General features: G+C 42.5%; 1 protein-coding gene across 5 annotated transcripts; it reads right to left on the bottom strand.

Annotated features, from left to right (window-relative positions):
* Positions 1-18648: 18648 nt before the first annotated feature.
* C11H12orf75 (chromosome 11 C12orf75 homolog) lies at positions 18649-71235 on the bottom strand. Of its 5 annotated transcripts, none has more exons than XM_049694924.1 (6): positions 70935-71235; positions 56530-56554; positions 39617-39652; positions 38716-38795; positions 37336-37366; positions 33550-34420 (listed from the first exon to the last, which is right to left on the bottom strand). In XM_049694924.1, exons 1-6 carry the CDS (start codon positions 70978-70980, stop codon positions 34372-34374), a joined length of 267 nt encoding a protein of 88 aa, XP_049550881.1. In that variant the 5' UTR covers positions 70981-71235; the 3' UTR covers positions 33550-34371. The 5 variants fall into 5 exon arrangements, with proteins under 5 accessions (XP_049550883.1, XP_049550881.1, XP_004269475.1 ...); XM_004269427.2 differs by having other exon boundaries at positions 37336-37371; positions 70935-71233; XM_049694926.1 differs by lacking the exons at positions 33550-34420; positions 37336-37366 and adding an exon at positions 18649-19327.
* Positions 71236-72089: the final 854 nt, after the last annotated feature.

Raw genomic sequence — 72089 nt, 5'->3', positions numbered from 1 at the left:
AGTCATGTCTGCCTTGGCCACGTGAGGACTGTCTGTGTGATTTAGGACAAATGTCTTAACTCTGAGTCCCATTTGCCACAATCTGTAAGACAGGAGTAATATTTACCCACCTTATTATGAATACCTCCTATTTATTGGATACCTGCTAAGGGCCAGTTTCTTGGCAGACATTGCATCATTTCATCAGTTAATCTTCACAGCTGCCCTGTGAGTTAGGCATCATCCCTATCACATAACTTAGGAAACCAAAGCAGATGCTGTCGGTCCCCCAGCCAACTCCTCCTGGCTCATGGGAGGGCATAAGTGTCACTTCCTGTGTCTCTCTGGCTGCGTGAGCCTCCTCTGCCTAAAAACAGGCATCCGAGAAGGGCCGGGGAGATGAAACCCCATGAGCAAGGCTCAGGCAACAAAGGATGGGAGTTGGTGGGTAAACAGTCCAGCACCCTCACCCGGCAGTAGGACAATCCAGGATGTGCCCTGCTAAGTCTCCCAGAGGCCCCTGTGGGACTGAGACCCGCTCTTGGTTTTCCTCCCTTCCCTGCCTCACGCCCCACACTCCCCACTCTATGCTTCCTGGAATCAGCTCCCAAATAAACCACTTCCCTCAAACACTTGTCTCAGGCTCCGCTTGCGGGGGAACCCAAAGGAAGACAGCAGGGGAGGCTCAGAGAGTGAAGTTACTTGCTCGCGATCCCACAGTCAGAAAGCCTGGCTGAGCCCCAGTGGCCAGCCAACCCCTGAAGGCAAAGCCCCTCTGCCTTCCACCTTCCCTGGGCGTTGGGGACTGAGTGGGACAAAGCCGATGAAGAGGAGGCCTCCCTGCACAGTAAAGGGTCCTCATGTTTTCACCTGACCTTCGTCATAGCCCTGGGGGCTGGATCCGCAGGTTAGTTCTAGGCCCACTTTATAGGAGATGGAGGCCCCTTGCACAAAGTTACCGGCTATTAGTGACCAATGGCAAGGTGATTCTCTGCTCCTCCCAGCCCGTTCTCCATATGTCCCTGCCTTTCTCTGTGACCAGGAGGCCAATACTCCTGGACTTCATCCTCCAGGCCCCTCACCCTCTGGCTTCCAGGGGGGGGGTCAGCCAATATAAGGCATGGGCAGCAAGAGAGAAAAGGGGGGTTTGTGAGGCCCCCCTCTCTCCGAGGGGCTATAATTTTAGCAGTGACTGCATTCCTCTACCTGAGCCACAGCTCCTATCCGACCCCTTTAATTTTAAAAAAACACTTGGATTTTCCCAGGTTTTATTAGAAATCTAGGATCCTGAGAAAGAGGGGAGGAAATGACAGATGTCTGCTAAGACCCCAGGACACTTTCCAAGGGCTAGTTTGCCCTGACCCTGTGTCATGGCTACAGCTCTCACGCCCTTGACTTGCCCTTCAGCAAATGTTATGGCTTCTGGCTCTTGCTGATCCCAGGGTGTTTCTCATCCCCTACCCACACCTCCATAAATCTATAGATAATCCTTTCATTACACCCTCTCCAATTAACCCCTTTGAGGTACCATTCTCTTCCTTTCTGGGACTCGGACCAGAAAGACTTAGCAACCAATAAGAGGGGGAGAAAATATAATCCTTATGGAGCAAATACCATTTTCCAGGCCCAGAACAAAACTCTTTTCATTCATGACACTCATAGGAAGGCTGTGAGGTGGGTATAATTATAAGTCCCATTTCACAGATTAACAAACTGAGGCTTGGTCATGATACATGGACCAAAATCCAGGTCAGTTAGAATTGACAGTCCACGTTCTCTCCCCTTCCCCACAAAGACTACACTGTTCTCTAGCCTGACTTGCCTTTATTGTAAATAACTGTTGGGACCACAGCCATCCAGCCTTGACCTGGGCATGTCAGGAAACCCGAAACACCCTGCCTGTGGCTAGGGTGTAGCATCTTTGTGGCCAATGAGCGTTCCATGAATGGAAACAGCCTTTCCCTTCTGTGAGGAAAGGCAGGATTTCATATGAATGTGTGATGGCTGGCAGGGGGCCAAGAATAAGAGCAGGAAATGGGAGCCCGAGTGAGATAACTGCCATGAACATTAAGGGGAGGGGGCAGAATAAACAGAGGACTTTCAATTTTGCAAAGCATTGGAGAGCTCGTTGGATTAAGGAATGGCCCTTGGAGAGAACTGGGGGATATTAGGAAAAGGGGGAGACAGCCTTGGCAGGCAGCAGAGACTAAGTGCTGGTGGAGGAATTAAAGGGTGGGGCGAATGACTAGGAAACCACAGAATAATGCAAAACCCAAAAGCAGGCATCTGAAATGTGCAAAAGAAAAAAATAAATTATAAGGCAAAACATAGCTGACCAGAGTTTGTGCTTAGTAGCCGAAAATACTCAAAACAACATCTTGGAATGAGAAACACATGGATTAAGAAGCAACTGTCATTCGATTTAGCAGCTTGAGAAATGTGACTTGTCCCCATGGGGGTTTGGAGGAGGAACTAGTCAGAAAGAAAGAGTTCAGAATTTAAATAAAGTTGCGGGGCTGAATGGGCCCACAGGGCTTGCCCCAGGACTTGACAATTACGAATAAAATCCAAAATACCAGATTTCACAAGGTCCATTAGAATATAGAAATGTTCTTCTCCCTACTCTACATCAATCCACAGCTTACCCATTATAAAATACTGTCTAGCTATTTAGCACCTGCATTCCAGACACTTTACATATATTACCCCTGATTCTCCCAACAACCCTACAAGTAGTAGTATTGTCCTCTTATACAGATTTGGAAACTGAGGCACAGAGTGTTTGAACAACTTGGCCCAGGTCACACAAGAGGTTGGTGAGAGGTTGAGGAAGGAAGGAAACCCAGATCACTCTTCCTCCCAGCACATTCCGTTACCCCATGGAGAGTCTCAAAACCTAGGCTTTCTAGACGGCCCAAACCTCTGTTCTCAGAAGGAAAAATCAAGGAATGGAGAGGGGATAGAGGTGCCTATGGAAGTGGTGGCCCTAGAATTTGAGTGGAGATCTATGGGGTCTGGGGAGAGAACCCTTGAGATCACTGAACCCAACTCCTCTATTTTATGCCGACTTGCTCCCTCCAAGATCTCGAAGCTGTGGCAGCAGGGAAGCACATTTGTCAAGCACGGTAGCACATCCTCCTACTATTCATGTATTCATTCAACAAACATTTTTAAGTGCCAAGATCTATGTACTATGAAAATATTTTTCCAATAAGCAACTGGAAGGTGTTCGATTTGCATTTTCTTTTGATCTGATCTTTCTTTTTCACTTTAGCACATTTCCACTGAATTCACTGCATCAGGTCCTCAAATGCTCCTCCAAAAACTTTGTACAATGAATAATCAGCAGACTGCTATCTTTAGAACATTTATGATCAAGTAGCAGTCCCTGGTTTTCTCCAGTCGTGATTGTGTTTTCTGTTCAGTAACACTGACAGCTCTGAAAGCATGCATTTTTCTTCAGCAAATATGAATGGTAAAGGCCTCTTGTATTCCCTTTTCTGAGCTGAGGAGGGTAATTGAAAGGGTGCTTTGTAAAAACTCTGAAAAACACATGAGTTTACCTAGAGTTTTATTAGAAATCTAGAAACCTGGGAAGGGGAAATAAAACCATGTATGTTCGCCAAATCCCAAAACATTTTCCCCATTTGGTCAGATCAAGTGCCAAGTTCATGCTGGTCTACTCATCAGTAAATTTTTGCTGTGTAACAAATGACCCCTAAAACTCAGTGACTGAAGGTAATAAACACATCATTTTCCCTGATCCTGTGGGTCTGCTAGGTGGTTCACCTGGGCCTCTGGCCTGGCCTTGGATGAGCTAGGTTGCCACACTCACGTGTTTGGGACTTACCTGGGTTGAGTGGGGCCCCTCTCCTCTCAGGGGGCTGGCCTGGACTTCTCCACATACTGGTGAAAGAGCTCTCAACGGCAAGAGAAGGGCAAGGCTCAGTGGACAAGCACGTTTCAGGACTCTCATATCACGTGTGTTCCTTGTCCCATTGGCCAAAGCCTGTCGTGAGGCCAAGCCAAATTCAAGGGGTGGAAAAACAGACTCCACCTCTTAAGTGGGTGGATCTATAAAAATACTGTGGCCATTTTTTTTTCATATTCCCTCAGCTGCTGGGAGTTTTGCTGGCTGAGGTCCCTCAACTATCAGCCCTCTCAGAAACAGCTCATGTTTTCCTGAAGAAAGCCACCTCACTCAAGGACGAACCTCCTTCCCAGGGGCAGCAGCCTGCAGTGGAAACTGGTCACTACAGGGATATAAAGGCTCAGCCCCTTGCCCAAACTTGAGACAAGTCCAACGGGTCATCCCAGCTTCACAGCTTCCCCAGTGGTCAGCTGAGGCCTTTACTGAACCTGAATTTCAGTCGAACTCCTCTGTCTGGTCAGTCCTGCTGACTTCCCTTCCACCACAGGTGTCCATCCTGAATCACATCTCCCAGAAGACCTATCACAATCTAATCTCTGTCCCACTGGCTGCTCCCTGGGGACCCCAACCTGACGGATGATGCCAGGAGTAGTCTGAGAAAGCAGATGCTAAAATGGACTCTGAGGCTGTATCACCTGCCAGCCGACAGGCAATGAAAACCCCGTTACTGTTGATACGCAGAACTAATTTAGCCCCTGACACAGATGGCAATGAAACTGGTAAAACTTCCACCAGTGGTGAAATGGAAAGGGATACTGGTGGAAGAAATGGTCCTAGAGGGTGTGACATATCAGGCTTTTGCAAAGGATGGAGGAAATAGTCATTATAGGGAAAATGGAATTGAATGGTCATCACTGGAGAACAATGTATGCTTTGGAAAAAAGATAACAAAAGATTGCGAATGACTAATAGTAAATAAAAGTTTAAAAATAAGCACAAAAGCACAAAGCCCTCCTTAGCCTCACATAAAGAAAATTCTTATCTCCTGCAACCAAAGACTAAATTCTCAACCAAAGAATGGAAGGAGTTGGGCTCTTGATGCCTTTGTGAAGCAGAGCCACTGTTGTCAGCTCAGATGTTTACACGAGAGAGAAATCAATTTCTACCTAATTGAATATATCATTATTTGGGGTCTATTTCATATCTAGTCCAAGTTATACCCTGCTACAGGCTGAATATTTATCCCCCAAAATTCATATGTTGAAGCCCAATCCCCAATGTGATGGTATTAGAAGGTGGGACTTTGGAGAGGTGGTTAGGCCATGAGGATGGAGGCCTCAGGAATGGGATTAGTGCCCTATAATAGAGGCCCCAGAGAGCTCCCTTCTTCCTTCCACCATATGAGGACACAGTGAGAAGTTGGCAGCCTGCAACCCAGAAGAGGGCCCTCATTCTTAATGTTCCATCAGCAAGTACCAACTGGGAAGCTCTCCAGAACAAACATCCCAGTTTCTTTAAGAAATAAAGGGGAAAATAGAGATAGAGACAAAAATCTAGAGATTGTATCAACAAATCACAATATGGGACCTTATGTGGATGCTGACTCAAAAACTGTTAATAAAAAACCTTTCAAATGTGTGAGACAACTGGAAATATAAACATTGGCTGGATTATTTGGTGATATTAAGAAATCATTGCTAATATATTTAGGTGAATTAATAGGCTTGTGATTATGTTAAAAACAAAATTCTAATATTTCAGAGATGTACACCAAACTATTTACAGATGCAATGGTATGATCTGAAATTTGCTACAAAATAATACTGAGGGAGATTAGGTGGAAGTATAGATAAAACAAGTTTGGCCATGGTTTAATCATCGTTGAAGCCAGGTGACGGGTACATGAAAATTTATCATATGAGGCTGTATATTTTTGTGAATGTTTGAAATTTTCTACAATAAAAGTTAAAAGAAAAACATGCAGAGGGACCTGATTTGATGGGTGGGTGGCTGGATGTGTGGGTGATAGCAGAGGGAGTTTATAATTCTGAGCCTTATGTTTAAATTAGGACAGGACCTCACCTAGTGGTTGCATGCCCAGGAAATGGGGAGGAAGTGGTAAGATAATCTGGGTTATTGAAGTACCATCCCAAGAACAAGGCGGGAATGTCATCAGAAAGACCTAGCAAGAGGTGGGGGGAAATCAGCATGGTAAACACATAGACACTTGCTGCTTATGACTGCCAGACTAATTTCCAGATCCCACCCACTGGCAGACACAGGGCACTCAATGTACTGCCAACACTGTGTAGATGGATTCCAGAACTGGGCAGGACTGAGCTTGCCAGTGAAGGTCCCCCATGCCTCCAGCCAAGCTCGGCAGGAGGAAGGTAGACAGTAATACCTGCAGTGGCTTAAGCCTCTGGAGGGAACACTGAGACAATGTTAGGATTGGAATGGAGTGCATAATAGAAAGGTTCCTTTCTGGGAAAATTTCTCAGCCTCTACGTGGTTTAGGCTACCATGTTGGGACCACATGACCCGACCCCTCTGGTCACAGCTGACCGATCCAAGAATGCACACTTAACCCAAGGGGGAAAATATCCATAGACTGAGCTTAGTCCATCACATTTCTCCTCAAGAATGCAAACTAGTAAACCAAGAAACCCAGATTGAGAACTGCAGACCACACCATCCGATAGTAGAGGCATTGGATTTAGAAGGTCATTGCTGTGAACTGAATTTTTGCGTTTCCCCCCACCCTCCAAAAAATTCATATGTTGAAACCTAATCCCCAATGTGATGGTGTTTGGAGGTGGGGTCTTTGGGGGGTGATTAGGTCATGAGGGTGGAGCCCTCATGAATGGGATTAGTGCCTGATAAAAGTAACCCCAGAGAGCTCCCTCACCTCTTTCTGCCATATGAGGAATCAATGATGAGTTGGCAGTCTGCAATCTGGAAGAGGACTCTCACCGGAACCCAACCATGCTGGCACCCTGATCTCAGACTTTCATCCTCCAAAACTGTGAGAAATAAACTCCTGTTGTTTATAAGCCCCCCGGTCAGTGGTAATTTGATATAGCAGCCCCAACAGACTAAGTCATGTGTTCCCAAAATATGCATGTGGGTTTGGCTCCTACTTACCTGTGCGACTTGGGGTGAGTTGCCTGTTCTCCTCGAACCTCAGTTCCCTCACGGATAATAGGGGCATAATAAAGGTAACTGTTTCAATGTGATTTTCAGGATAAAATGAAAATACTTATGAAATACTCATACAGCAAAAGTTTAATAACTAGGAGTTATTGCGATTCATACTAGCAGGGTTAATGCTACCCTAGGCTGTGGCTCTGTTTGTCCACGTGAGAGCAAAGGAAGCCAGTCACAAGAGACAACCACGCTAACCTATGCTGAGCACTGCCCGGCACCAGGTACTGTGCTAAGTACTTGACAAGCGATAACCTACTGGAACCTCTCAGCCACCAAGAGTCTGACGACGCTCACTTCACCAGCGAGGAAACAGGCACACGCCGATTTGCCAAAGGTTTAGGAAGTGGCAATGGCGGGGATGAACATCCAGCTTCCGCGTCCTGAGCCCATGCCCTCAACCACTCTGAGACGCTTATGCAGATGAGGAAATGGGGCTCAAAGGAGATTATGCAGCCCCAAGAAATTGCAGGAGAAGGGAACCCTTGCACTGAGTGAAAGCCAGAGAGTGTGACTTGGGGCCCGAAAGTCTGGACCCGGGTCCTCTGAGGCCCAAGCATCTTAGTTTTCCGATGAAATAACGGTCATAGCCCTTGAGTGAGCCCCCCTCATTTTTTTTAAACTAAAGTCTACACTTTATTCAAAGTTCCTTTGTTTTTAGGTAATGCCCTTTTACTACTCCTGGATCCCATCCAGAATACCACATACTTTTAGTTGTCATGTGCCCTTAAGGCTCCTCTTGGCTGTGACAGTTTCTCAGACATTTACTGATTTTCATGATTTTACAATTATGAGTACTAGCCAGGTATTTGTAGAATGCCTGTCCATTGGGATTTGTGTGGTGTTTTTCTCTTGGTTACACTGCGCTTATGGGTGTGGGGAGGAAGATCACAGGATAAAGTGCTATTTCATCACATCCTATCAAGGCGACATGCTATCGATGTGATTTATGACCGTTGATGTTGACCTTAACATGGTGCTTTTTATTTATTATTTAATGCTGTTCTAAGTAAAGTTGAAAATTTTAACTATTAGCATAAATTATAGTCCATCTTGATATTGTACAAAGATGTACAATATAAAGAGCAAATACAAGAGCACTTGACTCGTGCAGAATTACTCAAATTGCATAATTCATATTTTGTAGCTCATACATGCATGTGTATTTATTTCTTCCCAGAACAGTGGAAATGCTGCATAAAGCTGACTCAGCTGTTTTTATTTTACTTCTTGGTACGTGCACATGTGCACATTCTGCACGTGTAGAATGGAACTGGAACTGCGGGCTGTTCTGTCTTTCCTTCTTTGTCATCATTTTCAACATAAGTGGTTGGCAACTACGAGGAAGTAACACATATCAGAAAGGATATGATTGGGTTTCTTGGTCATTTGTGTTTCTTGGAATGTGCCTATGGGTTGGAAGTTCCAAGTGGAACAAAAAGGGTGGCCTCTCCTGAGCCCCCACTCGTTTGAGTGAAGTGTTCTGTTCTCCGTTCTGACTAAAACAACAGGAATCATGATGTGCTTCCGTCACCCACAGGAGAATCCTCTGTACTAATCTGCTGCTTAAGGGGTCCTGGTGCCAGGAAAAACATCGTGTCATGGGTTTACTCACTCAAATGTCTGGCTCTTCTAAGGGAAGTTCATTCCATCCCTACCCCGTCTAACGGTTGCTCCTATATGGCATCCCGTTCACCAGAGTGAACCCTCCGCTCCCCTCACAGAGAGGGCCTTGACTGAGAGACAGGGGGCAGTACATGGCCAGAACAAGATGTAGTGGGGGGCATTCTCTTTGGAGAACATGTCCCCTCAGGCACGAGTCACAGAATAAACTGAGACAGGGCAAAACCACTAACAAGAGAAAAACTGGAAAGCCAAAATGTTGAAGAGAGTGCAAAAAGAGCTTTTTAAATGAGACCAGACTCAAAAATAAAGACTTTCTCCTCTACCCTGCCTGTTTTTCCACCCATCACCTCCAACCCTCAAATTTTGTAAAAAGCCATTTTAAAAAACTATAAATTTTTCCATCTGAGGCAAAAGTTGTTAAATGGAAAGAGCAAATGTGGCAGAGAATACCAGCTGTCAAACATCTGACGCCGATGGGGAGACCTCGGCCATCTCCAATTTCATAAAACTTGAAAAGCCAACATGGACTTTAAAAGACAAAAGAAAAGTGGATGATCCTCTTTAAATAAGGCAATAGCTAAGAGTAGTGAAGGCACGCTGGCTGCGTGTGGAGAGAGAAGCACAGCAACTCCAAAACCAGAGTGCTCTGGGGCCGATCTGGACACCAAGCAGCTAGTGACCTTGAGCAAATCCTTAGCTTCTCAATGCCTCGGCCTCGTCATCTGCACAAGGAGGGCGATAAAGATAGGCCCTGCCTCAGGGGGCTGCTGGGAAGATTCACGCACGGTGCCATCGCGGACACATGCCATAGGTGCCTGTTACTCTTTATGATAAATGTAATCATAAAAAGAATGAAATAATGCCATTTGCAGCAACATGGGTGGACCTAGAGATTAGCATACTAAGTGAAGTAAGTCAGAGAAAGACAAATATCATATGATATCACTTAGATGTGGCATCTAAAAAAATGAACTTATTTACAAAAGAGACATAGAAAACAAACTTGTGGTTACCAAAGGAGGGAGGGATAAATTAGGAGTTTGGGATTAACAGATATACACTACTATATATAAAATAGATAAACAACAAGGACCTATTGTATAGCACAGGGAACTACAGCCAATATCTTGTAATAATCTGTAAGGGAAAAGAATCTGAAACAGAAGATATATATACATATATATATAGAGAGAGAGAGAGAAACAGAGTTTTATATACATATATCTGAATCATTTTGCTATACAACTAAAACTAACACAACACTGTAAATCAACTATAATTCAATTTTAAAAAACATGATTATACAATTTTTTGCAATTACTATGATATAATTATAAGTAAGGAAAACCAAAGTTGTCCCCAAAGCTTATGCAACATATGTGACCATGGGAAACCTGAAAACAAAATGAGGGTAATTCCCAGGTCCCCAGTTTCCAGAATCATGGGCATCGTGAAGGGGAAGGAGAGGGGCTTCTGCTACAGCTCCCTTGGGTGCTGTGAGGCACACTCCACAGCAAGGGCGCTGAATAGATGAAGAAAAGTGAAGGGGAATTAGGGCAGAGGGCAAGCGTTAGAACTGGTCGAGCACTGCCTCGGTGCCAGGCTCTGGACTGAGAGATACACACACACGCACAACCTCATTTAATCCTCAGGACTCCACGAGGAGTCAGGCACTACTGTCATTCCCACTTTACAGGAGACAAAGTCGAGATTTAGAGACACCCCATGATTTACTCAGGGTCACAGAGTACGTGAAGGAACCTGGATTTGAACCTGAGTCGGCTTCCTGACCAGCCTGCACTGTCTTCCTGTAACACACAGCCCTCTCCCTTCTCCTGGCCTCGGGTTTCCTCCTCTGTAAAATGGATTTTGAACTGCAGGCCTTTGTAGCGCTCGCATTCCATGGTTCTCAAGATTGTGAAAATCTCTTTCAGCCAGGATCACCATTTTCCAGCCAAGGGAAAGAGGAGATGGGCCCTTTCACAAGCATGATCTTGTCTCTCAGGTCATTACAAGTGAAACTGCACGGAGGATGATAATGTCGCTAGCACAGCACAGGGGCCCCACGAGGGGTCATGTCGATGTCACACACTCGTCTCCGAGGCCTGGAGCTGAACGGGGAGGGTGGGGGATCTCACCAGGGGGCCGGAGGCCGGTGTTGAGCACACTGAGTCCTCAATGCTGAGTCAGACCCTGAAACCCGTGAAGGAAGAGGAGAAAACCAAAAAGGGAAGCACCTGTGAAACAGCACGTGAAACACTTACCAGCTAAAATGAGTTTTGCCTCCTTAAATAGGATGATTGATTAGTCAAACTTTGAGTTATTTTTACCGAGGCAGGACTGGCATGTGCAAGACAGGAGGCCGTCTCCAGGATGACCCGGGAATCTTCAGTCTACGGAGCTCAAAGAATAGAAATGCTGCCACCAGAGCCTTTTATGAAGCAAGAAGTGCTTCAATAAGGAACATCTGGCCTCCAGCAGCCCGAGTAGCTAATACGGACGGGTTGGAGACTAGCCAATCAGCCTCCAAGTTTGAAATTCCCCTGACCCTGTAAATTTCTCCCTGGACACTGGATCCGGGAGGTAGATTGGTGAGCCTTGCCTCCTGTCTCTTCGTCAGTCGATCTCACAATACAACTCCTTTTCTCAAAAGCTGGCTCTGTCATGTTGGCTTCTCTGAGTGTCAGGCAGTGAGCCCTTGCTGGGTAACACCCGGGTTCACCTGAAGCCGCAGCCTGTCCACAGTCTATGAGAACCGAGAGCCCTGCGGACCCTGAGCTGCTGGAACATATTCCCACTGACTTCAAGATATGATAGCAATAAAGAAATTATGATGTTTGAATTAAGGAAAACACAAAAAGGCCTCCGTTTCCTAGATGATGCCATCTACTAGCGTTTACGTACATCATCTCAGTTACTCTTCACTGCTAGCAACGGGATGGGTACCATGATCTCTGCTTCACAGATAGGGAAGCTAAAGTTCAGAGGGGTTCACAGACGTGCCTGAGGACACACAGGGAGCAGGGAGTCAAGCCAGGAAAGCAACCATGGCAGCCTAATCCATAGACCGTTGCTGAGCACCACACCATCCTGGCTCTGGAAGAGGGGCATTCACGCTCTCAAAAGGCTGGGTCATGGCTAGAGGAGCTCAGCAGAGACATAGATGTGTGGGGTGCCCCTCAAAGCGTTAAAGGAGAATGCCCTGTGCTGCAGAGTGAGTGAAGGTGTTGGCAACATCCAGTGGGAGTGGCTGGCATACCCAGGATGCAGAGCACTACTGCAGGTGGAAATGATGGTACCCAGGATGTGCCAGGGACAGGGCTGGGACAAAGGAGAGCGAGCTGGGATATTTGAGACAAGGCCTCATATACGCACCTTCACACTCAGACACACACACACCCCAAGATGATGCAGTGCATCAAGGCTCCTCAATATGGACTTCCCCGAAGGAAGACAGAATTTGCTAAAAGACCTTTGTTGTTGTCATCGCAGTCATGGGTGTACTGATCAGTTTTTAAGTTCTTCCAGGTGGGACAACAATGTTTGGTGTCGGGTAGCCTGCTAAACCCCCTGGGTGAGGGTTTGGGCCAGCAGGTAGCCTCTGCTCTGCTCCCCTCAGCTTTTCCAGATGCCATCCAGGCAGAAGTCTTCCTGGCATAGCAGGGGTGGCCTCCTGGTGCTGTGTCAAACAAACAAGCTTTAGGATTCCACTGGCCTGGGGTCAGTTCTCTTCCCTTGCACTGACTACACGACCGCAGACAAATCACTTCACCTGTCAGTGTCAGCTGCCCCGTCTACAGCACAGATCCTCACCACACAGCTTTGTGGTGGGTTCGATAAGATAATACAAATACACCACTGAGCATAGTGCCTGATTTTTGTCTGACCCAGAGTGACCACTAAGGAAAGGGCGACTCTTATTTTTATTGGAAGACACAGAGCATTTTAGCACAGAAACTATCAAGCCCATCACAGCCCCCTAAAACAAGAACATCAAAAGTAGAGACTTTGAGATCAGTTGGAGATTAGAACCTGCACTCTGCTCACACACAAAAAAAGTCCAGATGTTGAGGCTAGGGTGGGACAAAAATGCTGACGCCAACCATCAAAAAGGAGCAACTTAGACAAGCATTTCTGGGTGTCCAGTAGAACTCAACAGGGGACAGCCTAAAATTCAAGAGGAAGGACACAAGTTCATTAGAATGTCCTCAAGTCGCCAAAAGCCTCTTCCAACAGCTTGACTCTCAACCACACATCCTTAGTCGAAAGAACATCATTTAAAAAGCTGTCCAAGGGCTTCCCTGGTGGCGCAGTGGTTGAGAGTCCGCCTGTCGATGCAGGGGACATGGGTTCGTGCCTCGGTCCGGGAGGATCCTGCGTGCCGCGGAGTGGCTGCGCCCATGAGCCATGGCCGCTGAGCCTGCGCGTCCGGAGCTTGTGCTCCGCAACAGGAGAGGCCACAACAGTGAGACGCCCGCGTACCGCAAAAAAAAAAAAAAAAAAAAAAAAGGATCTTTCTGTACTGAATCCTTCCCTGAAACAGGCAATGGCAGAAAGGGCTCAATAGAGGCCCAGAAATGTCAGCCGGGGAAAGGATTCGACTACACGCACGCACACCTGAGAGCCATATGAAGGCAAAGGGGGGAAAGAACTTAGGAATTGAAACAAGGATAGAGAACAGTGTATTTACATCTATTGCAGCATAACAAATGACTCCAAAATTTAGCAGCTTAAGATGATAACAGATGTTTATTATCTCACCGTTTCTGTGGCTCAGGAACTCTGGGGCACCTTAGCCAGGTAGTTCTAATTTATCTGAGCATGTGGTCCTCTGCCCCAGGCTACAGCAACCTCCACCTCCACCTTCCCCCCTTCCCCACCCAAACCTACAGTTCAAAGCAGCTGTCCGTCTCCCAAGAGCTTGGGGTTGGATGGTTGCTGTTGTTTTGTTCTGGGTTTTATTTTTTATTTATTTCCTGTATTCCGTGTTTTCCTCTAAAATTTTTTCTGAATTGATTGGGGGTTGGGTTACAGGTAGAGCTTTTGAAACCTGTGCTAATTCACCATCTTGGAAGGATCTGGAAATCTCTTGTAGAAGTTGATATTTACAGTAAAGACCCTACGACCTGAATGACTCCAGAGACTGTCAACCAAAAAAGATTGCGAAAGCAGGGAATCTTTTTTTTTTTAATGATACATACATACCTTGAGTATTTTAACTTTAAAACCAAAAAAACCACACAAAAAATCCTGAAATATTCTGTTATTGCTACTGAGAGGAAATCAGTTCATTTCTTTTTATCATTAGAAAAGAAGGAAGGAAGGAAGGGAGGGAGGGAGGGAGGAAGGGAAAGGAAGAAAGGAAACAAACTAGTGCAACGTTAAGATGTTTGGGCCAAGGGTTTTGCTTTGAATATGGATGGGCTGATTGGAGTTCCATTCTTTCTTTCTGGCATAAATCACCGCCGTTTTGCATTAGCTAAGATATCCTATTTCTGTTTCTTTAAAATGGAATAAGAACTTAAAGGTGCTTGTAAGTAATCTGATTGAAGAGTCCTTCTAAATTTTTGATAAATTTTTTCATCCCACAACTATTTTAATGAGTTTTTTTTAGTTTTTTTTTTTTTTTTTTTGCGGTATGCAGCCCTCTCACTGTTGTGGCCTCTCCCATTGCAGAGCACAGGCTCCCGACGCGCAGGCTCAGCAGCCATGGCTCATGGGCCCAGCCGCTCCGCGGCATGTGGGATCTCCCTGGACCAGGGCACGAACCCGTGTCCCCTGCATCGGCAGGCGGACTCTCAACCACTGCACCACCAGGGAAGCCCATTTTTTTAGTATTTTTAAAAATTTATTTTGGCTGCGTTGGGTCTTCGTTGCTGCGCACAGGCTTTCTCTAGTTGTGGTGAGCGGGGGCTACTCTTCACTGTGGTGCGTGGGCTTCTCATTGCGGTGGCTTCTCTTGTTGCAGAGCATGGGCTTTAGGGCTCATGGGCTTCAGCAGCTGTGGCACGTGGGCTCAGCAGTTGTGGCACACGGGCTCAGTAGTTGTGGCACACGGGCTTAGTTGCTCTGTGGCATGGGGGATCTTCCCGGACCAGGGATCGAATCCGTGTCCCCTGCATTGGCAGGATTCTTATCCATTGCGCCACCAGGGAAGTCCCTTAATGAGTTTTTTAAGCATCTCATTTTTACGTTTTGAAACAGTCTAATTTTCATAAAACAACCCTTTTTCTACACTCATGTTTCATCCATTTTTAACATTTAAAAAATATTTTATTGGTAAAGAGTTGCATTAAGTATAACTGGTGGGATAGTTCTGGAAACAAACACAATTCCCTCTTGGTAAGAACACAATGAGTTGGGAGAAAAAGTGCGGGGTTCTGTAGAGCAGCCCAGTAGCCACGGCTATTTAACACACCTTGAGCCTCATTCAGTAAGTTTTAGAGAGAGAAAGGAGAGTGTGGATGTACTCACATCCTCTGGCACGGTCAGAGGATGGCAAGACCATTAAATGGACATCAGTTAGGAGAGGGTCTACACTACCTCTACCAAGGTATGATTTGGTAATCAGTTAATAAGTTAGAGACCTCAATGCAAGACAGCCACTCCTGTAATTGAAATACTTATCCCCTATTACAATTCAAGCACTTCTGGGGAAGATGATACATTCGGTGACTATCATCCAGAAACAAAAGTCAAACATCAGGGACTGGCCACAGGTGAGTTCTGAAAGCCAACCTCATCTCCTTTACAATGATGCCGAGTCCACGATGTCCACTCTAGTCCTGCAGATGCCCATCAATTGGTACAGGATTCTCACCCTAGTTACTCAAATACAATGTCGCTTTAACTACACTGGACACAGTTTCTCCCCTGTCCAAGACGGCATCAACAGAGGCAGCCTGGAAAGAAGGTTTCCCTCCTGGGAGGCAAAGTAATAAGAACATGTATTCCAACACTGGCTACACTGGTTGCTAGCTATGCAATCTTAAGCAAGATACTTAGCCTCTCTGAGCTTTCATTTCTCCATATTAAATGAGGATTCATTTATTCAACAAGTGTTTCCTAAGTGCCTGCTACATGTCAGGTACTGTGTTAGGGCTGCACATCCATAATTAATAGACATAGTTAAGATTACATGTCCTGGTTAAGATTACATTCCAGTGGGGGAGACATAAATAAGTATAATTTATATTATATAAAATTGACGTAAGTGCTCTGAGGGAAAGTTACAGAACATCATACTAGAGTATGGGAGAGGCAAATTCAGCCTGGAGAGGTCATGAGAGATAACTGTATTTACCTCATGGATTCTTGTGAGGATGAAATGAGATTGAGAACCTGAGTAGTGCCGGGCATGTGGCCAGAGATCTATAAATGGTCACTACTTCTGTATTCAGCCACAGAAGATGTCAGCCTTGGGGGGGCGGCGTTGACGAGGGTACAGATGCCACATTTCCTGCTCAACATGCCAGTTCCGTCTTGTGTGTCTGTGGTTCATTCTACCTCAGAGCTGATGGGGGATGGAAAACCAACTCCTCTCCAGAGAGAGCAAGTAGAAAGAACAGCAAGTAGAAAGGCCTCCTGGTGTTTAAATGGAGCCAATAAAAGAAGGCTTCAGAAATATCCTGCTCATGAGAGGAAACCAGTTCATTTCTCTTTATCATTAAAAGAAAAAGAAAGAAAGAAGAAAGAAAGAAAGAAAGAAAGAAAGAAAGAAAGAAAGAAAGAAAGAAAGAAAGAAAGAAAGAAAGAAAGAAAAAAGAAAACTAGTGCTGAACAAATGAGCATACCTGTCCTTAACCAAACAACTCTTGCCAAGAAGAGAGCTCTGAGCAACTTGGGTAAGAAGTAATATAAAGGGGAGCATCTCAAAAATCTCCATTTGGGCTTCCCTGGTGGCGCAGTGGTTGAGAGTCCGCCTGCCGGTGCAGGGGACACGGGTTCGTGCACCGGTCTGGGAAGATCCCACATGTCGCGGAGCGGCTGGGCCCGTGAGCCATGGCGGCTGAGCCTGCGCGTCCGGAGCCTGTGCTCCGCATCGGGAGAGGCCACAACGGTGAGAGGCCCTCATACCGCAAAAAAAAAAAAAAAAAAAAAAATCTCCATTTACATCCTTCCAAAAGTTCTTCTGGCCATTTTCCCTGAGGATCCATCCCCACCTCAGGCTCCAATGAATCCACGTATTCCCCTAAGGGGGCCTCTTCCCTGGCTACACAGCCCAGCTGAGGACCAACGCAGACTGGTTAGTTCAGAAAAAAAACTAAACGAGACTAACATTCCTTCTCCATGAGATTTTTCTCTCTTCCATTCAATCTAGAGAAGGAAATTTAATCTCAAGGCTAGGAGAGCTGTGAGGAATGACCCAATATAGTCATTTTCAAATCATTTCTAGCAAGAGAACACTTTTGTCCAATGAAATTTTATCCAAAACCATAATGCAGAAAATGGGTAAAGTAGTATATTTTATATAAATGTATTATTTTATGTTTTTCTTCCAGTTTTATTGAGATATAATTGACATTCAGCATGGTATAAGTTTAAGGTGTACAGCATAATGACTTGACTTACATACAACAGGAAATGATCAACACAGTACGTTTAGCAAACATCCATCTCATGTAGATACAAAATTAAAGAAATAGAAAAAAAAATTTTCTCCTTGTGATGAGAACTCGAGGATTTGCTCTCTTAACTTTCGAATATAACACACGGCAGTGTGAATTATATTTATCACGTTGTTAAAGGTATCATTTTAATTTCAAGTTATCTGCCATTGAGTTTGATTGAGGTTCTTTGGATGAATCCAACAAATTATACTGTGGGATTCTGCATAATGTAGGAGAGTTCGGTCCTATATTAGCTTCAGCATCTAAGTTGTGTTATTGCTGTTGCACAGTTCCAAGAAGACCTTGATTTTCACAGTTAGGCAATGTGCCAGTAATTATAATTACAATTCGCCATCTTTACGTTGCACGTGAGAGAAACGCAGTTCAACTCAGATTAAGGAAAACAAAATAGAGGGAGCATTTATCAGTTCCCATAAGAAAGAGTCAAGGACTTAAAGAGCTTCAGCCCTGGCAATCTTTTCATCTCCCCCTCTCCCCACCTCTCAACGCTGCTCTCCCTCAAGGTGGCTTTATTCTCAGAGAGCATCCCTGTATTGGAAGGAAAGGTGGCCTCAATAGCTGTAGGCTTACATTATAGTTAAAGCTATGATCATAAAGGGAAAAAATTTTCCCTAAAGTTCTGGAGAAAATTTCAGGGCAGATGCACATTCTCTTCTCAGAAGGGATGACTACAGATAATGACAATAGGGAACTCTTCTTGACCAGGTTAGGGTCACATTGTCATCTCGGGATGAGGGAGGGTGTGAGGTCAGCCCTTCCCATCCATGAAGAATCGGTTTCCAAGGGGGAGGAGGGCTTCTGTTAGCAGAACAAGGGGTAAAGGAAAGTGTGCTAGACAAACAAAACCCATAGTACCACGGCTCACTTAATTTACATAAGTAGCTACACAGGTAAAAGCTTTCATAGCTCACCCTCCAATCTCAGTTTACTGGAACAGGCTCAGAGCTTGAGAGATAGTAGGAATTAATTGGTCTAACAATGAATCACTAACATTAACAATTATTCACGTTCCTTAACTACTAACTGTTGTCTTAGGAGGGATGTGACGAACAAGTCTTCAGCCAATTTTGATTTTCCTTGTTTTGAAAAACCAGAACACTTTTCAAACATACCTTGAAACATTCGATGACAACATTTTTAATTACTAGAAATCTCAATTTCTGTTCTGTCAGATTGTTACAGAATACTTCACAACTAATTTATTTTGTTTTGAATGTTCAGTCCACAATTGTGTTACAAGAATTTATCCACTAGCAGTTTCAGGCAAGTAGATGCGTGCTGGCCTAAATTGTTTCTAAATTTTAGTGTAACACTCCAGCCCCATCAGTTAATGAGACTTCCACCAGAATTTTAAATATGTGCAGAGCTCTCTGGTCCAAAGTTGCATAAACCATGCAACATACGTTAAAAAGCAAAATGGTGGTGACCCCCACCCCCACCCCCCGCTTTGCTACATGGTAGGATATGATACATTTGAGTCTTACTGTTCTTTTTAATCAATTTTATTGAGGGATAGTTAACATGCAATAAAATGAACCCATTTCAAGAGTATATTTCAATGAGTTTCCTAGATAATTAAATTAACTTTAATAATGGTATTCTAGATTATAATCTTTAGCATTTACATGAGATCTAAACTTTCCCATCTTAAAAATAAGATCCCTGGGATTAACATGACCAGATATTTTTAAATATTATAAAGCTATAATAATCAAAACAGTTTGAGACATTGAAGCACTGTATTAGCTTGCTAGGGCTGCTATAACAAAGTACCACAAACTGGGAGAAAGGTATTGTCTCACAGTCCTGGAAGCTGGAAGTCCAAAATCAAGGTGTTGGCAGGGCCATGCTCCCTCTGAGACATGGGGAAGGATCCTCACCTCTTACTGACTTCCGGTGGTTCACAGGTACTCTTTGGCATTCCTTGGCTTATAGGTACATCAACCTGGTTCTTCTTCTTCGTATGACTGCCTTCCCTCTGTGAAGGGGGACATCTATCTCTGTGTCCAAACATCCCCTTTTTATAAGGACAGAAATTATATTGGATTAAGGTCCACCCTAATGAACTCATGTTAACTTGATTACCTATGTAAAGACCCACTTTCCAAATAAGGCCACATTCTGAGGTCCTGGGGGTTAGGACTTCCACATGTCTCTTTCGTGGGATACAGTTCAACCCATAATAACCAGGAATAGCAGATGAAGTAGAATTTTACCAGAATTGACCCAAACACCAAAAAAGTGATAAAGGTGCCATTTCATACCTGTTGAGAAAAGATGGATTATTCAATACATGATGCTTGAACAACCAGGCAGCCGTCCAGTTGTATCAACAACTAAGTTGTATACTTTGCACTGTGTACCTGATCACTTCCCAGTTCCTGGTTCTAGTCCCTAGGGAAGCCTCACTGGCCTTGGGTTCTATGAAATACTCCATTATCCCTCCAAATAAATTCACATTTTTACAAGGACTGGCTTGAGTTGGTTTATGTAGCTTGCAACCATTTCAGAGGCTGATGGCCTCCTAACTGGGCCTTCCTTCTCACAAGGAAAAGTTTATATGTCCTTCATTAAAAAAAAAAAACCTTTCCTCTCTGTCACCCTGCCTCCTTCCCAATTCATCTGGCTTCTTGCCTCCACCTGGAAGTAGGCTATTTGAAGTCAGTTGGTTCCTTCTGCGTCTTCCACCATTCCAGGCCTCCCAGGAGAAGTGATCAGTCCGAGCAGAAGCTGTCCTTTGAGGGCCACTAGGAAGCCTGCAAAGCCAGCTAAGATCGCAACTATTTTAAAACCCAGACATCAAAGTATTTGGATGGGATCCAGAGTTTCCTGCCTCCCCAAGACCTCCTTCCAGAAGAGAATCAAACTGTCGAGGAGGAGGAAAAATCCACCTTAATTGGACCTCTGATTCCCAAAACTGCTATTGGACTTCTTACTACAGAAAGGAGCTCCTTGGTAGCTGGCTTATTAAAATATTTTTCTGAAAATTGGTGAGATGGAGGGCAGCCCTAAAACCAGACAAAGCACACTTCATGCCAGAGGCTTTCTCTCTGTGAGGTTTCCTCTTACAATGTCCGGTTTTGCTCTTCAAACAGCAGCAAGAGCCCCCGTCTACTGAGCACTTACGATGTGTCTGGCGTGTGTAAGACTCACATGATTATATTCTTGAATCCTCTCCATGGCCGCATAAGGTAGGTTCTATTTTTATTCCCACTTTACATATGAGGAAACTGAGGCTCAAGGAGGTGAAGTAGATTGCCCAAGCCCACACATTTAGGAAGTAAGGAGCACAAATTTGAACCCAGGGTTTGTCTGACTTGAGTCTGCTCTCAACCACTAGTCTGAGAGTCCTAAGTCAAAACGTCTAAAGGTGCCAAGTGGGAGCAGAGAGGATGGTGTGGAGCAGCAGGCAGAACGGGGAGCCGGAGGGCCCCCATCTGAAGAAGGCACCAACTGGCGGCAGCAGCCAGTCCTAGCCCTGTGGGGAAGTGGCCCTGTGTGGCCAGATTTTCCATTTTCCAAGAGAAGCTTGAAATCTGGATTTTATATGAAATCTCCCAACTTTTATGGGAACTGATTCAAATATTTTTAGGAAAAAACACGGTGCAGCCTGGAAAACTGGCATCCGCAGTCCACTGTTAGGCAGGAACTCTTATTCCCCACTCCTCGTGTTTCCTGTGGGAAGAACTTTACCTGGACTACCTCCAGTCCCCCATCCTTCCCCTCTGATTGGTCAGTTTCCAGGAGGGAACTGGGCTTGCTCAGCTAATCTCCATCCTCCTCCTGAGCCAGCCTGCCCTGGGGTAAAGCTTCAAAGAAAGGCTGGGTGGGAAAGTCCATCTATCAAGGGATGCGGCACTCACAAACCCACGTCCTTGTGAGCAGAAAGTCGTGTTCTCCAAACTGCTTTTGTGGTGTTTTAATTTCCTGTGGATGCCATAATGAAGTACTGCAGAATGTAGTCTCTCACAGTTCTGGAGGCCAGAAATCCAAATCTAAGGTGTCAGCAGGGCCATACATCCTCTGAAGATTTTAGGGAAGAATCTTTTCTTGCCCTTGCTAGCTTCTGGTGCCTCCTGGTAATCCTTGGCATTCCGTGGCTTACAACTGCATCACTCCCACCTCTGTCTTCATCTTCATATGACATGCTCCCTTTGTGTCTTTGTTTTTCCTTCTTGTAAGACACCAGACATGTTGGATTTAAGGCCCATTTAAGCCGGTATGACCTCATCTTAACTAATTACATCTGCAAGGACCCTATTTCCAAATCAGGTCCCATTCTGAGGTGCTGAGTGGACATGAATTTTGGAGGGGGATGCTATTCAACTCAACAGATTTTTTTTAAGAGTCATATTTTAATCTCCACCTGTCTGATTCCTGTGTCTATCTCTACACTGGTTCCAACTGGGAGAGGAAGAAAAGACTGTTGTTTCTTTATCTCCTAAAAGTCCAGCTGTCGTATCTAACACGAATGTTGCCTATTTGCAATCTCTAAACCAGCGGTCCCCAACCTTTTTGGCACCAGGGACCGGTTTCATGGAAGACAATTTTTCCATGGATGGGGGGGATGGGGGGGATGGCTCAGGCGGTAACGCGAGCGATGGGGAGCGATGGGGAGTGGCTGATGAAGCTTCGGCTGCCACTCACCTCCTGCTGTGCGGCCCGGTTCCTAACAGGCCGCGGATCGGTGCCAATCCGTGGCCTGGGGGTTGGGGACCCCTGCTCTAAACCACACAGTAATGAGGTCATCTCTCTCCCGCATACTTTTTTCTTTTCTTCCCTGTCATTTCCTCTTATCTCTCTTTCTTTTTGCTTTTTAACCACTCTTTTGTTAGTTAAGTCTGTGACAAATATTATTATGCTGTAGTAGAAAGTCTTTGAGGTTGTACAAACCTAGACTCAAGCCCCACCTTGCCATCTACCAGCCCTTTGGGCCTGATTCCTCGTGGAGTCAGGGAAGGCTTCCTGGAAGAGGTGGCTGAAGACGGGCAGCAGTGGCAGGACTTCTGGTATCCAGTCACAACAGCATGAGTGTCCAGTTCCATCACCATCAGTGTCTGCACTGAGCGGCAGCAGCAGCGGTGGGATCTTCACTGGGGCAGACCCCATGGGATGGCCTGGGTGTTGCTTCTGGCTGAAATAGCCTCAGAGCCTGACACTCTCTGCCTTCCTTCTTCTCCCGCACCCCAGATTCTTGCACTCCTAATATCCTTTCATTAATTCATTTTATGCTAAAATTAGTTAAGGCAGACTCTGCTGTTTCAACAAAAGCCCTGACTGTTATAGTAAATAGTGTCAGGGGTTGTCACTGGCGGTGGACACTCGAGGACAAGGGCATCAAGGATGGATTTCTGGCTCGACTGGCTCTGAAGTTGGGAGATTACAGCTAAAATTGTAAGATGGGACTCTAGTAGTGCATGGCATTTCATGGGTAAATCCAGCAAATATATTATCACCTGTGATCTCTGGAAACAAAATGTCCTTGAAAAGTGAAGCTTAAGCGGGGGGCCAGGGGTCACATGGCCATTATCCTGAGCAGTGCGATGGGCTTGAGGGATTCAAGGACTGTGGGTGGTAGGACGGATCATGGTCTGCACTTCTGCGTTCCTGTCTGAAAGGATTCCCCATCCTGGCAACAATAAGAAAGAAAGGATGGAGGGATGGAGGGCGGGAGGGAGGGAGGAAGGAAGGAAGGAGGAAAGAAAGAAAGGGGGGGAGAGAGAGAGAGAGAGAGAGAGAGAGAGAGAGAGAAATGAAGGGGGAGGGAGGAGGGGGAAGGAAGGGAAGGAAGGAAGAAAGGGAGGGAGGGAGGAAAGGAGCGGGGAGGGAGGCAGAGGGGGAAGAAGGAAGGAAAGAAGAAGGGACTTAGATTCTAAAGTCTTCAGGTTAAGCTGAAAGACCATGGATGAGACTTCACTCTATGCTGGGTAGGAAGCTGGACAGATTCAGTATGTACTTGCACAGCAACAGTATTGGTAAGAACTTGCAGTTTCAGGTAACAGGCATTGCAGAGCAGCTGCCTGTTTCCCATGAAGCAGCCATGCTGTCATCATACCACTCATCTTCAAAGTGAAATGGGCACCAAGCCCATCTTTCCCTGGAACGTCCTATGTGCTGGTCATTCCCTAGCACATTCTCTTAATACTCCCTCAGCTTTCTATGTGCTGTCCTCTAGTGCTCTATTTGTTTTTTAAAAAATCAAGTTCCAAAATGTACTCCCTCCCACCTTCAATTATCGGCCTCCATTAGTATCGGACTTGATTATTTAAATCGTCAGAAGTTCAATTTTTAATTTTGCATGAGCAGCCCTTTGATCAAGATTCAAATGTGGGACTTCCCTGGTGGTCCATTGGCTAAGACTTCACACGCCCAATGCAGGGGGCCCAGGTTCGATCCCTGGTCAGGGAACTAGATCCCACATGCCACAACTAAAGATCCCTCATGCGGCAACTAAAAAGATCCCGCAAGCGGCAGCGAAGATCCCACATGCCGCAACTAAGACCTGGTGCAGCCAAATAAATAAATAAAATAGTTTTTAAAAAAAGAATCAAATGTAATGTCAGTTGTTGAACGTTCAAATGTTCACAGTACATATACTGAATTTCTTTACACAATACCTATTTTTTCTTTTTAAGATGCAATGTAAAAAAATTTGTCTGGAATTTCCCTGGTGGCACAGTGGTTAAGAATCCGCCTGCCAATGCAGAGGGCACGGGTTTGATCCCTGGTCCGGGAAGATTCCACATGCCGCGGAGCAACTAAGCCTATCAGCCCGTGTGCCACAACTGCTGAGCCTGTGCTCTAGAGCCTGCGAGCCACAACTATTGAGCCCACATGCCACAACTACTGAAGCCCGCGCGCCCTAGGGCCCCCATGCCGCAACTACTGAGCCCACGTGCTGTGACTACTGAAGGCCACGTACCTAGAGCCCGTGCTCCACAACAAGAGAAGCCACTGCAGTGAGAAGCCCACGCACCACAATGAAGAGAAATCCTCATTCGCTGCAACTGGAAAAAGCCAGGGCGCAGCAACAAAGACCCAATGCAGCCAAATATATATATAAAAATAAATAAAACTTTAAAAAAATTTGTCTATGAGAAAATCCATATGTTAGCTGTGTTCTCAACTTGATCTGTGTCCCCAGTTCTTTAATTTCTGTTGGTATCAGCAGCATGATGAATTTCGTAAAGGAGAATTGAGGGAGAGGCCAGTGCTTAGAATAATACAAGACATGAGGGGACTCAGTACATATTTTTTGAGTAGATGAATAAAGCAATGGGCAGCATAATGAGGTACATGAATAGCTTTGGGCACCATCCTGGTTCCCTCATTCACACTCCCCATTCTCAGACCTGGGAAAATATGTGGAGATCCCATTTACCAGCAGACAATCACAAACTAATATAAATACTACATCTGCCCTTTTATCCTTTCTTCCCCTCCCCTGAATTTCCCAGGGCAGTCAGCAGTGAAATAGGCTGACCTAACATCAGCCCCTGGAGAAATGAGAAGGAATTATGTCCTGACTTAAGAAAAGTGTCTAGAAGAATACATATAAATAAACACAGTTTACTCTTTGATATAGTGTATGTTTCATTATGCAAATAATTGGCATGTGTTACAAATGGGAGTAATCCAAACATAAATAAGGATCCACGTGGTCCATGGCAATGTCTTTGGCACAGATCCAGTCTTGTAATCCTCATAATGTTGATGACGTTACTGAACACTTACTCCAGTCAGGCCATCTTCAAATCACTTTACATATATTAACTCACTTGATTCTCACACCTCTGAGAAGTAGAAACTGTTTTTCTCTGGGTCTTTGGTTTCCTTGTTTTGTAAAATGGAAATAACATTTGTTCCTATTATGATAGGATTATTGTGGAAATTCAATGAGTTAATGCATGGCATGTAGGAAACACTTGATACCTATTGCTTTTTTGATATTTTATCGTAGTTACTTGTCTCCATTTTACAGATTAGGAAACTGAGACACAGAGAAGTTAAGTAAATTGCCCAAGATACATAGCTAGTAAGTGGCAAAGCCAGGATATAAACTCTTGGCCATTATGAAGAAACTGATGAATCCTCGTATGCGTGAATATATTAAGGAAAGTAAGATAAGGATTACTTCCCACCAGCAATAAAGAGGAAAAAAATTAAGCTGCTATTAGATTTGATTCCACCAGAGGGCAGTAAATGTATGCATTACACAGGCATGACCCTAGCCCATGGAGTTTGTCTTTTTTTTAAGACGTTAAAGTCTGAAAGTTATCGCAGATTTTATGCCGATTGTTAAGGAAGAAATCAATTCAAACTTTTTCCTATCACCTTAAAGTGTAGAAGATTGCTGTGAGGGTTAAATATAATATAGTTTAAAATGTCTTATAAACTGTCAAGATCTGGTAAACTGATGAAAGGACTTCATCCATCAATATTCACTTCGTTTTTTATTCACGCCTGTGAGCCTCACTTCATTTTTTATTCACGCCTGTGAGCCTAACACTTCACTAGTGCTAGGGGTCAGGGTGTACCAGGCATGAAGGTCACTGAACAGTGAGAGACAAGGACCCTCCTCACCACTGCACTACCCCCCACTCACCCTTATTCTGTGTGTACACACACACACACACACACACACACACACACGGGATAATTCTGTATATAATTTTTATCTCTGCTTTCTGAAATATACTATGCATATTTTCCCATTGAATTACATATTCTTCAAAAGCATGATTTTTCTGACTATGTAATATTCCTGTGTAGCTGACTCATAATTTTTAAGTATTCCTTTATTGTTGAACACAGCAAAGGAAACAACTGAGTGAAGAGAAACTTATGAAATGGGTGGAAATATTTGTGAACCATATATCTTTCTGATAAGGGGTTAATATCCAAAAAATATAAACTCAACTCAAGAGCAAGAAAACAAAGAACCCAATTAAAAAATGGGTAAAGAACCTGAATAGACATTTCTCAAAAGGAGAAATACAAACAGCCAAGTACATGAAAAGTGTTCAACGCGACTCATCATCAGGAAAATGTAAATCAAAACCACAATGAAGTATCACCTCACACCTGTTAGAATGGTCATCATCAAAAAGACAAACAGTAAGTCCTGGAGAGGATGTGGGGAAAAGGAAATCCTTGTACTCTGTTGATGGGAATGTAAATTGGTGCAGTCACTATGGAAAACAGTAAAGAAGTTCCTCAAAAAACTAAAAATAGAACTACTATAGGATCCAGCAATTCTCCTTCTGGGTATATAGCTGAAAGAAATGAAATCACTATCTTGAAGAGGTATCTGCACCCCCATATTTACTGCAGTATTATTCACAATAGTCAAGACATGGAAACAATCTTGGTGTCTGTTGATGGAGGAATGGATAAAGAAATGTGGTGTACATATACAATGGAATATTACTCAGCCATAAAAAGAAGGAAATCCTGCCATTTGCGACAACATAGATGAACCTGGAGGACATTATGCTAAGTAAAATAAACCAAAGAGAAATACTGTCTGATCTCACTTGTAAGTGGAATCTTACAACAACCAAAAAATGAACTCATAAAAACAGAGAGTAGGGCTTCCCTGGTGGTGAAGTGGTTGAGAATCTGCCTGCCAATGCAGGGGACACGGGTTCGAGCCCTGGTCTGGGAAGATCCCACATGCCGCGGAGCAACTAGGCCCATGAGCCATGGCCGCCGAGCCTGCATGTCTGGAGCTTGTGCTCCACAACAAGAGAGGCCGCAACAGTGAGAGGCCCGCGCACCGCGATGAAGAGTGGCCCCCGCTCGCCGCAACTAGAGAGAGCCCTCTCACAGAAACGAAGCCCCAACACAGCCAAAAATAAGTATAAATAAATAAAAATTAAAAAAACAAACAGAGTAGAACAGTGGGTACCAGGGTCTGGGAGAGCGGGGGAAATGGGGAGATGTTGGTTAAAGGGTAAAAAGTTGCCATTATGGCGGATGAATAAGTCTAGACATCTCATGTACAGCATGATGACTATAGTTAATAATACTGTGTTGAATACCTGAAATACGTTACGAAAGTAGATTTCAAGTGATCTCATCACACACAAAAAAATGTATGGGAGATAATGTGTTAGTTTGACAGTAGCACTCATTTCACTATGTATATCAAATCATGTTGAACACCATAAATATATACAAATTTTATTTTAAAATACATTTTAAAAAATTAAAAAGCAAATGGTCTGTAATAGTCCTGATCTTCCTCCAAAATCCCCCTTCGCAGCAGCCCTCTAACCTCTACTATGACTCTCCCATTTGCCATCCTTTTCCAGCCACACTGAGTTCTTTACTCTTCTTCAAATATTCCAGACACACTTTTGCATGGGGCATTTTAACTTGCCAATTCTCCTTAAAATGTCCTTCTGCTGGAACCCACACGGGTAGTTACTTCTCCGTCAGTTCTTTGCCTTCAAATTTCATCTTTTCGGTGAGTAATTCCCTGATTGTCCTATTTAAGATTAAAATTGCAATACCCACCTTTCCAACTAGCTCTTTATTCCCCCTTCTCTAGTTTAGTTTTCCCCATAGAACTTATTACTCTGACAACTACATATATAATATTTATTCACTTAGTGCATCTCCCCTCTGTAAAACATAAAACACATGATATCAGGGACCTTTGTCTGATTTGTTCACCACGGCATCTCCAATACCTAAAACAATGCCAGGCCTAGAGTAGACACTCAGAAAATAATAGTTTGATGAATGAATCAATGAATGAATTAATTCTGCTAATAATCCTAGAGGAAAATTAGAATAGATTTTGTCCCATTCATTGAAAATTTCCAAGGCACAGAAAAGCCAAATGATTTACCAAAGGCCTTAAATCTGTTCCAAAGATACTACTGCTCTAGAGAAGACACCACAGTCTGTCCCTGTCTGAGAGTCACAAATTATCTTGCTTTCACACCAACCCAAGGTCATTTCTTCATAATACGTTCCTGGGACCCAATTCTAAGAAGAATGGAAAAGAATATACAAGGCACCTGCATTCTAGGGAGTCTGCAATACTCTTCTATTAAATATTCAGAGGATAAGCAAAATAGGTAATCAAGTGCTAAATTATCTAAGTGTTACAGACTCTACTGGTGGAGAAAGAAGTTTGTCTTCATTTAAGGGATTGCTTTAGTGGAGAGAGAAGTGGGAGAGCAATGTGATGGCTTCAACATTATCAAAAACCCAATTACTAAGCACCTGGTTATACCTGCTGCTAGGGTAGGCATTGCCCTGCCCTATGGAATGTTTCTGACCTTCCTAATGGAATGTTTTGTTTGGAATATACACTTCTGTTTCTTCATTTTCCTTGACCCTCTGTGTTGGTTTCTATGCATTAGATTAAACAGCCAGCCACCTCTCCAGTCTGGAAGGAGTGTCTCGTATAGGAGATGGACCTTATTGTTTGTCTAACAAACGTTTCTACAAATTGCACTGTGTCTGAAAACTCCAAGTCTTTTGTATTATGGATTAAATGGGAAAGGCCCACCTTCACAAAACACAACTGCAAGTATTGATCATGCTTCCTACAGAGAGAGACTCACAAACCAGGAGTTGGAACAGACCATAAGACAAAGCCTTCTGATGGCCCCCAGGTGAATGGAGGGACCCAGCAGGTAAACCTCACAATTGCTTCTGTCCACGGTGGTTTCGCACAGGCTTCAGGAGAAGCTCCAGCGCGGCCCATGATGCTCTCCGCAGCTCACCTCGCCCAGCTCTCCGACCCCATTCCCACCTCCTCCCACCCACCCAGGATGAACTCCCAGCAGTTCCCAGACCACACCGAGGGTCCTCAGGGCTCTGCGCCTTTGCACCTATGGCTCTCTGCCCAAACTTCTCTTCTTTTCCTGCCTATAGTTGGCTACCTGGTGCTCTCCCTTGTGGCTCTGCAGGGGACTGCTCTCTGGCGAGTCTTCCCTAAGCCATGAGTCTGACGTGGGTGCCCCTACGCTGTGCTCCCAAAGTCATCATGGTCCCCTGGGCGTTGCTCTGTGTTTATTACAGGTTAACCAGTGTAACCCCACTATTCTAAAGAGCCCCGAATGTAGGGGGTGGGTCTTCCAGCAGTACCCTTGGTAACTAGTGTGCCCCAAGTGGGGCACAGCAAGAACTCAAGTGGTGATGATTGATAAACAACTAAAAATCAGAATGGGGTATCAGAACCCAACCTATGGAAAAGCACATCATTTTGTACTGCTGGGATTTATCATGTGCATTAAGTAAAAGTAATGTAAAGAAAATGTAAAATGAAATGGAAGAAAATGTAAACTATCTTCCTGCGAATGAGTTCCTTACATAACTTTTCCCTCCTGAAATTCTTCACAACTTTGGGCATAGATATAACATGACTACATAAAGCTCCCATTTGCAAAACGGAACCTGTTTTCTTCTCCTCTTCAAGCTCTTCTCAATTCAAAAGCCCAGAGAGATAACCAGTTGTACTAACTTAGCCCCTTCTGTCATTCTGTTCCTCTCCCCAAAGCCTAGTCCAGCTCACTACTTTTTTTTTTTTTTTTTTGCGGTACGCGGGCCTGTCACTGCTGTGGCCTCTCCCGTTGCGGAGCACAGGCTCCGGATGCGCAGGCTCAGTGGCCATGGCTCACGGGCCCAGCCGCTCTGCGGCATGCGGGATCTTCCCGGACCGGGACACGAACTCGTGTCCCCTGCATTGGCAGGCGGACTCTCAACCACTGCACCGCCAGGGAAGCCCTTCAGATCACTTTTGAGAACTCAGTTCATCAAGCCAGCCACTTTTCCATAAAATCCCAGAAGTTAGTTGTACTTGCCAAACCAGATTTCTACCTTCCAGAGACTGAAACAGTTCTTCCAAAACTAAATTCTAGCAGTCTCCTTTAACCAAGTCTAGGAATAAATGTCTCCTGACCTAGAAGGTTTCTTAAGAAAACCTTTTCTAATCTAAACAAACAATTTTATTAATCAGAAATTCTCTGAAACTCCTCTCTCCAGTACACATACATTTCAATAACAATCTTACAAAGAAGCAGAATATAGTTTGAAAAGCTATTAACTCTTAAATTTCAGGCATTTTAAAGGCTTCTCTAATCTCTCACTTTTCTTTTGAAAGCTCCTAATGTTAGTAATTATTCTTCTCTAAGACTTTCACTCAAGATCTTTGCAATACTTAATAAAAATTATAATCATTAACCTTAAGACATAGGTAAGTGGGTGGTAAGTATTATTAACTGGTAAGAATCATGAGGTTCTAAATTTAAATAATGTCTAGTTGAAGGAAAATGGTAAGACTTGTCATAATACGGAAAACACTGTTCATTTATAATTAAATTTGATGAAGTTTTAGGAATGCGTTTTAACTAACTTTTGAATTGGATTTTTATTCTGCTTGCTATTAAAAGTCAACCTAAGAAGAAAAAAAGGATGGGGTTTGTCAAGAACCAACATGAAAACACTACCAATGGGCAAAGCTTGAACAATTTGTGCAATAAAATAGTGCCTATAGTGTTGGATTATAACCTAAAGAAATTAATATCTATGAGTCCATATGGATATAAATAAATGATTGAATAAAAAGTAAATTTGGGAGATAAGACAAAATATTCCTTAGAGAAGAATTCCAAGTAACACGTGTGAAGGAACAAGGGGAGTAGAAAATCAGCATTGGAACACCACAGTATATGCTACAGGCAAGGTCCAAAGTGAATGCTAAAATTAGCGGACAAATCTTTAAGGAGAAACAGGACATGTGCAGAGTCTCAAAGTATCTCCCCCAACATAATTAATAATTACTGTGGTGCTTGGTTTTTCCCCTTTCCCTCTTGATCTGAAGTATAATTGACCTACAACATTTTGTTAATTCCAGGTGCACAACAGAGTGACTTGATATTTCTATACATTTCGAAATGATCACGAGTCTAGTTACCATCTGTCACCATACAAAGATGCTACATTATTATTGACTATATTCCCCACAAGGTACATTTCATCCCTGTGACTCCTTTTTTTGTAACTGGAAGTTTGTACTTCTTAATCTCCTTCAGCGATTTCACTCTTCCCCCCAGCCCCTCCCCTCTGGCAAACAGCTGTTTATGTCTATGACCCTGTTTCTGTTTTGTAATGTTTGTTCCTTTGTTTTGTTTTTTAGATTCCACATGTAAGTGAAATCATACAGTATTTGTCTTTCTTTGTCTGACTTATTTCATTAAGCATAATACCCTCTAAGTCCATCCATGTTGTCACAAATGGCAAGATTTTCATTCCTTTTATGGCTGAATAATATTTCATTATATACATAATATATAATGCTTATATATAAAAGTGCACGCACACATACACACACACACATAGATTAAAAATGCTTTTAAAAAATTCCAGGGACTTCCCTGGTGGCACAGTGGTTAAGAATCTGCCTGCCAATGCAGGGAACATGGGTTCGAGCCCTGGTCCGGGACAATCCCACATGACACAGAGCAACTAAGCCCGTGCGCCACAACTACGGAGCCTGCGCCCTAGAGCCCACAAGCCACAACTATTGAGCCCGTGTGTCACAACTACTGAAGCCCGCTCGCCTAGAGCCCGTGCTCCACAACAAGAGAAGCCACCGCAATGAGAAGCCCATGCAACGAAGAGTAGCTCCCACTCGCCACAACTAGAGAACGCCCGCGCACAGCAACGAAGACTCAACGCAGCCAAAAATAAATAAATAAATATTTTTTTAAATGGCTAAGATAGTAAATTAAAAAAAAAAAATTCCAGAAATTTCTTGATACTCTTTCCTCCAGGAGGTTGAGCTTAATTCCCCTCTCCTTTGAGTGTGGTCTAAACTTACGATTCACTTATAAGGAACAGAGGATGGAAACGGTAAACAAGAAACCTTACAGTGGAGAAACCTGACAGACGCCCCTATCCAAGTGATCATGGTTAATATCACCAATAACAAGTTATGTTGAAATCATGAGATATTATGATATGATGTGATGAGAGGGGCGCTTCACCTCTGTGGTGAAAAACAAAGAAAGACTGAGAAAAATGCCAGGGAGAGGAGACTCAGGAGACAGGATGACTAAATGCGGCAGAATGCAATGCAATCTTGGGTTGGATCCCGGAACAGAAAAAGGATAGTAATAGAAAAACTAATGGAATCCAATGAGAGGCTGCAGTTTAGTTTATAGCATTGTACCAAAGTTCAATTTCTCAGTTTTGACAAATGTGCTACGTTTTGTAAGATGTTATTTAACATTAGGGGAAGCTGGTCAGACATAGAAAGACAAGGAAGGACAAATATCATATGATATTGCTTATATGTGGAATCTAAAAAAAAATGGTACAAATGAACCTATTTACAAAACAGAAATAGAGTCACAGACGTAGAAAATAAACTTATGGATACCACGGGGGAAGAAGAGAGAGGGATAAATTGGGAAATTGGGGTTGACATATACACACGACTATATATAAAATAGATAACTAATAAGAATCTGCTGTATAGCACAGGGAACTCTACTCAATACTCTGTAATGACCTATATGGGAATAGAATCTAAAAACGAGTGGATATACATGTATACGTATAACTGATTCACTTTGCTGTACAGCAGAAACTAACACAACATTGTAAATCAACTATACTCCAATAAAAATTAATGCTTTTAAAAATGAAGGCATATAGGAACTCTCTGTACCATCCTTATACTCCTCTGTAAATCTAAAGTTATTTCAAAATTAAAAGTTTTCAAAAAGTGAATCTGTTATCTCTAATGGGATAAACTGCTGATGTTTCACCTAAATTCCATTATGGACATGTGGATATGGGACAGGAGTAGGTGTATCGTAATCATTTCTCAGTGACTCTAATCTTCAGCTTTATTTTTCGGATCAATCGGATATCCCTCTAGAGGGGTGGGAGAGGGAGGGTGGGAGGGAGGCTCAAGAGGGAGGGGCTGTGGGGATATATGTATACATATAGCTGATTCACTTTGTTGTACAGCAGAAACGAACCCAACATTGTAAAGCAATTATACTCCAGTAAAGATATAAAAAAAAAAATTTGATGTCCCTATGATAGTTGTATGGACCAAATATATAAGATAATGCTTTTCTTCTTGTGAAAAATTTTGGTTTTTCATAGTAATCTTTTTATATTTTTATACTGATATATTATATCTATACATCACAATGTGTGACTTATTTGAAAGTGCTCTTTTGAAAAATAATGAAGAAATCCAGGTAAAGAGGATAAAAATGTTTTAATTGTTGAAATACACTGGTAAATTGAGTGATACATTTCAGTACTAAGTGGATACACACGATCACTATCAAATTAAGAACTTTCCAAATATCCGACTAACATCAGTGACAAGTCCTTGAAAACAGTGTAGAATTAACATGATGAGATGCTCTGATCACACACAGGTAGAATGGGAGACTCAATGGCTATGAAGTATTTGTAGTTACCTAAGCCTTTGACTAAAGAAAATAGGAAATTAATCAAAATGTACGTACGGCATGCAAACCTCAACAGTTTAAGTACTGCCACGTAGTACACTGTTCTCAATAAAGAAACTCCTCTGATATTTAAATAAAGCTGAAAACCAAATAGTAAAAAAGGAAAGAGATAACAGTAAGAATCAATTTAACAATTTTACAGCTAAAAATTAACATGAAGTAGAAATAGTGAAAGATAACAGACAAATATATTACTTTGGGTAATTCATCGATAGTGCCTTATTATTGTAAGTTATAAATAGATGAAGGATTTTGTTATATAAAAACTATCAAAAACGTATCAGTGAAAAGACATGATCTTCATGAGCTGTGGGGATGGCCAGGGTGAGAACGCAGCTGGGACACAGCAGCCAGCTGGGCAAGAACCCTTTGTAAGCTTGTCTTCCGCAGGTGGATCAAATATAGTTCCATATACGTGTGTTGTTTAACCAATTCCTTTCTAGTACCACAACATTCAATATGTACCATGGTTTTAACTATAAACTAAGAATTTGGGGCGGTGGGGGGCGACTGCTTAGAATTTCCTTGGAGATGTCTGTGCACGTTACAAAATCCCACAAAGCAAAAATTCCAGCCAGATCTTGATGAGCAGGCTATGAAGGCAACAAACAAAAAAGGGAAAAGAGTTAGCAAGCGCGAAAAGACACCACTTAGATAAAAACATATCAGCGTTAAGCCTGCAAATTATTTACTGATTTTCTTTTCAGTAAAACACACGTTCAACGTCTGTCCAGTACTGATTTGAGACTGAATATGTGGCCAGCACAGTGTGAAGCACTGATGACACTTATATGAAGAGACCAAGTCAGGTGGAGAGAGAGATTTCTAAACTTAGAACCAAAATACAACAGGAGGATGCCCGAACCAAGCTGCACGGCAACCTCACAGAGATACCAACTGCTCAGCCGCAGTCTGTCCCTTCCTTGTTTGGTCAGACCCTCTTGGGAAGAGGGGCGAGCCATCCACTTCACCTCGAGCTCCCCCAGGGGAGCTGATGCAGCAAGCCCATCCACTGGCATTTGAGAAGCATCACTGTGCTGGCAGCACTCCGTATACCTAAATGGGCATAACTTTCACCCTTGGGTCATCTAGGGAAGAAACTACACATTTGTATCGTGATATAAGTAACTTTGATTCTGAAATCATTCCTCAATTTGCTTCAAAAAGTAACCAAATCAGGGCTTCCCTGGTGGCGCAGTGGTTAAGAGTCCACCTGCCGATGCAGCGGACACAGGTTCGTGCCCCAGTCCGGGAAGATCCCACATGCCACAGAGTGGCTGGGCCCGTGAGCCATGGCCGCTGAGCCTGCGCGTCTGGAGCCTGTGCTCCGCAACTGGAGAGGCCACAACAGTGAGAGGCCCGCGTACCACAAAAAAAAAAAAAAAAAAAGTTACCAAATCAACTTTGAAGTTGGGTCACTGAGTGAGTTCGGTGGCTTTATTTCTAGAGAGGTTTTATATGTTAGGTCAAAAAAAAAAAGTGTCTCCAATCTTTTCCATAAAATGTCTCTTCTCATCAGGGTTTCTGCCCAATAATTTAAGCTCAGAGGCCATGCATCCAGATGCCTCACAGATAAGTACCACAATGGGCGCTTAGCAACTGAGTAAATGGACAGCTTATCAACTTAGAAAACTTTTCAGATAATTCAAAAGAGGCAAATGGATTGTTTAGCAATAGAGGTAAAGAATGGCGGAAATTGAGAGAGAGGGATGGCAATAAAATAGTTTTTATTTTTATATTGATAGCCACGAGCAGTAGAGAAATATTCTACCTAGCTGTCTAATGTTATGTGGACTGACTAACCAGCAATAGTGCTCAACTGTTATCAGGAAATTTTAGATCCATATACAAAGCTGGACAATCATCTTGTGTAACTCTGTCATATAAAAACTGAAATTGGGTGAAGCTGGGAGAAGGTAAGGGATTCATCTAAGGTCCTGTGTTAACAGCAGAGCTACCGAGTCTCCAGATATCTATCTACACAGCACTTCTTCCCACTCTATTCAGATGCTTTTTGAAATACACCCTGTTTTCAGGGGGGTAAACACTAATATATGTTTACTTTCAACTAGATTATCTTTTCTATTTGATGCAAATAGTAAAACTACTGCTGCATCAGGGAAAACTAGCAGGGAACTTAGAAATCTACATGAGAGTTAGAACTCTGTTAAAAATACTAGAAATAGAAAATCTCCAGCAAGTTCCTAAAGAGAAGCTCAACACCCTAACGCGGTTATGGGCACTAGGGAATAATGCTCCATGATGCTGTAGCCTTGATGAGAGGGTCTTTGAAAAAGCGGCTGCCCAATATTGTGGTATTTCTTGTCCAGAAGAAACCAGTTACAGCTTCCATGTCCCTTTCCTCCAGTAGGAAAGCTTATTTGTCTCCACCTGTGAGCTTATTCTGCAACCCATCCCATCCCAGACACCAGCATCAGTACTGGCCCTCAGCCAGAAGCTGGTTCAATGTCAAATCAGTCTTGCTTCTGATCTACCAATGGCTGGATTCTGGTTACAAAAAAGGATGATGGTACAGTGATGATGATATTGATGGTGATGATGACAATGACAATTATAGCAGAAGCTACCATTTACTTCACATTTAATCCTAACACAAACCCTTCAATAAGCATCAGGGGAAGAAACTTGCCCAGCTAGAAAGTGAAAGAGCCTGAATTCAAATCCAGGGTTGTTTGACACCCAAAAGAGAATGGGCTATCTCAGGAGACAGAGCATTCCTGATCACTGGATGTTCAAAAGAGGTGGGATGTCACTCAGCAAGACTGAAAGACAGTGGGGATCTAAGCATTGCATGCATTTTGGTCCAGGTAAACAGAAACTCTTCTCCTCAATGGAAATGCTGCTCAGTAGCTTCTAGAGACTAGTACCCAGACAGTAGTTCATAAATGAAAGCTATTTTTCTTCTGTCCTTGTTCTTGTTTGTCTTATAATTCTAACTCCAAGCTCTTCACCAGGTCCACAGTGCTTCATCTTTTAAACTTGGTCTATGATTTTTACTATTCCTTCCTGAAAAACTGCATCTTTGCACACTGACAATTGCCTATCTCTACTGGAGTTTTGGTACTGGTACACCTTCTCTCTGTATATCAACTACCCCTGACTATTGCCAAACATTTAATATTGATCCTAATCTAATTCCCAACCTCTCTAGTCTCTCCTTGTCTGTCACTTCCAAGGTCCTAGCCCCTCAAAGATTTTGGCAATGAAGAGTGAAACCCTGGTAGTATAAGCAAACAGCTTGTTCTTATTAAATGAATTAAGTTACATTTGAAAAAATATTAATGAAAAAAAGTAACTGCAAAGAAAATTGATCTAGTCATTAAAGACCTCTTTACAATAAAATATATTGGGTTCCATAGATTTAACCACAAGATGAGACCCCTCCTCATACTCAAGTTCGAGATTTCTTAGAAATATAGAGCATTAATATCTACAGTTCATTCATCCAGGCTAAATATATAGAATTATTTAGAAAAATATACAGTACCTCTTGATTATTGTCATGATATTACTTTCTTCTAATCTTAAAAAAAGAGAAAATTAAGAAAAGTTAAATGTACAGTTATAAAGAATATATTCCAGTTTCCTACAAAACTACAAATAGTTGTGACATGTATGTATTTGCTAGTCTAAATCATCGAGTAGAGAAAAAAATGAGGAACAAATAACCATAGTATGTTAAGAAATAATAAAGGCTTGTGTACAAATTAAATCAAATATCACATATATGTAATTTTATGTGTACATATTAATAGTTCTTTAAAACCATATTATCAGACAACTGTACAGTGATTAGTAAATCAGCATTCTTCACCACGAGCCACACTTAAAAATTTACTTAAGGGACTTCCCTGGTGGCGGAGTGGTTAGGAATCCGCCTGCCAATGCAGGGGACACAGGTTCAAGCCCTGGTTCAGGAAGATCCCACATGCCACGGAGCAACCAAGCCCGTGCGCCACAACTACTGAGCCTGTGCTCTAGAACCCAAGGGCTACAACTACTGAGCCCATGTGCCACAACTACTGAAGCCCATGCACCTAGAGCCTGTGCTCCGCAACAAGAGAAGCCACCGCAACGAGAAGCCCGAGCACTGCAATGAAGAGTAGCCCCTGCTCGCCACAACTAGAGAAGGCCCGTGCACAGCAAAGAGGACCCAACACAGCCAAAAATAAATAATATAAATAAAAATAAATTTTAAAAAAACTTACTTAAGAAGCTATCTACAAGGCTGCAATCGTACCTATTATCAAAAGAACTTCATTAGCCCTGCAATTACTAACTACTAAAACTCAGAAAAAGGAGTCTCCACTTCATTTCATTATACAAAAGACAGTTAATTTTCTTCTAATCACCAGACTACTTATCAGTCACATTTATAATATATTATAGGAATGTACCTTTATGTTCTACAAAAACTCCATAAACTTACTGAAATGTTTGCTTTCATTTTCACACCGATCATCACTGAAATTAACAAGCAATTTAAAATATCCATGGAGCATAATGACAAACAGAAGCTAAATTTTGCTCTGGAATTACTCCCATCATGTGGGTGGCAATTTCAACAAATGATTACAATGAGCAGATATGGATTTTTTGGTTTTTTTTTTTAAGGCCGCATGGAGCAGCATGCGAAATCTTAGTTCCCCGACCAGGGGTCAAACCTACGCCCCCTGCAGTGGAAGCGCAGGGTCTTAACCACTGGACTGCCAGGGAAGCCCCAGCTATGGCTCTTACACACAGTTCACTGCAAGTCAGAAATATGTAGGGTGAGTCAGGCAAGCTGAAATATACATTTCATACGTTTTTCACAAAACAAAAAAAAATAAACATGTAGAGAGAGTAAACATCACATGGTTTTACTTACTTTTTCGCACAGTCTTTGTTTGATTGGACACCATATTGACAGCTTCAGATGGCAGACCAACATACACCCCTCCATAGTTTCTTGATGAAAAGAAGCAGAGATAGAAAAATCAGACCAAACTACATGGTTACTAAACATTTGCAGAAAATGATGAGAGCATGGGGCCCTTCAAACAATTATAGAATTATTAAAATAACTCATGACTTTCCAAAGTAGAATTCAGAATATTATTGCCCTTGGAGAGATCATTGTTTTTCTATGTTAAAAAAAAGAAGCTATATACAAAAAAAAGAAAGCTGTGTAGTAGAATTTTTAGATATTTTACTTGCAATGAGAAAGAAGAGAAGTTAGGATTTGTACAATTTAGTAGAGTAATAAATATCAGTAGCATGACATGTTACAGTTAATCAGTCAACATTTATCAAGAATTCAGAGTGGTCAATGTGGTATGAGGTACTATAGACACACAAAAACACTTTACCTGTAGGTAGGTATAAAGTGAGGAGGAAGAGAGAGAGATAAGGAGTAATGAGAGTGGAGTTCTGCCAATCAGAGGATGGAAGGACGGAGAAGGCGGAAGGAAGGAAGAGATATCATCCAATTTTAGAGAACAGCACATCCAAAGGCCACAAGATGGAAACTAGCACAAGCCGTGTGCACAGGACAAACCAAGCTTGTTTGGAAGAAGCAAAGATTATGGTCCCTGGGCAAGATATTTATCACACTGCATGCTCCTACCTGTATTCTCTGTGCCAAAAGTTTTCCTGGTGGAATCTGTATTACTGGCAATGTGCTACAGTGGTCGATTAAATGCATGAGTTAAATTAATTCATGTTAAATTAAATCCATGAGGTGGGACCAAAATTATTCAAATTAAAGGTAGCTTCAACACCAAACATACCTCCTCTTGTCATCTTCTGTTATTGATTCTTCTGTTCTAAAAGGTCAAAAACGTTTGCTATGAGCTGTTTGGTTACACAGTCAGAGACTTCATTTTTGGCTCTGAGAAAAGAGGGACTGACGAGTTAAAGCCAATTTTGTTTATTTCAAGTTCTTCCATCAAGTATTTCTGTAACACAGGAGTCTCTCTTCACCTCAATCATTTATACACTAAGAAATTGGCAGTTTTCTACTTACCAAAAAGCGCAAATCCATCAAATGCCAATAAGTCCAATTGCTGAACAAGATCAAACACTGAGGTAACCATAATGGAAAAGAATATAAAGAAAAGAATGTCCATATGTGTATAACCGAGTCACTTTGCTGTACAGCAGAGATAGGCACAAGACTGTAAATCAACTATACTTCAATTAAAAAAATTCTAATTAAAAAAACAGAAAACACTAATTCGAGGGACAAAAAACAAAAACAAAAAACCTGAGGGCAGCCAATACTGGAAAGAGCACATAAATTGGGTGTCAGGAAGCCTGGGTTCTTGTCTGGCTGTGCCACCCACTCCCTGTGTGACAGGCTGTGGGCAAGTTGCCGGCCTGTATCTCATCTGTAAAATAACAGGGTCGACCAGATGACGCCCAAGGTCCCTTCTAGTGCTAACACACTATAAGTTTGTGTCTCTTATGCCAGTTCAGCAGCACAATTCTAGGTATGAAAGATTTCCTTAGTGCAAAAAGAGTTAAAGTCAATTTAACTTTCTTTTATCTAAAAAAAACAGCCATTTTATACATGATCTACTGCAAAGAGGGAAATGTTCAAAGGAAATTTCTAGAGGGAATCACTACTTTAAAATGCACAGTATCTTTCCTTGAATAAGAGGAATCCATATTCTACTAGAATTCCTTGGCGTATTTTTAGATCAGGAAGTTTACCTTGAAGTACTAGCTAGCATACATTAGTTATTTTTCTGAAAGAAAAAAAAAACAAAAAAACAAGGTTCAAATGTATCTCGCTGAACTCAACTTGTAATTATAAGGGGCTTCAGTTAAGAAGAAAGCAGACTGAAAACATCTAAACAGCTTCACTGAATCTTTTAATTGCTGGGATTGTCATATCATGGTTTCACACATTTAAAAGCTGTGAATGTATATATGTACATGAGATTTTGCTTCATTGCAACAGCCCATAAATCAGAAGTCTATAGAGAAAGGAAGTGGAGATTTGGAAATTATCTGTTAAACACCGGCCATGCACACAGAAAATACTCCAATAGAGGGCAAAAGCCACCCTGCAATCTAATTTGTCCAAATTGAGCCCATAACCCACTTTTAATTATCAACTTCATTTATCTCTTGCTAAAGTTGGATCGTTTTTTAATTCAAAGGTGTCAAAGTCATGCTGTATTAGAACTGGTGCTATGCTTATTGAAGTGGTATAACACTTTCAGGTGCTGTTTACCAGTTTTAATTAAAATGGATTTATAACCCGTTAGTACAGATACTAGGAAAAATGATGGTGACAAACTCGTTCAAGATTATCAGAACTGTTTACTCTGGTTCTGAATGGCCAACATTATAATGAAATTGTTTGTGAAGCTGAAACTGGCAGATTTGGACATATACAATGTCTCGTTTTTTCTCACAGATATTCTTTTCATATCCAATGACATATCTGTATATTTTAAATCTTTCCCCTTTTGCCTAATCCACCTTAAGGATTTATTCAGTGTTTTAAAATATATTTAACTTCCCCTAATGTAAAAAAATAGTGAATTATTTTTAATCTATTATCTCTCATAAATTATTCAATGCCCTAAAACCCAACTGTTTTAGGTTTTGAGTAATGGCCTGGCCGTCCGAACACCTGGGCTGTCCCACCTGTGCACCACTTTAAATCACTGTACTTGTTTCCCCTCACAGAACATATTTTGAAAGATTTTGTTATCAACTGGCCTTACTATCTCACGTGCTGTTAATTTTCTTAGACACACAAGTGCCAAAGGGAGCCTCTGATGTGCATGGGATGGTTCCCACAGGGTGTTTGTGTAATTCGAATCCAAGGCAAATAAATCTTATATTTTGCTAATGTAGAGCCTGGGCAGCCTCCTTGTAGGCACACGCAGATTTCCGTTCAGTTTCTAAAGTAATGAACATAGCCTGTGGTCCTTCTTCGACACTGCCAATCCAGAGCGTCGGGCTAGGAACTGCGCTCGAGCCAGATCACCCCCCACCACGGAGCCCTTGGATGAGCCACTGTTTTTCACGAGGGACTTGATTATTTTTCTTTTCTGGTCACGACAGCTTTAGTGGAAGGGCAGTGGTTACTGTGCAGCCTGCAGCTGTGATTGCTGACGGATCACAAGACTTGTTCCTAAAGCAGGGAAGGAAGTGGGGAGGAAGCGCAGGACAGAAAGCCACACGGACTCCGCCTTGGCGAGAACAGCAGTCGCTGACAGAGTCTGGAGGGCCCTCGATCACGGACATCATGGCCCTATTTTCTGTTGGTACTAAAGACAAAGAATGAGATGACTTCACCCTGGAGTCTTCCCTTAGAAAACAGAGACTGAAGATTGAATTAGTCCATGCTGGAAACGACAAAGTGAAAAAGAGGCCGATTCACATTAGATGAGCTGGAAAAGGCCAGACCACACTGCTCGGAGTTAATCGGTCCAAATATCTCCACAAACTCAGCCTACCCGTACACTTGCTCCTTTAGACAAGAAGCAAGTGGACTACCTCAGCCAGGAGAAATCTCCTAGTGTAGCAATCCACTTCTAAATAATAGTTCTGAAGCACAGTGCAGGAGTCAATGCCCAGGTGCCTACAGGCAGAGGCACTGGAAATGGGAAGTGTGAATGAAGGGATTCAGGGACGAGAACACCCCTGAATCTACCATAAATAGGGAAGAAACCTTGAGAATAAGGCTTCTACCAAGGGAACCAAAACACGGGGTTATAGGAGGCAAGGGACCAGATACCATCAATCAAATCACCTAAAAACAAAAAGTGAAAGGTAACTTTCACCAGTTTCCCTCCCCGCTCCCCCCGCTCCGGTCCCAATTTCACCACCATGGAGGCTGATGTCAATAAGGGGAAGGAAAGCCAGCACAAATTACCAAGGGGTCGACAACTGGAAACAACTACGTGGTCTAGCAACACAAAATCTGCTCTGGCCAGGGAAACTGTGCTGGACTCACCCTCCCCACATTCTGCAACGCAGGGGCGAGGACTCTGAGAAACGTCCTCCTTTGCCACCCGGCTCCCTGTTAGGTTCTACCAAATGGGATGCTCAGGAGACATAAAATGCAAAAAGAGGGGAAAGGGCTGCTCCTTCTAGCTCTGCGTGCTGCTCCAGCCTACTGCACCCCAGCAGCTGGTTCCAGTTTCCAGGACTGGCCCTGTTAACACTCCTTTTCAGGTCACTACAGCTCAAGTGGGTGGGCAGTGGCTACTATGTGGCCTCCAACTGTGGTTACTGCTGGATTACAACATTCAGCTGCGATTACACCAGCCTGGCAGTGCCCTCTCTCCAGAAGTCAGTGTCCCAGCCCCAGAGAACCGCTCCTCTTCCAGGTCCTAGATTCCAATAACCCCAACTTCCTTCCTTTGTCACTCCTGCCCTAGGAACAGTAGCCACTTCCTATTATAACTCTCCCTATGACCTCAGCCTTCCCTTCTTACATCCTCAATCCTCCATGACCTGTTTAACCAATTCCTAATAGTAATTTCTCTCTGCTAAAATATTTAATGTGGTTTCCTTTACCCTGACTGGACACGAACTGACACATTACTTGGTAGCAAGGGTAGGGTTTATCTCCCAGCCTTGCATTGAACGTGTCTCACTAAAGCACTTAAAGTACCTGTTATTTCCTGTTTATCAGGCCCAATTACCATGTCATCAGTGTATTGGACCAGTATGACGTGCTGTGGGACATCAGTAACATCAAGATACTGCCGAACAGAGGATGAACGGCAACACTGTGATGGTATACTGTTGGCCTTGCCAGGTAAAAGCAAACTGCTTCTGTTATCCTCGCAAACCAGTTCAGAGGTAAAGTATTCGCCAAAGGTTGCAAAACAGGAGCTAGGGGCTATGTTGAGTGTTTTCAATAAAGATATCACACCTTGAACAGCAGCTGAAATTGGAATCACCATTTCATCAAGTTTACAAGAATCCAAAGTCACTCTCTAAAATAAATCTGCCTTCCACATGGGCCAAAGAGGCAAGTTAAAAGGAGACATGAGAAGCGTCTTCATTTTTTCAAGTCTTTGGTGACGGCATCAATTTCTGCAACTCCACCAGGAATGCAGTATTCCTTTTTGTATATTATTCTGGTATAGAAGGGAAATTCCATAGGCTTCTACTTGACCCTTCCTACCAAGATAGCCTTTCCTTCACAGGTCAGAGAGCCAATGTGGGGATTCTTCCAGTTGCCAAATACATCTACTCTGATTATGAACTCACAAACTGAGGAAATAACCAGAGTATGGGATCTGCAGACTACTGGACTCACTGCAATTTTTAGGTTAGCCAAAATTCCATTTTTTACCTGACCACTATAAGCCCACACATGGACTGATCGCCCATAATGGCATTTGGGGTCCTCAGGTGTTAACAGCAACTCAGAGCCAGTGCCTAGAAATCGCTAAAAGGTCCAGGCACTTCCTTTTGTTCTGCACACAGTTGCTCTAGTAAATGAACACAAATCCTTTGGGGAAGATGTGAAAAAATATCTACCGTACATACATGTGGCCGTGTTTAAAATTCCCTCAAGGGAATGTGGCCTTAATTACTCTGAGTCTGACTTGGGTTTGAAAACTGGGTTAAGAGGCTATGCCTTTCCATTGTGATGACTCAGCTTAGCTTTCTGGCTCACAGACCAGAAGTCTTCCTCTTATAAAATATACAGAGGGAGAAAATGAACCCTTAGGTGGCCATCTTTCTCATCTATCCCTAGGGAGATTGTGATCAACTAGCTCTCATTAAAATTCCTTCCAGGATGAAACATTCTGCCTCTTCATCCCTGCTGTCTGTTATGGCAAGTGTGCCCACCTTGTCTTAGGTGGTTCAGTTCTTGGCCTCTGCTTCTCTGGGATCCCGTCACACCCAAGGAAACAAAGAACCCATCTCAAGGGCAGCATCTCCCAACTGTCATAGCCACGTTATAGAGGACAGTCATCTTGGATACTCCCTTCACTATGTGTCTCTCAATTTGCTCAGTCTCCTAGGGAAGGGGGTCTCCTCTGCAGTGGGGAGCAGCTCACACTTGAGAAATTCACACCAGCTTTCCTATCTCTTCAAGCCTTTGGATTCCTTTCTCTCCATCACACCAGAGAAGTTCTGACATACTCCTCCCCTGGTGAGAGCATAAGCTCCTTCAGTTTAGTTTCATCAACCAAGTTGACTAAACTGTTAAGAGTCCTAGCCATGCACCTAAACTAAATCTGGAATCTCTGTTAAATACAACAATATCAATAAATTCAGTCTCAGCATACACTGCTTCTCCTTGGTCTCACACCCTTAGAAGCCATTTCCATACGTATTCCTGAGGATTCTGGTAGAAGAAAATGCACAAGCCTGCAATTACTTTGCAGTATAAGCTCTTTCTTCCCAGGTCAGACATTGTGCTTGTCCCGTGGGAGCATCCTGAGATCTGATTCTATTTGTGGGTCCCGTAGCAATAAGGGGTGGTTGCAGTAGGTCCTGAGGGGGACAGGCACCCCCTAACAAGGCAATCACCCAGGCAAGGGGACCCAATTCCATGCCTCTTACCCAGCTGGTCTACCCCATTCTCAAAGGCCCTGCCAGGAAAACAGGAAGTTTCTGGCTGGCAAAGATGGGGAGAGAAAGTCAGCTCTTCATCATTAGCTTCACCTCCATTTTAATTTAGCCCAGTCTAGTGCTCTTGAGAGAGGAAATGGGAAATAGACGAGGCTACAACAGCTGTCTCTAATCTAACCAGGGACTAAATGGCCACAGACTAGCCCCTGCAATGTGTAACTGAATCTAAAACAGCTAACAGAGAAAGCCCGGCCACTTAACACAGTCTTAATGCCTTAATATCATGGCAAGAGAAGGTCACGGCCCCCCTCGATTTCTGGCGTCCCCAACTAAGTGAAGAGGAAGGCAGGGTGGAGTGTAAAGAGGCGGGTAGGCTGGCTTTTTTTATTCAGTGGTGTAAGCAACCACCCATTTGAATAATTTTGAGGGTCTGGAAAGGCTAAGATTTAAATATAGTTTAATTTTACCTGTTGGCTAAAGTTACAAATTCAAGTTCTCTATTATCCATCACATGTGCCTCAGTGTCAATGAAGGGAGAGGCACGTGAAAGAGGAGGCCGGGCCCCAGGGGAGGGGCTGGAACTAAGAGCTGGGGTTCGGGTATAAACAGGGTCCATTTCACAGCTGTGCCCAGGACACATTTTAGAAGGAAGACTTACTTCTTGGGTCCAAAGAGTAAAGGAGCGAAGAGGTACTGAAAGACCTCGATTAAGTTTAGCAAGTAGTGCCTCCATTTTTTTTTTTTTTTGGCGGTACGCGGGCCTCTCACTGCTGTGGCCTCTCCCATTGCGGAGAACAGGCTCCGGACGCGCAGGCTCAGCGGCCATGGCTCACGGGCCCAGCCGCTCCGCGGCATGTGGGATCTTCCCGGACCGGGGCACGAACCAGCGTCCCCTGCATCGGCAGGCGGACTCTCAACCACTGCACCACCAGGGAAGCCTAGTTCCTCCATTTTTAAATCCCCATGAGCCACTACTCTACAGAGTAAACTTGTGTAATAAACTTGTTTTTTTCCAGAGGGAGCATGACCGAAAGCCTCTTGGTAAATTGCTTTCTCTCGTCTCAAGACAGTGTCTTATTTCTGGGCATATACAGCATCTGAAAATTTGTGGAGTGATGTCACATTTAGAAAGAAAATGTAATAGTGCGATATTGTTTAATCAAAAGGTCACATCACATCTTTTGAAAAAAAACTTTTAAACCACAAGAACATTTCCTAAGAACCATGGAGCATATGTTAACAATTTGGGACCAGGTTTAAAAAATACACTGGGCATTTAATTACCATCGGGTCTCTCCTTGTTAACAAAGATTTAGCTTCTTTTATCAAAGGACAGGTGTTGGAGGAGAAACAATGTGTCCAAGTTAAAGCCATCCACTGAGTCTCATGATAATCTCCTAGAGTGAGATCACATGCTCCCAGTGTCTGACTCAGATTTTCGGCCACTGCATTCATAAAAATGTTTGCAGAGCAAAGTGTGATTGAGGGTAGACCACCAGTCCCTCATTTCCCCCCACTTTGGGGATTGCTGAAAAGCTAAATCCTCAGTTGATAGTTTAAAAATGACACATCTTGTTATAAAACAGAAACTAACACACCACTGTAAAGCTATTATACTCCAATAAAGATGTTAAAAAAAAAGACACACCTTTGCAGAGCAATATAGTGTTTAGTGATCGCTATCTTACCAAAGTTGCCCCTATTTGGGGCGATGTCAGAAAAAGAAAAAAAAAAAAAAAGCAACCGTTGGTTTCAAAACTGCTTTCTTATATCTCAGAGTTTCCACCAAATACTTCTAGCCTACTTCCTTTGAAGCCAGCGTGGCACTCTCCTCACACTTCTCAGATTGAGTATCTATACTGATCCAGATTCTCTAGGTCACTGCACACCCATCTGCTTCCTACTAGCTTTGCAGACCTTCTCCTAAATGAACCAGAGACACTGAATTTCTCTCTAACCATAAAGCTCTGACTTCTTTTAAGTCAAGGTTCCAGAAGGTGAGACACTTCCAAACCAGCTCCATGTCTGTGGTTGCTCTTTGGGGCTGGCTGGCTTTCCTCTGCCTGTCCTTTCTTCATTAATGTATTTCGTGCATATACCTATTTAAAGCTAACTCTCCACACAAAACACATAAACCTTTCCATCCATTTATACCGCTCTGTTACCATCCTATCAATAACGATCACTTCAATGAAGCGAGACCTTATTCAGAGTTACTACAGTAAATATAAACCACTACTTTTTTTCTTCTTCAGTAGCACATAGTAATCAAAATATTTTCGTCACAATATTTGCTTAGTTTCTGGGTTGTATAAAATAGCTGTCCCAAGTGACCTACAAAAAGGGTTTCAAAGGTAAAATAATGGAACCACAGCATGGACACATTATGTGCATTCTCTAGAACAAACACAGATGATAAACATCAGGCAGCCGCTAGCCACTCCAATTAATAGCTCCTCACGCACGGTGGCTACAGGTGCCTGAAAATTCAGAATGTTCTCACTGCCCTAGACTTCCAGAACGACATAGTTCTGTGGCAAAGAAAGGATTTATTTTTCACTTATTCATCAACAAAAATGTTCCAAATACAGAGCTATTCTTATTAGCGATGATCTAAAAAGCAGAAAAACAGGCTGCAGCCTTTTCTTTTTCCATATTTGCAGTGTCACTACAGAGGCCAAACTTATTTTGATTTGTAAACGGTACAATTTCAACACAGAAGCCTCAGGAGATCATGCGTGTAGCTCCAATGATCTATTTTTAGTTAGCATTCATGATCATCTTTTGGAATAAGCTTATTAATTGACAATGTTTACTTCCATTTGACACTACCATCCTCTAGATAAAGTGGAATCATTTAATTTTCTCTATAATATGTTTTTATGATGACCCCTCCTTTTCACGGAGGTTCCAATCGATTCTATCAAGCATTTAATTACATATGATATTGGACAGAATTAACAGTTTATCATTGACTGTTAGGGCCTATATGTAATCTCATTCATGTCTTCACAATTTCAAAACTTCTTAGGACAGTTAGCTTTAAGTCTCTCTCCTTGGATGGGTCCCTTTCTTTCTTCCAGAATGTACTACCGGAGAACATGAGTGACATTTGCTCTTTGTATGGGGTAATGGATCAAGAATTAAATTGCAATTTCCCTACCCCTCTTCTGTTCTCCTTCTAAGAAGCACACAGTGCTGGATTATTTCAACATTGGCTATAGAAGTATCCTTTGCTACAAAGCAGGCAGGAGTGTTCTCTCCCCTTTAAGAAACCTTGCTTTTCCCAGATGTATCACTTTTCTCAAAACCTTGGGAATAAGCAGCTTGTTTTCCCTCGTCCCAGGGTCTCCAAACAGGAGACAGAGCCAGAATGCTCCCAACCTCCCCAAAGCACTCCTTTAGATGGGGCCAATTTCATTTTCACTCAAAAACTCTCCTCGTTGGCATCAGCCCTGCCATAACAGCCCCGGACGCACTAAACATCTCGGCCCTGACTCAAAGGTTTTCTTCCTAACCGTCATTACCTTGGACAATTTTAAATCCCATGAAAACCACCTAAACGACCTCTTGCTTCACATTTTGCTGACTTCCTCTATCCCAGCAACTTTTACTGCTGCTCTAAGAACTTAATCCCAGGAGTGCTCCATGGAGCTTAGTTCCTGCAATTATTTCACCTCTGATATTTTAGAGTAGACAATCCCACTCCTTAGGGAAAAAAAAAATCCTTCTTTCTCCCCTCCCCACAATTCCCAAGAAGCCTCCAGCCCCAGCTCTCCCCATTCATCAGCCCCTTAGGGCTTCCCCTCCCCCTCTCTCTAGCACGTGCCTTGCAGTCAAGCATTTCAACCATACTTGCCGGTCACAACCAACCCCTCTCTATCCCTGAATGAACCCACTCAATTGCTTCTCTGCCTTTTATTCCACTGGGTCCCACCAAGGAAAATCTGACCATGTATTGATGAGCAACCAATGGGAATGTGAGATTTCTAACCACAGCAAGGCCCTCAATGCACTGGGTCTTCTGCCATCAGGGATTCATAACAGAGGCACTGCCAAATATTTTCAACAACCCTTAAACCACCTAATAATTCTAGCTACCATTTACGGGCGGGGGGCGGGGGGACAGGATGGGGGAGCAGGATAGCAACACATAATACCAAGTATTATCCTAGGAGCTGAATATACTGTACTAATAACCATCATAACCATTAAGCAGTTACTTAACCTCTCTGTGTCCCATCTCCTCATTTGTAAAATGAAAGAGCACTACTGTCTTCATCAGCCTGTTGGGGGTACTGAATGAGATAATGTACTTAAAGTGCTGGAAATCACTCTATGGTATGCAATTCTCAACAAAGATGAGCTATTAAAATTGAGAATGATGAGGATAATGATGAAGACGGTTACCCTGAACAGTTATTATTATCCCAATTTTACGGATAAGAAGATTAAAGACACAATATCACACAGCTAGTAAAGGATGGAGAGCAGTTTAAACAGAGGTCTGTCTGCTTCCAAAATGCATGCTTTTTCAATGCTACTTCCACCCCGGAAGACGGGTAGAATTTTTCAATGCTACCTCACTTCAGAAGACAGCCTTGCCTGCCATGTCACAGAGGAGAAACAAGGCTATCAGATACCCTCAGGCTTGTAATTAGGAGAGGGCTCAGCTGACACGGGTGTATATGACACGAGAAATTTATAAAGAATTCCAAGGAAACTCAAGATTAGAGATACATAATTCCATGTTTTAAAAAAGACAGAGCTGGGCTTCCCTGGTGGCGCAGTGGTTGAGAGTCCGCCTGCCGATGTAGGGGAGACGGGTTCGTGCCCCGGTCCGGGAAGATCCCACATGCTGCGGAGCGGCTGGGCCCGTGAGCCATGGCCGCTGAGCCTGCGGGTCCGGAGCCTGTGCTCCGCAACGGGAGAGGCCACAACAGTGAGAGGCCCGCGTAGCAAAAAAAAAAAAAAAAAAAAAAAAAGAGCTTCAGCATGTTTTTGTTGTTGTTTTAAAGATTTTTTTGTGTGATGTGGACCATTTTTAAAGTCTTTATTTAATTTGTTACCATATTGCTTCTGCTTTATATTTTGGGTTTTTTTGGCCTCGGGGCATGCGGGATCTCAGCTTCCCCGACCAGGGATTGAACCCGCATCCCCTGCCTTGGAAGGCAAAGTTTCAACCACTGGACTGCCAGGGAAGTCCCTTCAGCGTGTTTTATGATAACTCATTCCAAGATATTTTTCTCTATAGCTGTCACCTTCCATAACAATAAAATTACTTTACCCAGAAAAAAATCTTAATGAAATATCACTTTACAAGTTTTAAGTGAAAGAAGTATTTGAATAACCTTGTTTAAATTGAGTGGCCATGAGCTTTTATGTTCAACAGCAGACATTAAATTTGAGTCAACTTGTTATTCAACATATATTTGGAAAATTCACATATATAGAATATATGTATTATTAAAAATCAAGAGATTTTTTTTTTAAATAACATGGAAGGTGACCTACATGGAGAAGCTGCTTCTCTTCTGCCTGCCCAGTTATAATTCTCTCCCATTCTGGTAACAGCATCACCACTCTCCCACTGTTTAGCCATATGGTTAGGTGAGGTTAATGACACCAATTGGCTGCAGCAGCGGGCACGTGACCCAGGCCTGGCCAATGAGAGCCCACGTTCCCCTGGCCCACTGACTGGTTCAGGGAGAGGCACCTGACCCCACGTCCTAGCCAGGGAAAGCCTAGCCCTAGGACTTTTGATCAAACTACGGAGAAAGAGAAGCTCTTTTTCTACAGGAATTATTAAGCTGACGAGATAGAAACTGGCCATCTCCATCACCACTGGGGGAAAGCTGCCTTAGCATGGAGCCAAAAACAGGAAAGTAGAGATGAGAGTTTCTTCCTGTCATTCAATCACCTGGATCCAGCTGTGACTAAGGCCTAACCCTTGGAAGTTTTCCGTTACACATGCCAATAAATTCCTTTATGTTTGTTTGTTTAGGCCAGTTTAAGCTGGGCTTCTGCCATTTCCAACCAAAAATATCCCAACACGACCTATTTGTGCCAAATAGCTAAGATAATTCGCAGAAATAAAATAAAAGCATGGCTGGGGTAAGATGGGAATAAAGACACAGACCTACTAGAGAATGGACTTGAGGATATGGGGAGGGGGAAGGGTAAGCTGTGACAAAGTGAGAGAGTGGCATGGACATATATACACTACCAAATGTAAAATAGATAGCTGGTGGGAAGCAGCCCCATAGCACAGGGAGATCAGCTCGGTGCTTTGTGACCACCTGGAGGGGTGGGAAAGGGAGGGTGGGAGGGAGGGAGACGCAAGAAGGAAGAGATATGGGAACATATGTATATGTATAACTGATTCACTTTGTTATAAAGCAGAAACTAACACACCATTGTAAAGCGATTATACTCCAATAAAGATGTTAAAAAAAATAAATAATAAAAGCATGGTTGATTCGCAGGTTTGTGAAAATAGCCAAATGTCATCACATTGAATTTACTTCTGTTTTGTTCTGCATGTTAGTGTACTGTGATTTATTTTTGAAAAGAGAGGGAGAGAAAAAAGAAAGTCTCGGGCTACCCTGGTGGCGCAGTGGTTGAGAGTCCGCCTGCCCATGCAGGGGACACGGGTTTGTGCCCCGGTCCGGGAAGATCCCACATGCCGCGGAGCGGCTGGGCCCGTGAGCCATGGCCGCTGAGCCTGCGCGTCCGGAGCCTGTGCTCCGTAGTGGGAGAGGCCACAACAGTGAGAGGCCTGCGTACCGCAAAAAAAAAAAAAGTAAGTCTCACTCCCTGATATACATGTGGGTCTGTCTTATAATGATTAAATTTCTATATATCTTCACCCATGCTTTCCTCCTTATCTCAAGTTGCTAAGGGGACCCCTCTATGTTTTTAATCCTTCTTGCATGTTGTAGAATCTATGTACATTGATAACTCCCTCAGCCACACAGATAACACCTCCCCAAACTACCCTCAGCTCTTCGTACTCAACTTGCTCCTACCCTTTTGCCTATGGGCACACCTACCTCTCCTCCATGTAAAAAATAAACAGAAAAAGAAAAACAGACTTCAATATACAAAATCATCCATACACATAACTAGGCAGAAATAATCACAAAGAAACGGAAGAAAACAGTGTAAAATATAAATGATGATTGTCTCTGGTGGGAGGATAATAGCTGATTTTTTCTTTTTAAAAAAAATGCTTTTCCATACTTTCTGAACTTCCTTAGTATTCCTTTTATAACAAATATATTTCTTGGGACTTCCCTGGTGGTCCAGTGGTTAAGACTGCGCTTCCACTGCAGGGGGCACGGGTTTCAATCCCTGGTTGGAGAACTAAGATCCCACAAGCCACACGGCATGGCCAAAAAAAAAAAAAAGAAATGTATTTCTTAAAATATGCTTCCTCTTTAAGCTACTAACATCTTTCTATCCCTTACTGCCTTTTTGTTGTAAAACAAAAGACCAGGCATCCCTTCCTCACTCCTAAGTTCGCTTTCACCCTGACTCCATCAGAGAACTCACATCACCCAACTGAAACCAAGTGACCAGTGTGGCTGTCACTCTACATGCACTGGCTTCTCCTCTCCCTTTAGCCCATGTGATCTCTTTGGATCATCAGCCATCCCTTCCCTTGGCTCAAGTTTGAAACCACAGGGTCATCTTCGCCTCAGATTTTCCTTTCCTTTACTTCCCCGTTCAGTCATTCAACGGGTCTTATCAATTGTATTTCCGAGTGCGCCTTGAACACACCACCTCTGCTCCTTTCCAGTGTCCTGTCTGCTGTCTAACCCTCTCGTGGCCTCAGCGCCATTAATCCCCTGTGCCTCCACCCCTCCCCCATCTCACATATCCCACTGCCTTGGGAGTCATCACCCTAAAGCTCAAACACAGTCATGTAATTCCCCACCTTAAAATTCTGAATGGCTCTTGAATGCATATAAAAACCAAGTACAATGACCGGCCTGACACCAAAGGCCCTCCACAAGCCGGCTCCAGCCCACCAGCCTCATCTTCCACCTCTGCTGAGCCTACACCACAGGCTCAGGGCAGACTGGTTGACTTCCCAGAAGAGCTGGGGCTCTCCTGCACCCATGTGCCTCCTTTCATGCTCTTTCTCCTGCCCTGGGTTGCCATCCTTCTCCTTCCTACACAAACTCTTACTCACCCTTCAAGACCCAGACAAGCATTAAAATTTGACTATTTAATAATTAACTATTTTAATAATTAACACTTAAAATCACACTGTATTTTGGTCCCCAGTAGCCACTGACCTACTTTAGGGCAGAAATATCATTTTATTTGTTATTAAATCCTGGCTTCTTGCCTATAGAAAACAGGCAAATAAACAGGTAAGTGGAGATATAATAAAAATCCCAAACCTTCCCTAGAGAACTATTTTTATTATATATTAAGGGAGTAATCATAACGTTTCTGACTTGTAAAAAACAATCGTAATTCCCCCCCGAAAGACTTTTACGTGGTCTGTACACTATGGTGGTTGCCCTATTTGAAGTTCTGTACTCTTAGCAACCATTACGTGAGTTTGGCCACTTCTTTTGCCTTGAAATCAGTGTCTTCAGATTTAAAACAAAAAGAAAAAATTTAAATCTTCATAATATAAGTTTAAATTGTCTTAATTTCTTAGCTCCTTTCATGGCACCCCCTAATTTCATAGCACCCCCCAATGTTATGGTCAAGATTTATAAATCTACAGCTTCTGATTTTTTTCTTAAAAAAGGGTTTGAATATACCTTTTGTGCAAAGAAAAATAATACTATAATATTCTTCAATTTTTTCCAATTAAATTTACCATATTTATTTTTTAAAGGGTCATTTATTGAGTAAAATTACATCTTTTTAGTTATAGAACCTATGAGGTACACAAAGCCACAGAAAGTTTAAATTCTAGAGAATTCAGGATTTTAGAAAGTAGTTAAATGGCATCTCATGTCCTGGAGTAGTTAATGTTGACAAAATGTCCACAAAGGTATCACTAAATCTTCTTAGAAATTTCCATGCTTCTGAAAGAAAGAGGAAGTCATGAAATCAATCTCTCCTTAAAGAGAAATGATGGAATTCATTTATTAAACACTATGTCCACAGCACGATACTATTAACTAGAGGGGACTTCTCTCAGTTCCCAAGGGAGAAAAGACAAGGAGATAAATAACACTATAAGCCCAATATGACATATCATAAGACAGGTCCGAGCTGCTGTAAAAGTTCAGAAGAGGAAGACATATCCAGTAGAGAGATCCAGGAAGTTCTTCTCGTAAAGGATAAGATATAAACCCAGGAGAACAGATAGAATTTTCACAGACAGAATTGGGGAAAATGCCATTCCAGGCAGAGGGAACAGCAAAAAAAAACAAGGAGCCAAGACAGGAAACAGGAGGTCAGTTTGAGACCATGAGAGTGGTCTCAGAGCAGGACTTCAGCTCACCTCTGGGTCCTTGGCCTCATTCACTCTCTAACTGCAGGGTTTCCTTCCCCCTAAAGGCTGAAACCTAAAGGGCCTTCCTATTCCCAAAGGATTCTGGGCTCAATCCCGTGGGCAGTGGAGACTAATCAAAAGTTGGGAGTGGAGGGCCTAAAAGGGCAGGGGATTAATATGGCAACAACAACATATAGAGGGAGAGACTGAAGAGAGACCCAGATACTGCAATAACAGGAACAGGTAAGGATGCTGAACACATTGTTGCTAAACGTTTTGGTAATGAACTCAACCACTGCAACCAGGACACTGAAGCATTCTATACTGCCTCCTTTTATATGGGACTCGAAAGTCCCATATAAAAAGCTTATTTAATTCCCAAAAAACTTTACAACCCTATTCTAATCTTCTCCAGATTCCTTTTTATAATTAAAAAAAAAGCCCAACTCTGCTTTTGACGAAAGCTTTTAAGGCCCACCACTCCATTTGCCCCTGCTGTGAAAGCCTTTAAGAAAGCTGGGAACTCGTACATGTGTGCTGGCGGGGAAGATACAGCCAGGCGCTCCTCTGCCCATGCACAGGAGCCTTCACCCCAGCCCCACTCCCAATAAAAACCAAAGCTGCTCACCCCTTCCTTCACTCAGACTGAATGGACCAGTTCGGGAGCCACCCTGCTCTCCCCAGAAAGCCTCATTATGTGAGCAATACACCTTTTCCTACCCTCTTGGTGTGTGTGTGGCACCATCGGTCTTGACATCCAAACCAACTGGGGTGGCTTGGGCAGAGGTTGATTCCACAATCCATGGAGTGACTGCAAACACTCTTTTTGTTGTTGTCGTTCTTGGGGTTCTCCATCCCCACCTTCTCCCTCCCCCAATCCCAATGTCCAGCTCCCTCATGGCACTTTTTTTTTTTTTTCCAGAACTGCTGATTTTTATTTATTTTTTTCACTGAAGTATAGTTGATTTACAATGTTGTGTTAGTTTGTGGTATACAGCAAAGTGATTCAGTTATATATTTTCTTCATATTCTTTTCCATTATGGTTTATTACAGAATATTGAATACAGTTTCCTGTGCCACAAACCCTCTTAAATAGTGAACTACTACAATGTCCTTACTATACCTAGATTTGAGGTAGGAAGATGCAAAGAAGGGGCATGATGGAAACACTGAAAGGGTCCTGTGGTATGAAGTTCAACTCAATATTGATTACCTTGAATGGTCATATACATTCACTCAAACGTCTAATTATCGACTTTAAAACGATTCAGCGTGCATTTGGTAAATGCTTGGCTCCAGGCCCTCCTCACGGGCTAAACTCTAAGATGTTGCATAGTCATAGGAGCTAGGTGCTTAATTTTTCCATAATCACTTGCTTGCAATTAGAAGAAATCTCTACACAAGCTGGTATAGAAACAGAGTTAAACATTTCCCTTTCTTAAAGCTCTGAGTTAAAATGCTAGGGCAACTGAAACGCTAAAATGAAAAGTCACAAATAAACCCATTCTTCAAATAGCCCTTTAGTTAGAAACCAAACAATAATCTTAATTTGTGCTCAGTACAGAAAGTACTTCCATGTCTTTTCAGCCAAACCTACATATCTAAAGGTCATAACCATGAAAACAGTGTCTTCCTCAGAAAGAGTTTAGAAAATCATAATATTAAGTACTTACACATCTTTAGCTGCTCCTGCAGGGCCTAGAAAAAAAGAAAAAGATAGCTTTCCATTATCTTGATAGTATTGCTACAAAAATCTTAAGCCCAATACCCAACTAAAATAATATTTTATAAGAGATGAGTTGAGAATATGATTTTTTGAAAGATCATTTTAAAAAAAGAAAAGGAGAGCAGGAAAATCATAAAATCCAAATCTTCGGTTTAGAATTTATTCTGCCCATTTTTAACAATTCCTATAAATTATAAGGTGTTGTTTCTGAAAGGGATTTTACAAACCGCCCAAACTAATCTGCTCATTTTACAGATGAGCAGATTAGGAAACTGACAGATTTGAGAAATATTTTCTTTTCTAAGCTAGTACCTACATGGAACTGTTATAAGTCACGCTATGTACTAATCATAAAGTAAAGCAAAGTCACAAGACAAAATGGAGGTGATGTCCTAAATAAATTAGCAAGACTCAAGGATGCCAGCCCAGCTCCAAAAGGAGTAACATACATTTCTAACTCTGCTTCTATTTGCTACTGAACCCTCTCATTTCTGCTTCCCACTCACGTGCCAAAAACAACCCATCTCTTTTGGACCCCAGTCCTATCACTTAACACAGATTCTCTGCCCACAGCACAGTTCCATCTGCACTTCCTCCCCCTAATATCCTTACCTGAACAATACAGAACTTGGTTCCAACTTTACAAGCCACATGGCATTAAGTATACTTTAATCTCTTAAAAACTCACTTCCCTCTTGTGACAAATGAGGAAAATAAGAATACCTTTCTCAAAGGTTATTGTGAAGTTCTTTAAAAGATGTATATCCTTATCAAAATACTAATGACATTTTTCAAAGAAATAGAACAAATAATCCTAAAATTTTTATGGAACCACAAGAGACCCTGAATTGCCAAAGCAATCTTGAGAAAGAACAAATCTGGAGGCATCATGCTCCCTGATTTCTAACTATATGACAAAGCTACAGTAATCAAAACAGTATGGTATTGGCAAAAAACAGGTACACAGATCAAGGGAACAGACTAGAGAAACCAAAAATAAACCCATGCATACATGGTCAATTAATTTATGACAGATGAGGCAAGAATATACAATAGGGAAAGGACAGTCTCTTCAATAAATGGTGTCGGGAAAACTGGACAGTCATATGCAAAAGAATGAAACTAAACTATTATCTTACATCATATGTAAAAATTAACACAAAATGGATTAAAGACTTAAATGTAAGACCTGATACCATAAAAACTCCTGGAGGAAAACGCAGGTGGTAAGCTACTTGACACCAGTCTTGGAAATTAATGCTTGGATCTGATTCCAAAAGCAAAGGCAACAGAAGCAAAAGTAAACAAGTGGGACTACATCAAATTTTAAAACTTCTGCACAGCAAAGGAAACCATCAACAAAATGAAAAGACAACCTACTGAATGGGAAAAAATATTTCTAAATCACATATCTGATTGGGGTTAATATTCTAAATATATAAAGAACTCATGAAACTCAATAGCAAAAAAGAGAAAGAGAGAGAAACCAACCTGATTTTAAAATGCACAAACATCTGAATAGAAATTTTTCCAAAGAAGATATACAGATGGTCAACAGGCACATGAAATGATGCTCAATATCACTAATCATCAGAGAAATGCAAATCAAAACTACAAGATATCACCTCACACCTGTTAGAATGGATACTATCAAAAAGACAACAAATAACAAGTATTGGTAAGTGATCTGGAAAAAAGGGGGCACCAGTGCATACTGTTGGTGGGAATGTAAATTGGTGCAGCCACTACGGAAAACAGTATGGAAGTTCCTCAAAAAATTAAGAACAGAAGTACCATACAATCCAGCAATTCTACTCCTGGGTATTTATCCAAAGAAAACAAGAACACTAATTCAAAAAGATATATACACCCCTATGTTCATTGCAGCATTACCCACAATAGCCAAGATTGAAAACAAGTGTCCATTGCTGGATAAATGGATTAAGGAGATGTGAGATATATATAGATATACCTATATATATAAGAGGCTAGAATAATAGAATTCTACTCAGCAATAAAAAAAAGAAGGAAATCTTGCCACTTGCAAAAACATGGACGGACCTTGAGAGAATTATGCTAAGCAAAATAAGTCAGAGAAAGACACATACCATGTGGTTTCACTTATATGTGGAATCTAAAAAACAAAACAAATGAAAACAAAACAAAAGTCAAAGATACAGAGAAAGGAATGGTGGTTGCCAGAGGGGAGGTGGGTTAGGGAATGGGCAAAACAAGTGACAGGGGTCAAGAGATATAAACTTCCAGTTCTAAAATAAATAAGTCATGGGGATGTCACGTACAGCACAGTGACTACAGTCAATAATACTATAGAGCATACTTTAAAGTTGCCAAGACAGTAAATCCTAAAAGTTAACTATGCATGGTGACAGATGGTAACTAGACTTATTGTGGTGATGATCTCACTGTGTATACAAATACGGAATCATTTCATTGTACACCTGAAACCAATACAATGTTATATGTCAATGACACCTCAGTAAAAAAAATTTAATAAATTTTAAAAATTATAAAAAGATGTAAACAGCACAAAGTCTGGCACATAAAAATAGCTCACTAAGTTGTTATTATTAGCAGTCACATTTTCCTTAATATCTCAATTTCCATATCTATGAAATGGGAATTAAATTAACTTCTGCACAAGTCACAGAGGTGTGAAAATAAAGGAAAATGTGCTACAAAATAAACAAGTAAGTCTGCAAAGAAGTTATTGCCAAAATTGTAAAAACTGTACCCCAGTGATATTAATCTAGGATCTATAATTCTGCAAATTCAAAGCAGAGCATAAAGGTAATCAAGACTATGTCTCAAATAAATTCTTTTAAGGCTTTGACCAAACCTGAACTTTGTAACAAACTTGAGTCTTTACTCAGGGAAGAGTAACATTTCTGTTCCCACAATTCTCATTAAAATTATATAAATAAAAACTGCTTTGGAATCTGAGATCATAAAACCAAAAAAGAAAAACGTAAAATTTTTAAAACCTTAACATAGGAACAGTGGAGTGTTTTGATAGGTAAAAATAAAGGATTAGTGCCACCAAAAACCCATAAAAATTAATGTTTTATTTCAGAGTCAAAACAAGCATAAGAATCTGGAAGAAAGTCTAAAAAGAAAATAAATATCCTTATTTTCTTATTTTCATTTTCATGGAAAAGGACAGGGAATGATTGGGGGGTTGCTGCACTCAGGGGAAGGGAGAGCTGGAGGTGTTGGGAACTGATTCTGTGACATCTTACAGAGAGAAGAAAGCGATCATGATGGGTCGTGAGTGCTGGGCCTTTAGAGATAAAGGGCCATCAGGCACAAGCCACAGGGAGGGCACAGCAGACAGAAGCTGCCCCACTGTGTCTCAGGGAATGGCAGCAGGGTGGTAGGGAAAGAACAGCGTGGAACTGGAAGGCAGAAGACCCAAGTAAAATTCCTGCTCCAGTATTTGTTTGACAGTCACTAGTTCACCCAGCTTCAGTTTCTAATACTGGGCCGACAAAGGCAGCTGAGAAGACAAAGTACAATAAATGGCTGTGAAATTCACTTCAAAACAGCCACACGTTGCCTCCTCAGTACCTATTTTAATCAGCCACCAGCAACCCTGCATCCACTTCACCTTGACTGCACCAGGCTCCAGGCACCCTTATGGCCTCTTCCCTGCTGGGTTCACCATCTAACATCCCAGCAGGCTCAAGGCAGATGCCAGGTACTACCTTCCAGAAGGAAGTCAGCAGGCCATTTCTTCTGTTCTCAAATGTCCCTCATTTAAAGGGCAACGTCTATTTAATAACTGCAAAGTGAAGGAGACCAAGAAGTTAAAAACACTAAATCCAGTATATACATATGACTGTAATGTACACTCCATCTTTATAAAAGGGAAGAAGTTGTGCATCTTCTTAGGAGCAAGGTAGCAGGGGGTTAATGATAAGGTTATAACCAGGGCAGGTAGAACACGACTCCCAACACACAGCTTCACAGAGAAAAAGGGAAAAAAAAGACGACTGTAATTGTTGAAACCCTCAGCAAAACTATCAGAATATCTAGGCATATAAAATGTGAAATATCTCTTTGTTCTGCAAAAGTATAAAATCATTAGAAATAGAAGAAAAATTCTGATTACCCTCAGTGCAACATTTTAATCACACTTCACCTATGTATTGATTATAATTAACCAGACGGAGAGTTCTTCTCTAGATAATTCATGCAAAAGATCCTTTGACTACAACTATTCAGATAGTGCCAAAATCCCATTTGCTTTAAGTTATGTTTATGGTTCATGTGATTCATCATTTATTGAACAAATATTTATAGTGGTGTAGCTACTTCTTTCAAGCCGTCTGGGATAGAACATTTGTTCCTGTTAGTACCACTTCATTTCCTGCCAAAATGACTCTTTACTATTTGAACATAGCCGTGGTACCTTAATATAAGGGAGGCAAGGTAAAAATGTTTCTTGTGTGATAAAAGCACCACAAAATATATAGACCATTAGAATTTTTGTCAGTCAAAAGATTTAATGACTATTTTCCTAAATTGTAGTACTGATAATTATAATTTTAAATATCTTCCTAAAAAGTAGAAGGGGGGAAGGTCTGCTCTCAGAAAAGTATCATATACAGTTCCAGTGACAAATATTGTAAATGGTTAGGGTATGTAAAGAAGAATATTTCCTTCTGAATGTAACTGTTTCTTTAACACTTAAAGATTATTGCTTGTTCACAATATCACTTCACCGTTATTATGTACACCGTTGGTTTTTTTTTTTTGGCCGCTCTGCATGGCACGTTGGATTCGCCGACCAGGGATCGAACCTGTGCTCCCCGCAGTGGGAGCATGGAGTCTTAACCACTGGACTGCCAGGGAAGTCTATACCTTTTATCAACACTTTCATCAAAAGATTTTAAAATTGTATTCATGATTCTCCAAGTCAAAAGCCTCAGTCACTGAAAAATGCATAGCAAATTCAATTTATTTTAAACATTTAAAAAACTTAATCTGATATTGAGGAGTCATAGAAAGATATTTGATCTTTGTTCCCCATTCCTGGCACAGAGCTTCTAGAACCCTTGGAATTTCCTGAGAGATAGGGGTGATAGGAACCTCTTTCATTCCAATGAGGAGACTCTTGGCAGCCCCTACACAGCTTCAGGACGGGAGCTGGTCACCAGAAAAGGCAAGGCTTGATTAGAAGCTTGGAACTTTCAGCCCCATTCCCTGTCCTCCTGGGAAAAGAGAGGGGCTGGAGATTAAGTTAATCAGCAATGGCCAATGATTTGAACAGTCATGCCTATGTAGTGAAACCTCCATAAAAACCCCTATAAGGGGCTTCCCTGGTGGCGCAGTGGTTGAGAGTCTGCCTGCCCATGCAGGGGACGCGGGTCCGTGCCCCGGTCCGGGAAGATCCCACATGCCGCGGAGCGGCTGGGCCCGTGAGCCATGGCCGCTGAGCCTGCGCGTCCGGAGCCTGTGCTCCGCAACGGGAGAGGCCACAACAGTGAGAGGCCCACGTACCGCAAAAACAAACAAACAAAAAAACCCTATAAGGACAGGGTTCTGAGTTGAACACATCCATGTGCCAGGAGGGGGAAGCCCCCAACTCCATGGAGACAGAGACCCCCTGCCCCTGAGACCCTTAACATGTCCCCTGTACCTCTTCATCTGGCTGTTCATTTGTGTCCTTTATAAGAAACTGGTATGTTTAAACCAGTAAGAAAAGTGCCTTCCTGAACTCTGTGAGGCATTCTAGCAAATTGTCAAATCTGAGGAGGGGGGCTGTGAGAACCCCCAAATTTGCTGCCAAGTCAGATGGCAATGCAAGTAAGCTGGGGACCTGATCCTTGCTACTGGCATCTGAGGTGAGACCATCTCGGGGGACTGAGCCCTCAAACCTGTGGTGACAGACACTAACTCTGGGTAGGAGCATCAGAATTGAACTGGATGGTAGGACAGCCCAGTTGGTGTACGAGAACTGGAGAAGTGGATAGCATCTGGAGGGAATAAACCTCTCAGATATTCTTCATGTTTTACAAAAATCAGGTACCCCCATAAAAATCGGGTACCCCCTGAACAACCTTGAAATGCTTTATGAATCACACCAAGATTAAGTTGCACTGTATTTGCTTCAGCAAATAATTATTTATGCTCCAGGTATAGTTTGTAAACTATATTTTCTTATTTTATCCCATTCCCAGAACAAGTGCAGAAAAAGCCTTGTGTATTAGTTCCACAGCGCTGCTGTAACGAATCACCCCTAGTTGGGTGGCTTAAATCAACAGAAATACGTGCTCTCAGAATTCTGGAGGCCAGAAGTACAAAATCAAGGTGTCAGGAGTTCCCAACTACCTACAGAGGCTCCGGGGAAGAATCCGTTCTAGGCCTCTTAGCATCTGGTGGCAGTAGGCCCTCCTTGGCATTATTTGGCTTGTGGCCACATAGTGCATTTTCTGTTCTACACCTGTCCTCACACCACCTTCTCTCTGTATCTCTGTCTTCTCCTCGTCTGTCTCTTATAAGGAAACTTATCACTGGATTTAGGGCCTACCCAGACAACCTAGGATGATGTCCTCATCTCAAAATTCTTCATTTAATTATACCTGCAAAGACCCTTTTTCGAAACAAGATAGCATTCACACATTCCAGGGATTAGGATGCGAACATATCTTTTTAGAGGTCACCATTCAACCCACTATACCTTCTCATCCCTGGCCTCCTCCACCTCTCCAAAAACAGAAATTCCCTTTTGAAAAGAAATACATAGCAAAATTAATCTTGGGGGAGAATTAAGTTTAATATGACATATCATACATTCTGCAAACACAGACAAAATTTTATTCCTTGTGCATGAGAAAGCCAGCTGCAAGATACTACATCAGTTCAGTGATATTAAGTAGATATTTATAACATCTTGGTTCCTATAGACAGATGTTCCTTTGTAATCTAATCAGTCTTATAAGTTAAAAAGATTGAGCTGTACTGCCCAGTATGTTTTCAATATTGTTCAGAGTCATACGTTTATTGTTATGAGTTTCCTTACATGTGCCAAATTCTAATACAAAGAAAATATTTCTCTCTTTTAAAAGGTCACATACATCTGTCTATTAGAGAATGTAGTCTGTTAATGCCTTTTTCATCACTGTTCTCTATGCACTTTATAGCTCTCATGTAACATACTAGAAATATTCACAAGTAAATGAATTGCTAAATTACATATTAAATCATGTCTCTTTGTTCAGACTGAGTAGTGATAATTTAAACACACACACCAAAAAATAAAACTATGTATATGAAGAATTTCTAAAAGGTACTAAAGATTTACAAATCACTCTTCTTTCAGCATAAATCATCAGAAATATAAATGATTATGGCTCTCATGGGAAATAATAAAAATATGCAGAAACATTTTACTCTTTGTTTTATAAAAGAAAAACGTCCCTCTGAGAACTGTATAAACATAACTACAGAAAAATAAACAGAGTTCCCTCTAATTTTGACAGCTTGCTACGTCTCCTCTGACCCATAATAGTTCTAAAACTATGTCATAGTCTCAATTTGGCCCAAAGAAGGAGAACAACAGCTCTTTAGTTCATCTAAAGCAGTGTTTATTTTTTAATAAGCCAATAAGAGATACAGATTCATTAGTCATTTCTTCAGTAATGCAGAAAAAAATTCAGGTCAACGTGTCCTAGAAATATAATTTTTTTAAAGTATAGTTGCTTTACAATATTATATTTCAGGTGTAGAACATAGGATTCAATATTTTTATAGATTATGCACCAAACTTATTAAAATATTATTGACTATATTCCTTGTGCTGTACCTTACATCCCTGTGACTTACTTATTTTATAATTGGTAGTTTGTACCTCTTAATCCCCTTCATCTATTTCACCCGTAACTCCACCCCCAACCCCTGGCAGCCACTAGTTTGTTTTCTGTATCTGTGAATCTGTCTCTGTTTTGTTATAGTTATTCATTTATTTCATTTTTTAGATTCAACATGTAAGTGATAACATAGAGTATTTGTCATTTTCTGTCTGACTTATTTTACTTAGCATAATACCCTCTAGGTCCATCCATGTTACTGCAAATACAATTATGTTAATGAACGTGGAAGCTCTTACAGAAAATCTCTTTGCTTACAGGTTGTCCTTGCTGGGTAGCTATGCTTTCAGCAGGTAAAAATTAATAAATAAAGGTAGCCATATAAGTACAGACATAAAGTAACACATTGACAGTTAGCTGCTATAATTTAAGCCATGTCTAGATTGAGCTGTAAGTGGCTCATGGCAGAACTTGGGTAATTCACTTGGGTCACCTTCGTGAACCATTCACATGGTTGCAACATCGATTCTGGGGAGTTGGAACAAGTGAACCTCCTGATTCTGCTGCATCAGTGGTAACTGTCTGAGCACAGGCGTTTCCACACCCCTCATCATTCACATCACGTCAAACGCGGTACACCCAAGAGTATATGGGTCGCCTGCATCCTCTTACCTTCCTTTAGAGGAAGTAACATCTCCCAGTCGCCCAGGCTTTAACAGTTTGGGTTCATTTTTCCTTCTCCCTTCCCCTTCCTCCCTCACATGGAGCCCATCCTCAGCCTAGCTGGCTTCCAGGGGTCCCTGACATCAATGCCTCCATCACTCACCGACGGCCCTCTCACTTCACTCACTCCTGACAACAGCGTTAAATTATGTCACTCTACATGCTCGCTCTTTCCTTCTATACCAGTCATGAATGTCTTTCCCTATATTAATAATAAATAGCATACTGAGTACTTACATGAGGCACTGCTCTAAGCACTTTACATATATTAACTCATTTAATCTTGAGTAGGTTCTATAACTACTCTCCCATTTTACAGCTGAGGAAACTAAGGTACAGACAGTTTAAGCAAGTGGCCCAAGGTCATGCAGCTGATAAATGATGAAAGCAGGATTCAAACTAGGATTTTTTGGCTCCGGTGCCTCCTCTCAATTCTGAGGCCTTCCTGCCTCTCTGTCCTCCTCACCCCCATCCTAACTGTTCTTACTTCCAACACCCTGCAACCAACATGAACTACTAACCCAGTCAGGCCTGACTTCTCACTGCCCTGAAATGCACTGAACCCATTTCTGTCCCTATGTTTTCATACGGCTCTAAAAATGCCCTCCCTTCTGTTTTCTGCTTATTCAAATCCTACCTATTCTTCAAAGTCAAATCGAGTCCCACCTCCTCCAAGCAGGCTTCCCTGATTGCTTAAGGTTTTATTTCATTCCCTCCAGTGTTACATCAGTCACAGGGCACATGATGAAAATTTAGGACTCAATTTTACAACTTCTTTGTTTCCCCAATATAGTTATTTATTCAACAAAAGAAAAAATTTTAAGACCCTAAAAATTCCATTGAAAGTTTGGATATTGGTCTAGAGGCTGAGGGTCCAGCTGTGAACAAGATGTGCGAGGCTCTCATGAGGCCTACCTTTGGGGAAGGGGAACAAAAAAGACAGTAAATAAATTAACAAAATATCAGCTCTCCAGCAAAGAGTGTTTCAAACAGATAGAAAACAAGAACGAGTTCAGCATAAAGAACAGAAAGAAGGATGGTGGGGCTGGGACCTAAGTGAGCTGGGGGGAAGTAGCACAAGATATTAATGACTTCTTTGATGATATCAGCAAAATTTTATATTATTTCCCCCCCCCCACATGGCCTGGACTAATACTGAGCACGGTGGAAGAATTTTAATACTACCAAACCATTTACAGATGTAGATTAAGGCCGGACCATACAGCTACAGCAAAAGAAGAGAATGCAATTACCTACCTAATTGAGGATAAGGAGATAACTAACCTAAGTAATTGGACTCAAAAGAATTAGAGTAACTCCCTGGGTACACTGATAAAATAGGATAAAGAACTGGTAAATTCCTCCTCCACGCCTTCTCAGACTATTAGTATATAAATAACAGAAGAACCATTATAGAAACATTCTAGTAGTAAGCTATGGTCAGATAGCTGCCAGTTACACATCTCTGGTAGAAAACCCACAACTCACCAATTCAATCAACTACCATGAGCAGAGCACTTCTGCAATGACTGCCCTGCAAAAAGCTTCTACAGCCTGCAAAATAGCCTGCATCGAGATAGGCTCTTGTAGATGTCTGGAACCGTGCAAACTTTGAAGGGATTTTCTGGTTCACATAAAATAGGATTTTCTGGTTTACATTACAGACTTGCTCAACAATCTACATGTATGACTGTATACAGGAAACGACTGACCTGTTGTGGATCATCAGTTCAAATGCAAGGGTTTTCGTGTCTCGGCCTAATTAGAGAATACATTCAAGGGAAAACAAACGGATAGAGAATCTGATTGCTGAGTGAGAGAGTGGTGGGGACGGAGAGCAGAGAAAAACACACAGAAAGCAAAAGCTCCCTGCCCTATAGCAAATGGAACTCCTTAAAAATGGACTCTTTATGTCAGAAAGAGAAAGATAAATACCATATGATATCACTTATATGTGGAATCTAAAATATGACACAAATGAACATACCTATGAAACAGAAACAGACTCACAGACATAGAGAACAGACTTGTGGTTGCCAAGGCGGAGGGAGGGTGAGAGAGGGATAGAGTGGGCATTTGGGGTTAGCAGATGCAAACTATTATATATAGGATGGATAAATAACAAGGTCCTACTGTATAGCACAAAGAACTATATTTAATATCCTGAGATAAACCATAATGGAAAAGAATATAAAAAAGTATATATATGTATAACTGAATCACTTTGCTGTACAGCAGAAATTAACAAAATGTTATAAATCTACTATACTTCAATTTTTAAAAATGGACTCTTTAACCCAGATGTTTCTCTACAGTTTAGGGTCTAGACTCTACACTATGCAGGAAAAATGTACTGAGTCTTCAATGAATGGAAAATACAAGAAGTCCTTGTATAATTCTAAGTTGGGAAAAAGCAAATTCCTACATTGAGAGGGTGATCTTATTAAAACATTAGAATGGAGAGAGCGCTTGTGTAAGCAGAACGGTTCTCATGATCCCATCTACACTGAAGCACGGACAGCTTGACTCCTCCCCAAAGATTTCTCCGATTAAACTAGCATCTTATTCAACATCTCCTGGGCATTTGGACATTCGATGTATATTCTACTACACCTTGCTTTGCAACTGTTCTCAAATGGTTAACCCTCCTACCTAGACAATCACCTTCTTAAGAGGGGGAAAGTTTGATTTCATTCTACAATCATCCCTTGCTGGCTGCCCCTACCCTTGCCCTAAAATTTCCTAAAAGGGTACAAAGCTTTGCACATAGAGTTAGAAATCTACTATAAAGGAAATCTAACCTGAATTATCTAGGGACTGAATGATCTGATTCCTTCTGGCCATTTGACCATCGTACTGCACTTTAGTTTTTCTACATGTTGGACATACAGAATCAAATTTACTCAAGTACACCACTAAATATCAATTTGTCATAGAAACCAATTTCACCAGACAAAAGCCAAGAAAAGCAGTTGTCCAGATAGCTCAGGGAAAACAGAAACAATTATCTGGTTTTACCTGAATTACTTAGGTAGTAAAACAGGGCTTACAATGGAGATTTCAGGTTGGGGGCATCATTATAAAGTGCAAATGCATCCTCTGAAAGTAGATTTGCCATGTTCTTATAGAAAAATATTCAAGGAAAACCATTTCACCTTCAACGTTGTAGTTTCTACTACTATATAATAATTACAGTACAGAGTACAAAAAAGTAAAATGAAATGCCCACAGTAACACAGCCAGCACAGTGCCAATGTCAAGCTTGAGCCTCACTCTCCAGACTCAAGTTCAGCACCTGCCCACCATCTTTCTCTGAACTGTTTTCTTAACCTTCCATCTCTCCTCCTTTCTGAAACAGAAGTCCTACCACCAGCTGATAGAAAATTTCAAAATAACAATGAACAAATCCCGAAGCTAGCCAGCTGGATTCACTAGCAGAGAAATGTTTGGGGGGGTGACTTCTCAGAGACAAGGGCAGAGCCATCAAAGAAGTGATGCAACAACTCCCAACTCAAATGTTTTCTCCTCCTTCATGTTTTACAGTCTGCCCTCGGCATCTTGCTCTTCTCTGAACATACAGTAATTTTTAGCAAAGAGCGAGCTTGAGGAGAGAACAGCATGCTCTTACAGGAGCTGTCCTTCGTGAACAAAAGTGAGGCTACTCATCAAGAAGACATGCACTTGGAGTGTTTTTTTTCAATATAACTGTATTTCCCTTTACGTAATAAGGGATGTGCTCCTGGGGTGGGGGGGGAAAGGTCAACCAAATATTTGTAAAGATGATTATATTTTCTCTGTTTGTTACATTACCATTGCAGAGCTCCCTTATCATCATTCTGGTTTAGCAGTGGAACTCCTCCCTCTATCCCCAAACCTGACAAGCAGTTCATTAATAAACAAAAATGTAAATGAAGTAAACTAGCTCCACTTTAAAGGAAATCTGTTACAAATCCTTCCTATGATTTCCTTTTTTGTGTATTGTGGTTAATGGTTCTTAACCTTTTTAAAAGTAGGGTGAACATGCAGTGGAAGGCGTAGGGCCACAGTGCATGTTAGATCGAGAGATATACACTTGACACTTGAACAGCGCAGGGGTTAGGGGCCTCAACCCTCCACAGAGTTGAAAATCCGAGTATAACTTATGGTCAGCCCTCTATATCCGCAGTTCCACATCCTCGGATTCAAACGACCAAAGAGCGTGTAGTACTATAGTATTTACTATTGAAAACTATCCGTGTATAAGTGGACCTGTACAGTTCAACCTCATGTTGCTCAAGGGTCAATTGTAATTCCTGGTGCAGGATATGGCCTTGACACTGTTCCAGGTTTCCACGCAGAGCTCTCTGGCCACTCTCAAGTTAGAATCCTGTCCTTGCCTTAAGGCACTAACTAAGCTAACTAACCTATGTCACTGTTACAGGAATTGAAAAATGTGTTCCCCAGTGGCTCTCTGCCTATCACAAGATTGAGAACTTAATTCGCGATGGTAAATGTTACCTGCAAGAGATAAACTTTTCAATAAATTATTACCTGGGTTCATTCAAAGCTCTAGGACTAGAATCCCACATATTGTAGCACCGTTTCTTAAAATATTCCATTTGTGTGGCCACTGACAGCCAAAGAGGAATAACAAACTTGGCCAATTAAATGAGCAGATTTCCATATCTGATCCCATACGTGAACATCAAAATAAACTTTAAATAAATGAAAAAGGCTTAAATTTTAAACTACATCTTCCAGGAGGTCTGGGTTAAGGGAAGTGACAGACCCAAGGTCACAAACTCATTGACAGGGCATCCATGCCCGCCTAGGAAAATACTGCAGCATCAGAGTGCTGTTCCCATTTGCTGGCTAGGATGGAATGTGGCATCTGATTGATCTCAACTGGATGAGATATGAGTTCTTTATCCAAAAGACACCAAAATAGGTCGGCAGATATTACTCAAAACAGATCCAGACTCGTAAATCAGTAGACACTAGCTGGGTCAAAGAGAACGGTTGAGTTTTGGAATAAGTCACTCGATACAAAGCCTGGCTGACTGCGTAAATCTGTAAAAGACTTCCCCTGCCAATCAACAAAATGAAGAGGTGTAAACAAAACTTTCAATATTTTTTTATTTTTTAAATGAAAAATATACGAACAGATCACTGCTAATATTAAAGCTCTGTCACACATATTCTAAAGCATCCTCAATACTGCAGGTTCTCAGAGAAATCGTACAAGCAGCCCAGCGGGTCTTAAGCATCAAGACAGACTCGGATGAATTTTTAGAGCCCTGTTTGCAGTTCTTCCCAACGCACTAGCACCCCCCTCCCCCCAAAAAAGTCCTGAATTGTTCTGCTGCACTTTTCCAGGTGCAGCCTCTGGGTTCCGAGGGGCTGGGGGCGAGGCCTGCGGGAGCGACTGCGGGACGAGGGGGTGCGGACGCCGGCCATGAGTAGGAACCCTCTCTCCCAGGAGGGTTCCGGGTCTACGCGCTGCAGGGGAGCCCCGCCGCCAGGACTCCCCGCGCTCCCTCCGCAGGATCGCTCTGCAGGCTCGCCTCGTCCCGGCGCGACCGCCCCCCGCACAGGGGGGACATGCCCTGCTTTCGGTCTTTCCAAAACCGGACAGTCTGCACCTGTCCGGAAAATGGGGGACGGGGAGAGGGGGCTGCTCGCCCGCCCTGCCCGAGGTCCCTGCATCCTTCCTTCTCGCCGCCTCTCTCCTGGCCTCTCCCGCAGAGGCGGCCCGCCCTGCAGAGCTCCCCACAGCCCCCGAGTCGCCGTCACCGCGCCCCCAGCCGCCCGCCGCGCTCACCTTGGCCCGCGCCCGCGCTGGTGGCGGTGGAGTTCCCGCAGCCCATCGCGCCGCCGTCCAGGGAAGCCGCGCTCGGAAGCTGGCAGCCGCAGATCCTGGGGGCGGAGACGGAGGCGGAGGGCGTCGCGCCCCTAGCGGGAGGCCGGCAAGAAACACACTGGGCGGAGGGGCGCGCGGGGACAGCCCCCTCCAGCTACCGACGGGCGCAAACCTGGGCGCCGCAGGCTTGGGCGGGCCGGGACGGAAACCACCGGGCAACCCTCGCCCCCGCCGCGTCCGGCTCTGGGACCCAGCAGGACCCACCCGTCACCTGGGCAACCGCGGCGCCGGCCAATCCGCAGCCTCCTGCGGGCTCCCCGGCTGGGCATTGGTCGTCGTTAAGAGGGGGCGGGAGTTTAAAGTAGGTTGGGGCGAGGGCGGGGCCGAGGGGCGTTGCCGGTGCAGGCTGGAGGGTGAGGCTGGACGGCAGAGGATGCCCACCTGCTTGCCTTCCACATCCTCTTCGCCTTTTCTTCCTTTTCGCCACTTCCCCACCCTGCTCCAGGATGTGGGGAGGAGAGGAAGTGTCAGGAAACAGCTGTTTTGAGCACGGTGGGCGCCCAAAATATGTTACAGACTGAAGCCAACACTGAAATCCATTTCTGCTCTAACAGAAAACCAATGCAACTCTGTTCCCCCATCCACAGTTGCAACATAAGTCTTCCCCATGTTGGTCATATTAACCTACTCGACTTTAAAATGGATATCTGCCACAATTGTGATGATCTGGATCCAGAACCTTGAGCCAGGAGATAGGTGGGCCCCAGGCTGAGCAGCTGGAATCTGTCCCCTGTGGACAGATACTCCAAGATAAAGATAATGGCAGGAGCAAAGATGAGCTGAGTCCTGCTTGGATAGAAGACAAAGAGACCACATATTTCTCTTTTTTTATTTTTTTTGAATTTTATTTTATATATTTTTTTATACAGCAGGTTCTTATTAGTTATCCATTTTATACATATTAGTGTATATATGTCAATCCCAATCTCCCAATTCATCACACCACCACACCCACCCCCCGCCTCTTTCCCCCCTTGGTGTCCATACGTTTGTTCTCTACATTTGTGTCTCAATTTCTGCCCTGCAAACCGGTTCATCTGTACCATTTTTCTAGGT

Source organism: Orcinus orca, chromosome 11 (genome assembly GCF_937001465.1).
Source record: "Orcinus orca chromosome 11, mOrcOrc1.1, whole genome shotgun sequence".
Taxonomy (NCBI): domain Eukaryota; kingdom Metazoa; phylum Chordata; class Mammalia; order Artiodactyla; family Delphinidae; genus Orcinus; species Orcinus orca.
This window is presented reverse-complemented; position numbering and strand designations above follow the sequence as displayed.

Excerpts from the sequence above, each read along its gene's own strand:
- C11H12orf75 (XM_049694924.1), bottom strand. The coding sequence starts at position 70,980 with ATGGGCTGCGGGAACTCCACCGCCACCAGCGCGGGCGCGGGCCAAG. Across the intron at positions 39,653-56,529 it reads GCAGGAGCAGCTAAAGATGT|AACAGAAGAATCAATAACAG; the intron begins GTAAGTACTTAA and ends TTGACCTTTTAG. Across the intron at positions 34,421-37,335 it reads ATCATGACAATAATCAAGAG|CCTGCTCATCAAGATCTGGC; the intron begins GTACTGTATATT and ends TTGCCTTCATAG.